The 72,089-nt window shown below is 37.8% G+C and overlaps 1 protein-coding gene across 1 annotated transcript; it reads left to right on the forward strand.

Moving 5' to 3' along the window:
• Nucleotides 1–33,789: 33,789 nt before the first annotated feature.
• NUDT12 (nudix hydrolase 12) lies at nt 33,790–44,666 on the forward strand. Its single transcript, XM_084278781.1, has 7 exons — nt 33,790–33,827; nt 34,564–34,777; nt 37,311–37,906; nt 38,722–38,889; nt 40,232–40,345; nt 41,790–41,989; nt 43,224–44,666. The coding sequence occupies exons 2-7, from the start codon at nt 34,572–34,574 to the stop codon at nt 43,332–43,334; spliced, it is 1,395 nt and encodes a 464-aa protein (XP_084134907.1). The 5' UTR covers nt 33,790–33,827; nt 34,564–34,571; the 3' UTR covers nt 43,335–44,666.
• The last annotated feature ends 27,423 nt before the right edge of the window (nt 44,667–72,089 follow it).

Here is a 72,089-nt window from a genome sequence, read left to right on the forward strand (position 1 = left end):
AAAACAGTGACAGTGAACAAATCAATCGTAGATTAAACTTGGAAATTCTAAGTCACAGAAAATGTTTTACTGCCACTTCAATGCATTCCTTTTTGTATGCTCTTGTTAGATTTGAGACATTTGTATTACGCATAAAGAGCCACTTCAGTCACTTTAAAAAATGCATAAAATGCATAGATAGCTGATAGACCACAGTGAGTTTTTTCTCAATTATAGTCTGCAGAGCAAATGAGTATTTTTCAAAAAAGACCTAAACCCTTATTTCGCCAGTTGACCACAAACTCTACAGATTGTCAGATCAGTTCATATTGCCTTAAAAGCTCTGCTCTGCTTTTCCAAACTGACCATTACTACAATGCTTTCCAAAGGAAAGAAAACTCAGAAATCAGAAACCATGCCTACAGTATGCAATGCTGAAAGAAAACAGCCCGTTATTTATAGGGTTTGCTTTGTTTCTTCTTTCAGTTCTCAGGCTGAAGTGCAATGTAAGAATGCCACTTCTGCGTCATGGGTTTACAAATGCAGAAAGGCATGGCTTAGATCTCTTCAACTCAGAAGTCCACAAAATGTGGAACAAAAATAGCTACAGAATTTTTATGCAATAAAAAAATGGAGGGAAGTAGCTCCTCTATGCCTGTAATGCTACTTAGACCTGGAGAGTAAGTGAGAAATCAAGGCTGGCAATGTACAAATTGAAACCACAGTCCAACAAGTCTCCTGATCTAAACATTGTACCTTGCTCTCAGGTAAGAAAATAGCCCTACTTTTCTTTTTTGTGCACTTCTTAACTATCCAACTAAACAGACAAGGATCAGCTAGATTTCCAGGTCTATAAGTAATATACAGAAAAGATAAAATTCTCAACCAAAATTATTACAATAATCTGTTCTCCATTGAGTAAGCTTTTGACCTGAGAACTGTGGGTCACAGAATTGAAAGTGCAGCTGAAAATGCAAAATGTTCATTTCTATACAGTCTCCAGAAAGTAAAAGTCTACTCACACATACATTGGAGTGTCTGTAGGCTTCAGGAAACAAACCTTCCAGACTTCAGAGAATTCTTCATGGGGATAAAGACACAGTCTTTTTCCTTCTATTCAGACAGATCAAAGCTGAGCAAGGCTTTTAGCAGTAGATAGCATAACACTCCCAAATTCTACTATGATTTTGTGACTTACATACTAGAATTATTCTTCTTATTTTTGTCCAGTAAAGATTTCCCAAAGGGTCAAGGGACAAAGAGCAAAAAGGATAAAGAAAAGTTCCTGTACTTTATCACTGTAAAAGAGGAGTGAAAAAAGCATTAAGTATTGTGCTAAACACCAAATAAGGCTTCTGAATACTTGGAAGCAAGGTTGATCTGCTTGCAGTTCATACAAGTATTATGTGGAAACAGATGCAAAGAGATACAATCTATTCAATTCAGGTCCTCCATTGTCTACATCCTATCTTAGCACCTAGGAGGAAAACTGAAGAGATGCCTGCAAACAGCTTTTAAAGATTAATATTGACAACTGTGTTACCAGCTACTCTTGCTGATGGCTATATTCCTTTCAACAACAGAAGATCAGAGCTATAGTTTATATGCTACGTCCTGAAAAGATCTTCTGACAAGAGTTTTTTAAAGAAAATACTCTAGAAAACTAATCAGATTATTAATGTTCTTCTGGAACTATACAAAGTTTTGCTGAAGGATGAAAAATTGTTACATGTGACACACACACCTACATTTATTTTTTTATCATACAGCACGTGTAAAGATAACAAAGGTAGGATAAAAATTCATGCATATGGTTGGTTTTTCTAAAGTTTAGCTTTGTCTTTAGTATCAGCTGCATCCAAAAATTTAATCATTCTGCAGACTATCAGCATAGATTACGAATTTCTGACCAAGTTAGGAAGGCTTAAAGAAATTACAATGCAATATCTGTAGCTTCAGGTACTTGCTGTTTGAAATATTCCTCATGGTTGTTTACTCAGTGTTACACAAAGACAGAACAAAGGTGTTCAATTTTTTAGTTGCCCAATATTCTTATATTTGCATGGCCTTGTTACAAGGAAAAACAGCCTATTACAATTTCAGAACTTGTATCTTGTAACTCCTTGAGATATCCTTTAATCATCTTCTATCAGATGATGGCATGCTCACTTTCGGAACCTATTTATACAAACACACAGGGTTCCTCAGGTCCTTGTATTACTTTCATTGCCCTTTCTTATTTTTCCACATTTCTACAATGCTTTCACTTTATTAAATTACACACCAAACCATACCAAACTCCAAATGTGGCTTCACAAAACTTACGTTACCAAGTTATATAAGAAGCCTAGAATTTTGTTCTCTTTTTGCTAGTATTTGATGAAATTCTACTACCACCCTCTAATCCTCTTTTCATTTAACCTCTGCACCATAATCGTTGAGTCCATATTTTCTCTTTTTCCTTGTCTTTATCCATAGTTCTATCTAACTGTTCTTTCCTTTAAATTGCCTAAACGTCTTAGCTTATCTACACTCATAAAGACAGGGACCTGTAGTGCCATCTTGGATTATACTGAGTTATTGCAAGTAGCTTGTTATCTACCACTATGCTTCACTTCTACTTGTTTGCAGATACAAATGGTACAGGAAGAAAGGCAGAAATTTAAAATCATGTCTTATGATCAGTGGAAAAATATCCCCAGAGAAAAAGCTTCCTGTTTCAAGTTAAGTTTGAGACCTGGACTGATTATTCTTCTCCTAATAAACTTAGCAACCATGTAGCAAAAAGCTTAGCAACTCATGCTTTTTCAGTAACAGGAGTCTTCCACAACAGTATTTGCTCTTTCTTTTGTAACACAAACCTATTTGAAATAATAATAATAATTCACAATAATATAATGAAAAACATGAGGAATTGTAAAAACATATAAAAATCTACAGCATACACTAGTCCATAAATTTCGGGAACTACTGGTAACAGTTCAAAGCAGTCTCAAGATCCGGACAACTTCACATTTTGTCTTGTGTCTCTGTTTATTTTCCCAGTTTTTGGGCTACTGTATTCAGGGCCCCAATACAGTTTCTTCAAAGGAACACTGACATAAACCTACCCACTCTGCAGGTATTTCTCCACTGGAATCCTATTGTAATCAGCAGACCATCTCAGTGTTTCATAGAATCATAGAATGGTCTGGGTTGGAAGGGACCCCAAGGATCATAGAGCTCCAACCCCCCTGCCACAGGCAGGGACACCAACCTCCAGGCCTGGATCTACACAAGGCTGCCCAGGGCCCCATCCAACCTGGCCTTGAACACCTCCAGGGATGGGGAATCTACTACCTCCCTGGGCAGCCTGTTCCAGCACCTCAACATTCTTTATGTCAAAAACTTCCCCCTAATATCTAATCTAAACCTTCCCTCCTTTAGCTTTAGTCCATTCCCCCTTGTCCTGCCATTATCTGCTCTTTTAAAAAGTTGAATCCCCTCCTGCTTATAAGCTCCCTTCAAGTACTGGGAGGCTGCAATGAGGTCCCCCCGCAGCCTTCTCTTCTCCAGGCTGAACAAGCCCAGCTCCCTCAGCCTCTCTTCGTAGGGCAGGTGCTCCAGCCCTCTAATCATCCTTGTGGCCTCCTCTGAACCCTCTCCAACAGTTCCACATCTTTCTTGTACTGAGGGCCCCAGATCTGGACACAGTACTCCAGATGGCGCCTCACGAGGGCAGAGTAGAGAGGGACAATCACCTCCTTGTCCCTGCTGGCCACTCCTCTCCTGCTGGAGCCCAGGACACCATTGGCCCTACGAGCTGCAAGAGCACACTGCTGCCTCATGTGAAGTTTCTCATCCACCACAATCCCCAAGTCCTTCTCAGCAGGGCTACTCTCCAGGAGCTCTTCTCCCAGTCTGTATCTGTGTCTGGGATTCTTCCGTCCCAAGTGCAACACCTTACCCTTGGCAGTGTTGAACCTCATGAGGTTCCCCTGGGCCCATCTTTCCAGCCTGTCAAGTTCCCTCTGGATGGCTTCCTTTCCTTCTGGGGTGTCGACCACACCACTCAGCTTGGTGTCTAACTAGACTGCTTTCTTAATCCCCAAAAAATAGTCGTCCTTTCCACATCAGTCTTTCCATAGATTATTGTCATGGTTTAACCTGGTCAGCAGATAAAATAACCACACAGACATTCACTCAGTACACCCCTCAAATGAGATGGGGGAGAGAATCAAAAAGGGAAGAAAAATCCAAACCTAAGACTTGTGGGTTGAGATAAAGACAGTTTAGTAGGACAGAGAAGGAATAAAAATAATCAGAATAAACAAATCATGACAAGTACAACTTCTCCCCACCCAAAGCCAATGTTCAGATAGTTTCCAAGCTGTCCTGCCTGCCAACCAACCCCCAGTTGTATACAGAACATGATATCACGTGGTAATGGAATATCTCTTTGGCCAGTTTGGGTCAGCTGCCCTGGCTGTGTCCCTTGCCACATTATTGGGTGCTCTCAATCTTCTCACTGGCAGGCCAGCAAAAGAAGCTGAAAGTCCTCAACTGCTTGGCAACAACTAAAAGCATGAATTTCTTATCAGTATGATTCTCATCCTTAATCCAAAGCACAGCACTATACCAAATGCTATAACAACTAACTCTACCCCAGCTGAAACCAGAACACATAGACATCTACAGCCTCAGTCTTCAATCCCTCTTTCATGTGGGCTACAGTCATTTGTAATTTCGGCATTCTGAGCAAATGGTTTGTTATACTGCAAAGATAACAAGGCACATCATAATGGTTTTCATAAACACAGGACCTAAACTGTCTACTTTCATACATGCTACCACACCTATGAAGATGCACCTGAAAGTGGAATTTACTATCTCAGTGGTCTGGAATTAATACCACATGTCTTCCCACATGCCAAGAGTAAAGAAAAGATCATTCCAATTCAAACAAAACCACACATCTGTAAATAATGAACACAAAACACTAGTACAAATCTATCCATTATTTTCTCTCAAAGCTCTCTAAGGAAGGTGAAAATTAAGAAGTATTATATTCTCTTCTATTTAATCACCAGGTTTGGTAATTCCATGGTACTGGAATACTGCACAAGAAATTTCAGTTAGCTCTTTCCTTGAATCAGGTGGTAACAGCATTTCAAAATCCGTTACTTGTTTTACTAGTTTACATGTGTGAATGCAAAAAGTTATATACATTACCAGTGATTCTCTCAGAATAATCCTGTCTAGACAAGTTCTACTCCTGTGTCTCAGCTCTGCACTTCCTATCATGTCTGTTACTTCTGTCTTCGCTTTGTCTAAAAGAAAAAAATCCTCTAAGACGCAATACTGTCTTTAAGACAAAAAGTAAATGTGTGTCCCCATTCACATGTGAGAAATCATAACTCTCCATAAAGATGGCTAAAATTAGCTTCAGATTTTGATGACTGACATGAAAATATAACACTTTATTGCATAAAAAACCATGAAAGTAATGTAAAATTAGTTGTCTTATTATACTATTGCAATCTTCAATATTCTAGATATCTGCCACTGTTCAAAAAAACAGAATAGAGCTCTCATAATGTTCCTAGTGCAGTTTAGCAACAGAAATGTATCTTCATTTCTTTCATTTCCAAAATAGTTTTTATCAACTAAGATGCATATTAGACTGCAACAGTACTGTAGTTTTCCTTCATCTGTGACTTCAATCCTCTTTCTAAGCTTCTTATCCCTGTACATGCTACCATGTCAATCTTTTAGATATTTCCTCTTTCAATTAATTTTAAAATAAGTACCACATTTGCAAAAAAGAGCCCAAGATATACACAACATATTAGACAAGCTATCTAAAAATTCATTTGCAAGTGGTATTCCTGTGAACACCAATGAAGCTTCAAATCTTGTTACTTTTCTTACACCTAAACTATCTCACTTTTTTAATTAAAACCCATCCTTTATAGTGAGGAAAAGCTGCAACTGCACCAGCTACAGATCCATAGATATTTTTTCCTCTTTTCCATTAAACATCTCTGCCTTTGTAATTGAAATCTAGGTCTTCAACTTTGTTGATGGACTTTTTTTTCATCTTCCTTTCGATAGGGAAGGTCTTCTGAGATTTGGGTTGAATTTCTACTGTATTTGTTCAAGTAAGGAATTGATAGTAGTTGTTAAAAATATCATACATAGTACTATAAGGTGCTACACACGGTTTACAGAGCTCTGAAAATGCATTTCAGTCCTGACCTATACAGAGCCCTGCTATTCTTGATATGGACCTATTCTGTGCAGGGACTGACAGAAGTTAGGTGTTATTATGGGTCTGCGATTTGGACAGACAGCCACTAAGGACTAAGTAGATACCCCAAAGTCGTCTTCACTTGTTTGCTAAGCCAGTTTTCTGATCAGATCTAGATTATGTAAAAGTTAATAGGCATTTTCATGAGTCAGTAAATACAAAATTGTTTTTCAGCATCTGGGGTGTTTAAATGATAAAAACAATTGACTTCAAACATTGTTATATTAGTCACAAACACACATCTACAAAACCAACCAATCAACAACCCCTCCCCACCCAAAAAAACCCAACACAACCACATACCCCTCCCCAGAAAGGAAAGACACATGGAATTAAGGCATTAGAAAGTAGTATTTTTTCCTATAGCTATATGGTATTTACATTTACATTCTCCATACGAAGTTCACACAGAGTTTCAGCTTGTGTTTCCAACTGACCCATCTCAAGGAGTCATTGGTGTACCAGCGCTGCTTATGCAATGTACATATTATAAATTGTTCCAGATTTTCTAGTGACAGTAAAAGAAAAAGTCTGAAGCACTAGAAGGTATACATAAAGGATATTTAATGGAAAGCATTACTAAAAAAGAATACTGTTAGGAATGTAAGTCTGAAATGAGCTGGATGGGCAAGCAGTTCCTGTCCGTGGTCTGTGTGACTAGGGAATACATCAGGGAGACCACAGAAAATATGTAGAAACAGACCAGTAGCATATCTTCACTACTATAACCTGCTATATATCTCTTGATGTCAAAGGAATGACAGTTTATGCCTGCTGAGGATTTGTACTTAGTACAGAAAGCAAACCATAGTGCAAGTCAGGGAAAAAAAGCTAGATGCCCAAAAGTATATTTTGTAAGTGCATGTTTACATTATTTCTTGAAATGCAAGTTAAATGCATGTCTAATCTTTTGTTTCTGTTGTATTCGTAATATGGCACAACTTGGCATCTTAAGATATAAAAAATTATTTAATATTTTTCAAAACCCTAATGAAAAATTGGTTTTTTTCCTTCAGAAAAATACTCCATTCCCACATTCAAAATATTAATACTACATTTCTTTAGATATTAGGATAACTAATAACTTACAAACTTTTGAAAAATAAAGTATTTCCCAGCAAAATAACAACATGCTAGTTCTTGTATTTGTGTGAAGAGTGTTGTTTGAAAACAAGGTATAAAATATTAAAGAGATATTTATACCCAATACTGATATGATGGACAATGGAATTGAGTTATCAACTATTCTAAAGTACAACAGCAAAGTCGGTCAGTAACTAGTATCCACCTTTAATCAACACACTTAATACAAAACTGTAGTGAAATCTTACACTGGACATACTTTCACTTGTGTATCACCCAGGCATTCTTCCAGTGCTCCTCCTCAACAGCATTGTGGGAGAAGACAAAGACTTGGAGATCACTCACCAACTGCCATCATGAGAATACAAGATTCAACTTAGTGAAAATTATTTGACTGCTACTTGTTCTGACACTTCACTCATAATAACAGTAAATATACTAAAACAAAACCAACAAACCCACCAAACCACCAAACAAAAAAACCCATCAAAAAAAAAAATCCAACCAAAAAACCCTCACCAAAACCAAATCCAAAGAACAGAAAGAAAGACAAACCTTCTGACAAACCTTGCATAAACAATCACACTTAACCAAAGACTGTATGCTATTTTTACATGTGGTAAGGACACAAAACAAAACAGCCTTCCTTCTGACAACCCTTCCATCAACAAGCACACTTAACCAAAGACTGTATGATATTTTCCGATGCGGTAAGGACACAAAATGAAAAGGGACTTAGAGCTTATTTAGCTTTTGGGACTATGTCCTAGCTTAACCTTGAATGTTTCTGTATTTTTCCTACTTGTTTTGTTTTCAGGTATTTACTCTATTTCATCTTTATTCCTTTCATGTCTTTATCTTTGCAAGCTATAAAGCATGAGTACCAACCCATCTCTGGATGGATAACACAGATGCTAAAAGCTGTGAAGAAGAATTACAATTAGCAAGTGTCTTATCCATTAAGCTGCAAAAATGAATACTACTGCTGCACAAGAAACAAAGTAGTTAATTCCCATACAATACCTAACTCCACTGAAGTGAATCATTCCCAATTCTTTGTCTGGAGGTTTGTTGCATGTGTAAAGACAAGGAAAGAGCATTATTTTCATCAAAGCCATTAAGGACACAAGAATTAGGAGCTATAAAGCATGATACAAAGATGAAATCAATAACAGGAATGCATAAATGTGAGAGAAAGAGTCATACAGAGTTCATTTGAGGAAGGGGCTCATGACCACCCAAAAGACCCCCTGAGACCACCCCCACTAAACAGCACCTGTGCAGAAGACCAAGAACATTCTGAAACAAGAACTATACAAGTCCCCAAGGGATATGACTGGCACAACAGAAAGGCAGAGACTAGACCAGAAAAGACATAAACCCAAGGACCCATGCATGCCCATCACTGGAGGAATACCACCTCCGTAATAATCCTCATAGGATCCAAGGGTGGTGATATCTCTATCTCACTCATTTCCCTCTTTCCTCTCTTTCCTTCTATTTCTATAAGTGTTACAGCAAGAGGCCACACTACCTACCATTATGCTTTCCAAGTTCTGGTTGCCTCTACCATAAATAAAACATTTCACTGATTATTTGGTATCATTTCACCTTAATTTAGTGGGAGGGAATCACGAACGCACTACAGCTCCCTGGGCTATCCAGGCTGGATCATGACAGTAACTTGCCACCTGTATCTAAATTAATTTTACTCCTGACATTCTCTAATCCAAAAGGAAGCACTGAAGTAAAAATTTACCATACAGTTGAATTTGCCCTATTTTTGCTCATCTTGTTAGAAAAATTTATGATAAACATTATTTTACTGAATTGATTGTAGAGTTTATATCACTCTTCAAAATAATACAGGACCTTTATTATCTCTACATGGGATTTCTATTCCAATAACTTTAAAGTTAGAAAGAGCACAGTGCAATCATTACTTCTAGACATGTGAACTGTAAGACTTATCTTTTGCTATTATTATTAATTTAGGGTGTTCTGAATCATAAACTCAGTCATTCAGAAGGCTATGAAGAATTAGAAAATCATTGGTTATGTAACTGGCAAAAAAATATATTTCCCTGTCTAGCAGAAGCACTTATGCACATATTTAGTTTTGAATATATAGATTATTTCTAAATTACTTCTCAAATTTATACTCCCACTAATTTTCAGTATTTATCTAGAATAAAGTGTGCTGCATTATCTGCACACATATTAATTTAATCTGATACTGTCTCCCACTTCACTAAAAGCTAGGTTCACGTGAACTCTGCTTTTACATTGCCTGACCTCAAAGAGAGAGAAACTGTTGGTTCACAGTCACACATAGGTCTCCAGTCAAGAAAAACAAATTCTTAACAGCTTTGTGATAGAGCATCCCTGAAGCACTTTTGCTTCTCATTCTGTAACATATTTTCAAATGTACAAAAGAACACCTGATACAGAATGCTGAAATCTCACATGTATTTTTACTGAAAAAGAATGCAAAACTCACAAGAACAAGAAGCATCCAGTTTATTAAAGACAAAGCATTAGAAGTTACCTGCCAGCACATCTGAGAAGTAAATTCAGCTTTCAATGCTGAATTTTAGTACTTGAGAAATGTGCTGCAGGAAATGTTGGAGATGAATCATCCACTCAAAATGTACAGCATATATACAGCTTGAGTAGCAGCAGCGAAAAATTTCCTGTGTGTCTAAATTCTGTTCTAGGAAGAACAAGATCTTGTTAGTTTGAGATTGGGGATTTTGACAAAAATGTATCAACATGAAGAAAGAAACATTATATTAAATAGTATCGTGGAATACAGGCAAGTAGGGCTTTTAGATTCAGGATGGTTACCAAACAATATATTGCTAATATTCACATAAAATTAAAGAAATTATGGGAACCAATCCACAAAAACCTAACCTACAACAATAAATTACTAAAGATAAAAAATGAAAAGAAAAAAAAAACAAGCAAAACCAAGCAACACCCCACACACACCCCTTCACTTTTGCCATTAGACATCTCAGAATTCTGAGATTAATCAACTCAAGCTAAATGAATGGACTATTAAAAGACACTCACCTTAAAACAAATGGCAAAGCAAGTAAACTTTATTTGAAAACTTCCATTTTGCCAAGTAAACCAAAAAAACTCACATGCGTCCATGTAAGAAAAGTCATAGATAAGACACTGCAAGCAGTGCCTGCAGCCAAGCAGAATTGTAAATATTTTAATACCTATCACTTTAACTCCTCAAGCCAAGCCTTCCCTGGACTTTAGTCCTATTTCAGTGATTTGCAGGAATTCTTTAGCCAGTCTAATGGAAGAGTAAGGAAAAGTTCATTTAATAATACTAAGAAATGACAGCATCTGGAGGTATTAGCAGGAACAGTCTGAATATGACCTTACTCATTTTATCTTCTTACACAATCATCTCAAACACAGATTATTGGATTACCTTTATTATCTCTTAATGAAACATAACTACTTTTAAGTTTATCAGACACTGCTAACTCCTTATGAATGACCTTTTTCCTAAGACTGTTTCAAATTTAGAAATTCCCTATGGCAGAAATAGCTGTCTTGGCATAAATTTCCAGGAAGTACTAGAAAAATGTGTTTTAAAGATCTGTTCCACTATTTCCAGTCAAATTTTGTACTGCTGGTGACTTAAACAAACGTAGAGATAACAAAGCAACAGATGAAGGTAACAGGTTAAAGCAATTTATCTCAAAAGACAAATAGCAAACACTGCATTGCTTATTCTATTTCAGAGAGGATTTGTCTTGAAATTCACTTTCTTTTTTCCTTACTCAGGTTGCTGGTGCAGCTGGAAACTCAGATGAAAAATTAGCTAACAAACAGTCCCCAAGACACATTTGTTCAAAACCTGCTTCATCTTCAATGGACACCTGAGGAGAAACTAGTTAAAAGCTTGACAGATTCAACACATGGCAAAGCATCTTTTGTTGGCAGTGCTTTAAATTGCTATGAGGGAAGGTGTATCAGTGAATCAGAGGTCAGCAGAGAGGGGAAAAAAAAAAAAAAAAAAAAAACACTATTAGCTCCACATTCAAAAAAGCTTTCAGATACCAAATCACAGAAGTTCAGAAAAAAGATTAAAATTTCCAAATTAATTACAAAAAAAAACCCCCACCAACTTAAGCAAATCCTACATATCTGTGCAAACATATATATTCTAAGAGTGACTTCATGTGTAGTAATATTTTCACATTAGATAAAAGGACGGATTCTCAAATTAATACACTCTGACCTTCAGAAGAGTCAAACTTGGAAGAATCATCCTATAAATGCAGGAGAATAAATAAGCCGATTTTTACAATACAGTTTGATAAACTGATGAACAGGATTATATGATATTCTCAGATGTGATAGCAGAGGTATGTACTTGATGACCCAAAAAGTTCTTTTCAATCCTATTTCCTACATTCCACTGACATACATCTATGCAAGGAATGTCCAGGACTATTCAAATACAAGTGGGTCAATTTAATGATGAATGGATTAGAGGCTCCAAATAAAAAGGATAGTATGTTTACCAGGCAGCTGTAAGTATAACAGAAAACAAAACAAATCAAATTAAATAGGATTGCCTGAATGACTCTACTGTTACAGGAATGGCCTCTCCAATAGATGTTGTTTCGTCTTGATCTTAATTCAGGACACAAGCAAGTCTTCTCAAGCTGAACATCAATTCATGTGCTTCTCCTACTACCAAGATCTTCACTGTATTTAAAACTATGAGTCACAATCTGGCTTTACAATAAATCAGAGGTTACTGGCTTTGGGGTGGCCTTGTAACTACCACCTTACAATTGTCTTGGACTGAAGATATGCTTCAATACTTGGCCAATATATAAAAATAATACATAATTTAAAAGTCTAAATACAGATTATGAAAGGGCTTCAATTTTCTTTTCCCAGTCTTTCTTCCATTATCCTTTTCACAAACGTAACAGACAAAGGTTATAGGCAGTATCTATCTCAGTATATTAAAAACAGTATCAGATCAAACACATTCTCAAATGTATAAAAAAAATTTTGTAGAGATATTCTGAATCATGCGTTTCCTCCCATCGGATACTGCCACCTCAGCCACTCTGCAAAATGGAATGAGTGTGCACATAGAAGCAAAAACATCTCTTCAGTTCCTACTCCTGAATATGAATAAGGCCTCTGTAGCCAGAAAATTGCACAGAAAAAAACTGAGAGTCAAAAGACAAAAAGAAATGTCCTATTCTGTTCACAGTTGGATCACAGAGCATAGTAAGCACAAGGCCATCAGAACTGAGAAAGAACGAAGCATGTTTGGACAATCTCAATTCTACTATTCTGATCAGAAATTCAGATTGTTCAATGGAAAAATCCATACCAGTAGGTAAAAAGGGATATGAATGTATAGGAATTATTCATCCCTTTTGAGTCATCTGACCATGAATTTGCGGGGGGAAAGTGGGAGATACTGATTTTCATTACAATCTAACAAAAATTATCACTTATCTCATTCCTTCAATGAGTCAACAAAGTTGTTTGCATCTCTTTGTGCTCACAAATTATATCCATTTATGCCTGATAACAATCCAGCATTCTTCTTGCTCCAAACAGAAAAAAAAACCCTACAAACATGTTTTAAAACTCGTTTCAAGAGACAGTATGACTTATTCTCTTTTTGAGTTCTATTCTGCTTCCTGCTTGCCAAGGTTTTTCAGCTTACCTGAAGGCAGACGTACAAGAAGCCAAGCATTTGTCCAGGTAAAAAAGCTGCAGGAAAGGCATGTGGTGTTCTACAGGCACCAAACAGATTTGTGTATATGTGCAGTTACACGCTGGGTATGCCTTCAGATTAGACAGGTCAACCAATAGACAGCAACCACCCTGACAGCCTGATGCCTTGGAAATGTCCCCTCAGTGAACCTTCTTTGAGCCTGCGTTTCTCTCCAAGAGACACAGGCCTGGCTCTAGTGCAGTAACCTGGCACTTTTCCCTTCAGAAATAGTTGAAAGCCAGAGAGGTGCCATAGAGCTGCACTGGGAATGTGTTACAGTCTCTGTGTCAGAGAATTAGGAGGTGAGGTGTAAAGAGTGAGCCTCACAGCATGGGAACTTTACAGGTTTTTCTTCTGGAAAGAAAAAAAGATGAATGGTTATGAGCATCCTTCCCTTCTGGAGGCAAGTCTGAACAATAAAGCCTGTTCTCATATGTCTGACTGCAATCTCACACTAGACAGAAAACTGTAACTAATCTTTTCCATGACACTATGAAGCCTCTATACCTGAAAGGCAGGCTTTCTCTAAAAAAAAAAAAATGATAGAGTAGGCATGAGGAAAAGATTGGCTTGATTCCAGGTTCCACTTCTAATGCAGCACTCATTTAAATCATTTACAGTGGAATTAAATTTTCCTGTAACTAGTTTGCAATGGGTATTTTAATGAAAAAGCAGGTTTTGTGAAGTCAAAAATATTCATCTGCCTCTCCTCATTAATCATAATACAGTTTAGATGCTCTGGCCATATGCATACTTAATAAAAACAATATTAGCAATCATGGGAATTATCTGGTTTTAATAACTTCTGCAATCTTTATGTTTTCAAGTAAAATGGTTAACAGGTATGTTCAGAAAAAAGGACCTTTTTTCTATGTAAACCTTTAAACCGTGTTGTCATGTCAAGGACCTACAACACATCATCTTGATACACATCACAAACTGAATTTATTAATTATATTAAAGGATTTTTTTTTAATTCCTCTGCCTTAATCATTATTTTATGGAACTGCTACATAATGATTCACCATCATCTTTTATTCATCTACTATGACCAAAAATTCTTACAAGCATAAAGTAATTATTTCCCTTCTACAGCATCTTACCTAAGGATCTTAAAAAGTAAAAAATTATCAGCTAATTAATTCTAACAATATTCCCATAATTTGGCAAAGGTTATATAAGCGTCACTTCAGCCATCAGCAAAATGCTTTATCCTCAATGTGAAATGCAATAGCTGACTGAAAGGTCTCAGTAGAAAAATATTTTGGATGTTTTTCTACCATGTGCTCAGCCACCTCTATAATCCAGTTGTAGATTTTTTGGGACCTTAAATAGTCAGGCATTAAATAAATTCAAACAACACATAGATTTATGTAGAAGGGCTAAAAAAACACACGTGACTCTCTACAGAAGGCAGAGACTTAAAAGTAAAAATTTTGAATTAGTAAAGACTATGCATGTTTGGCCAGATGTCCTCCTCATGTTAGCAAAAGGACTTAGTTGTAGTGGTTGTCACTTTTACATTCTGGAACTCCTTAGTGCAATTATCACACTAGGAATTTAACAGTTACACCATCAACTTGCTAATGTTAGTTTAAATTGCTAGCACATGACATCATCTGTAGGTTTATAAAAGACATGTTAAGTCACATGCTTCTGGCAAGTACTTCAAAAAAACAAGTTCACCAAGCATACAGTTGGCACAGTTAATTATAGAATCAACTCCAGAAAATACAGGAGTGCATCAGACTACATTCTTGAACCATCCTGATTTGCACTGGGTAAAACCCCAGCACACCTCAAGAAATACGGTCAAGAAGCCATCTTCTTTCTGTAAAATACATTAAAGAACTAGGGAAATAACTGTCTGCAAAACTATCCCAAATGTATCAAAAATATGGTGTTTCTTGTAAATCTCGAAGCACAGGTTATAATTCTCAGTGATCCTGCAGACACTTTGCAGCACCACAAAGCAGTCATTAGCCATTTTAAATGATAGGCTATCCTGCAGGCCTCAGATCTAGTTTACAGCTACCTTCAATTTTGTTCCATGCCTAGATTTGGCACGAAACACCTGAAACATCTAATCTTTTTCTTACAAAGAAAGAAAAAAAAAAAAAAAAGAAAAAAGTTCTTCATTTGGAACAAGCCAAATCCTTTGTGCTAAACTATGTGCCATGTTTTCAGAAGGGCCTAGCATGCTTTCTGACAGGCACAGCACACAAAGTTTTATGAGGCCTTTGCTCATGCTGCATTTTGAATTGCTCTAATGTAAAACAGCCCCTCAATGCTGCTGATGGCCTGCACATTACAAAGCCACAGAGACCCCTCTTTTTACTCTGTCTTCAGTCTCTTCCTTTTCTTGACACTCTGCTTTGGAATTGTAAGGAAAAACTGCATAGAATAGATGATATATATTCACATAGCCTAGTGTGTTTAATTTAGGCACTGCAGTTACTATGGCTTTTCAGACTTTCAGAATTTTATGCTATTTAGACCTCATACTATTTAGGAATGCCAGACCATGGCTCCCTAGAAAGACAGTCGAGAGGTCACTAAAGCTTAATCAGTTCCATAATCACAGCGCAGTTCATTCCCTGAAAGAAGAACTCTCCCCTGTACCCTTTCAGCTCCAACAGCCACACAACACAAAGATCAGAAGAATGACCTCTCTAGTTCACAGGTCTGACTCAGCTCCTGGGCCAGTTTTCTAAAGCACTGTCAGTGAGTGAGCCAGTTACTAAGATCCTGAAAACAGTGGATGGGGTGATCATGAATCATCATGGCTGAACTAAGCATAAGAAAAACAGTGTGAGGCAGGTGTGAGCAGAAGAAAGATGGAAAGTAAAAAATAAAGAGTACAAGTATATAGGTGAAAAGGGTATCACTGTATGTCCTGCTATCTCTCCTTTTTCCTAAATTACTTCTTTTTTTTATTTTTTGGCAGGTATTTTCTGTTTTCCTATTACTTCGTGCCTCGTAAAACACTTCAGTGAAAATCTCAACATGTAAAGAAATACAGAAAATCTACAAAAGCACAATCTCTGCCTCTTTTCAGAAGGTACTAAGAAATACTTTCTCCACCCTCCAAACAAGAAAGGAAGCTCATAGCACTGAAGAATTTTCTTGAATCTTCTTCAGTCATTTTTCTAACATGCTGAAGATGTGCCTTTTTCTTTCATCTTCCCTGACTCTACTCTTTCCCAATGTTTGCTTTGTTCTCACGATAAAATGGTGCATATCATTAACAGTCTTTAATGGACTTACTATTGTTTTGATTTTTTTTTCTTTCAGCACTGTAGTTTGTACATGCAGCTGCTTATGAAGTATTTCAAACAACCTAGAACAAGTGGCCTGAATGATTCAAGATTATTGGTAAGGGCACACATAGCCTTTCAAGTCCATAAGACAAATTAAAATGCATTGTAAGATGATAGTGATGAAAGCCATAAGCAATTATGTCCTAAAGTCTAATATGAAATAAACGTGGCATGCTCAGTGATCATTTCAAGAAAACCACTACATGTGGCACTGCTTAACAGGAGTTGGCAGTTTCCAAAGAATGGTTGCAGAACCACTGCTTTATCAAATTAATTGCTCTTTTATCACTGGAAAAGGTGCTTTAGCTCAGAATTTACACACTGCATAAAGATGTGTTAGGTATGGCAAGCCTTTATGCTGAGTAGTAATGATATGGACCAGATCCATGACCACTTAACTCTTCTTCGGTGCTCCAAGACCTTTGTGAAGTTTTACAGTAGCAATATTCATAGGACTACATTATCTGAAATTTAACCACCCAGACAATAGAGTGAGAGGGAAATGAATAATCTTTACATTTACTGACATAATCAAACTATGTTATACAGTTTAATCAGTATTTATTTTTTTTTCCTAATTCTGCTTCCTTCATTTTAAAAAAAGCACATCCAGAAAGCAGCCCTGATAACTGGCTCGCAGAAGACAAAGGTGCTGAGACACCCGGAGAAAGGGGACCTGCTCTTGGGCTGAGCCAGCAGAGAAGATAAAAATACAACTTGTGTGTGCTCAGCCCATCTGGCCAAGGGTCCTTCACAGTTACCCTTCCTGACAATGTTGTAGAAGTGAATGCACAGAGATTATCACAGTCTCTGGCTGGTTATTGCTACCAGCCCTCATACTATTGTTCTGATATATGAGATCCTTTACAGCTGTTTTCCTCAGACCAAGGATATTTGACTCTGAAGAATACCATAAAAAAAATGAACACTCCACATAGCCATACATTTCATATCCTCCAACTGGTTCTGGGCATGTATCTTGACTCCAGCAATTAGTTGAAAGACAGAAAGTGAGTATTAAAGAGTGCCTGGAATGCCTTCATATCAACCAGTGTAAAGACCCCCAAAAATATGTTAATTTTCTAGACAACTTTGCTCCTAAAAGGAACACTATGCAGTGGGCACCATATGACATGTACTTGAACATGTATAAGCAGTTACATGGATCAAAACCAACAGATCAGAATAATTACTCTCAATAATACAAATTCCTCAGTAATTTAAAAAAAAAAAAGGCATTTTATGGTACATATTTCTATGCATCACCTGCTACTACTCTTTCTTTTATCATTCTACCAAATGTTTCCTGTAGACATTGCAACACCTGCAGTACCAGTACTATTGAGAGTCTTAGGGAAGCTTAACGGGTAAACTCTAATCATTCAGTGATTAGTCATATTTCATCAAACTGCCTACAAAGTTCAGAACACAAAAGGGAATAATACCTAAAACTATCACAGTACATTAAATTCTTCTTTGCTTCCAGTACTCTTAAAGACCTTTAAGCATATTTTAGGTTTGCAGGAATAAACAGTGACAATGTTTCACAGGAGATTTCAGTAAAGAAAGATATCATTAAATCCACCCCAAGCACAGTCAGCTGCAGACTCAGACACTCAGAGAAATGCTCTGGGAAACTCTGAATGCTCCTCGAAATGTTAAACATACAAGGTTCCTCAGATAGGTTTTTTCTGTACTCCTGCGGAGTATGCAAGCAGCAAAGGATTTTGCCCATCTTTCTGCTATTCCTGTGCATTGTGTACCCTCTAGTGGCAAAACCCCAAATTTATAAGCAGTCAATCCTTGGCAGTACTGGCAATGCAGGCAAGACTTTATTAAATGTATTTTTCTTATTTTTTTCAAGTACTTCAGCTCTCTCTTACTGTTTGCCAAACAACAGATTAGTACATTTATATGAAGTTTTAATTAAGGTATTAACACCTTAAGCAGATTGGCACAATACTACTATTGTGCAGGTAGTGTGGGGTTTCATGAGAATTCCGTTGTAATCAAGGTCACTCATGCCATCTTTACATTAACATGATACTTACTCGCCCATAATCAATAAAAAGCTCTCTCTGGCACCTGAAATCTCAAAGCACGTTCCATATGCTGCAGAAACACTGCAATATGCTTTAGCTTAGCAAATTTTAACATAGTTTTCACAATACTGAATATGATTTTATCTGGAGTTTCTGATGTAACTAGAACACAAAGTAATGATAACCAGTAAATCCAAAAGTTAAAGAAAAGAATCAAAAAACTTCTAAACTCACCCACCAAGAACTAATCCCAAACATACACAGAAAAAAAACCCCACAAACTATACCTTAAAAAGTAGCTGTAAGCAAATTCAGGGTTCTGGATGGGACAGAAGCAATGAAAGCACAATTCAAATTACTGCTCCAAATTAGATTAAGGTATTCAGAGCAAATACATCCTTACCCTAAGACAACAGGATTGGTAGATGTCTTACAGAGGGTTAAGGGACGTCTGCATTGGATATACATAGAAAAGCCTGCAGTTGGTCTGCAGTGTGCCTGTGTCACACAGATGCACTCTGAGGTGGTAGAATTCATGTACTTTCTATGAACACAGAACCACAGCAAAGAGAAAATTATATTCCATTAACTTCTACTAAAGATTGCAAGTAGTCATATTGTGCTGTTAATTTATACTAACAGGATATAAAAGCTTAGTTTTAGAAGTGTATGTACTCAAGATGAGTTAACAGATACATGCACCACTTGGCACCTCCCCAGTAAAAAAAATTTTGCTTTGATGAAACAATGATGTCTTTTTTATCCCAGTTTTTTCAGGCAATCTGCACCATTAATTGCATGTAGCTGTTTTCATAAATGTACTTCATTCGGCAACATGAAGCATTTGGACGGTTTCCAAAACCAGAATTAACCCCATTCTTTGTTTTGACTAAATCTGCCTTCCCATAAAAATTGATTACAACATTGTCTTTACAGTAGTTTAAAAGGATTACCACTAAAACCAATGTACAGCACCTCAAGCATTTACATAGAATTTACAGAAAGGGGCCTGATCCTAGGCTTCGATAGGTAACATTTTTCCCTACAAAAACGTACTAATTTACAGATAGGTCACTGTTAAACAAACATGCTACACCAAGGAGTGTTCAACAAAAATGCAGCAAGACTTTGGTAACAGGGATAGGATTAATCAGCGTTGTAGCATAGAGTTGAAAAAAATGTTTTAGCTAATACCATGTGTATTAATTAGTTAAAGCTACTCTTTAGGTATTACAGCATAATGATTATATGTACGTGAAACTGTTGAGTTTTACTTCTATATATTATGTTCCTAAAAATAAGCTGCCATCTTTGTCCTCTTACGTGTGTGAAGAAAAAATTAGCATATAAGCTCCTAGACTCACAGGCAACATTCTTATCCTTTAATACCCAGCTTTCTAGTTCCAACATCTACCAACTATCCAAAATGACTTGTTTGGTGTAAAATAAACATACTTTGTCTAACATTTAGTAATTTTCTTACCCCTTCTTTACTATTTTAACCAAATACCTCACCTCATTTAGACTTTCTTCCACAGTTATCTTGTAATCAATGCAAATACCTAACTTAAATTTCTTCACGCTTTTTAAGCATAACTGGAGATTATGTGAATATTCACAGGGTACATTAACTTGTTTTTATCCTAATAGTTTTCCTCTCCATCTTTTGCAAATGGCTCTCCACAGTAATGAGAATTAAAAGCTTTCCTCGGCAAGTACTGTTTTCTGTCAGATTTCAATTAAACAAACCATCTAAACTGACATTTAAAAACAAAACATAATTTAGTATTTGCAAAGGAAGAGTAAATCATACTCAACATCAGGCACTATACAGATTCTGTACATGTTCACCATAGTGACTTTAAACAACAGATGACAAGTTGAGAACTAATATAAGTACTTAGAGCAAATGCATACTATACATATGTGTATACATTGAGATAAAAATACATACATTCTGCTTTACTGTCCTTCAGCCTGTTTTGTTTTGTAGGATGAGAAAAGCATCAGTGCCTCTGTAATGTGCATGTACAAATATTCTTGGTGTTACTACCTTAGATACACACAAACCCAGATAAATACACACTCCCTAGCTTCTGTATTGCAAACAATGTATTTTTTATAAAATTTAACTAGAACGTATAGTGTCAAAAACAGATCTTTTTTACACATAAAATCCTTGTATCTGGGATATTTTGCTTGCTTTAAGCTGTTTAGAAATTGCATTGATCCACTGCCTTGTGCTACCTAAATTCTTGTGAGCACCCTCTATTGACTGGTGTTCACCTTTTGCTAATTTGCAAAAGGAGAACAATTCTTCATGTTTATAGCACCTCCTCAAACTTGTCAGCACTCAGACAAGACTAGGCGATTAACCATTATTTTCTTTCCACTAATTTACATTACTTGTTGCTGGGATTCCTTTGACACAAATAGGTACAAACATCCAAATCTCTTACGTACTGCAACCATCACTTCAATACATACTGCAACATGCACAGCACAGTTGCATCACACATCCTTTATCATTAGCTGAGCTGGTTCAGATACTAGCAGTGTTACTGCAGCCATGCCCATAACCAGCAAGTTTAATCTACCTCTCAGCTGGGGTTTGCTGCTGCAATTAAGAGTTTGCTAGCACAGAGACAGGTATTTTAAAAGCTCAGGAATACCTAGAAAGCAGTACAGGCAAGCTCTTCATCTGGTCAAAAACACCATTAATGACATGGTTATAAACCAAGAGATGCTGATTGAAAGCAACTTAGTATTTCTGTGAAAACCTGGAAATTCCTTAAATACAACATCAGGTTTTTTCAGATACTTAGTTAAAGCCCCTGAAATAGCTTATTTCAAAATACAGCATGCCCTGCTTTTCTCACTTTGTTGTATTTCATACATGAAAAAAGTATTTCAGTATCTTTTTTTAAAGTAATATATTTGTATATTTTTGCTTTAAATTACATTTCTGCCTTTCAAAGCTATTTTAATTCAGTGAAGAAGCCAACAAATATAGATTTAATTATACAGAAATGATGCTTTAACTGTAGAGTAAACTCAATACCAAACATCCAAAGAAAGCAGCCCTGCTTGAAATGTGTACAAATCAATTCATTATATTGATTTGAAAAGAGCAGTGCTTTAATTTAATACATAGATTACCAAAGGCCAGAGTTGATAAAGTCCTATATTTCAGTGGGTGAATTTTACTGAAAAACTGATCATCTGTAAGACACTTACTTATCAGCACGGGTTTTTTTTCCTCTAAATGATGCAAGCATTAGGAGCCCCTTAAACTCGCATCGCTAACCCCATTAATCTGTCACGTACAAAAAACTTCTAAGACAATTTGAATTCAAAGCAGAATTATTAAGGATCAGCTGACATCTTAGGAAAAGCTTTAAAGATTGCAATTGACACAATACTTTCTCAGAGTTTCTTCACCGTTATTACTCTGACTAGATGAAGCAGAATCGAGGCAGACTTAGTGGTTCATACAGCTGACGATGCTGGGAGGTCAAAGGATTAGACAGACAGAAACAAAAAGACCTCATTTGCTTCTTACAGTAGAACTACGCTCAAAAAAGTTCATTAACATTAACTGAGTCTGTACTGGTTCCATAAGAGGGCCTGTAACTTCTGAACATAACATTCTAACTCCATCTGTCTTACCTTTGCATTTTTTAACCAATTTCACTAACTTCTTTTTTAAGAAGCACAATGGAAACACTTCACCAAAACAGAGCAGGCTTCTGCAGAAAACCTCAGGACAGTGCTTGAGAAGTGTACCTGGGGGCCCGCATGAGCCATAACCAGTCTTGTGCTTTCTGCACCTATGGCTGGAATGACTTTTTAGGCTAACCAACAAAAAAACCCACAAGCACACCAAACCTTGGCATGTCACCTCTAGCTGCACAGCTCCTTTGCAAGATGCTAACCATTGGCAGGCATTGAAGATGGCACAAATAGAAGTAAATTGCACCAAGGGTCAATTTAGTAAAAAGATAATAAACAAGTTTAGCAATTTGTTCTGTAATTAAATGTATAATGAGGGGAAGCCAAAATATGGTCTTTAAGATAAACTGTTTCATTAATGATTTTTTTTAATGCTGTTTGAAACATCAACAGATTCATAAGATTTAACAAAGAGCACTGTGTTAGCAAAGATATGACAAATCTGTTATAATGGCATCAGAATTATGATGCTTTGTGGTGCTGGCATGTCCGAAATTTTATAACCATGTTTATTTTACCCGTTTTTACTTTCATGTATTTTCTCTATTTATTTTTATGTACACTGTATAGGAACATTCCCAATTCCATCTGAAAGCAAGCACAGCATAAACCTGCTATCTTATACAAAAAAAAAAAAAAAAAAATCTCGCTTCCAAAAATAATTTCACAAGCCCTTCTATTCCACATTTTCAGCAGAACAAACCTCTTGAAACAAGGCTGTGACTAATATCTCGTTATTACTTACCCCAAAATCACAAGACTTCACTGACTGACTGGTGTTTAATTTACATTGTCCTGAAGAGCTGACACACAAACACACACCTCAGGAACACAGACTTTGCTAGCACTGCCACCTGCTGTCCGTGTTCATCAATTTTGTTTTCTGCTGAATACTTTTAAAACACCGATTCTGTACATCTAACTTCACCTAGTCTATAAGAAAGACACATAATCAACATCGATTTTTTTTTTTTTTACCATTTTAAACACCACTCGTTATAGTTTCTGTTGGCTGCAGATGCACAATTGTCTTACGCCTTTTTAAGCAAAGAATAATCACAATAAAGAATCGTGTGCTTCTGTCTACTTGGAGGTGTTTATTTACAGTCCTGATTGTGTTTCTTAGTGCCTTTTAACAGAATAAGAAATAAATACTGAATCAACTAATCACAGGTTTATTGAAATCATAAGTTAGTTATTTTTAGCACATAAATAAAAGACATGGTAAAGGAATAGGTTCAATTAGTCTTCATAATGCAGACCTACCAAATGTGTTGTGGGATTTTATTTAAGTTTCGCCTTCAGCTTTACACTGTCAATAGAAAGTTGAGAATTTAATCTGAGGGGGCCATTATCCAATGAAACAGAAACTATGATATTTCCACAAGACTGGAACTATCCTAAGTTTCTGTAAAAAGAAATGCAGAAAACTTAAAGAATAATTACATTTCTGAAATTAAAAGTTGGCACATGTACAGTTTTACAGTTTTACAGATGTTTATATGTTAGTGTTTGGTGGGTATTTATAGATTCCTTTAAATATGTGATATGTTTATTTGTAATCATATACTATTGTCCTAAATATACTACTAAATTTTAGGAATAGTAGCTTAGCCATGATTGGTTGATTTATACTGCTGGGAAAATCTTCCTTTTCCTGGTATTGAGGGCTGAATTCTAGGAAAAAGTTTATTACTAAAATTGTTGAACAGAAAAAAGTTGGGCTATGGGCTAAAAAAGCAACTAACAGTATTTTGGGGCAGATTTGAGTAATCAAACTAGGGATTTTCTTCTACTCTTTATGGTAGATCTTTCTTCCAGTCACTACACTGACAGTAAAGAATCTTTTGGGTATACTTCTTCCCCATGAATTGCAGAAAGGCAGCAGAGGGACTGGGCTGACAGGAGGACAATGGCAATATTGACACTTTAAGAATCTAAATAACATTTACTAAAAAAAAAGAGTAGAATAAGCAGTCAATATGGTGAACACTTCGGTTCAACAATTTCTTATGGAGAAGAGACGGGAGAATATGACAGATGTGTCACATGAAACAGATAAACAAAAAAGGACTCCTCACTCTCTTCCAACATGGTAAGATCAAAAGAGAGTACTAGGTGGCAGATACAAAGCAAAAAAGATGAAAAACAGGTGCAGGGAAGAGTTCTTGTATTCTATAACACCATGATTATAAAAACCAAGTTTTTAATCACTTTCAAGGTGATTAAAGTGACAGATATCTTGGGCTAAACAAACTGAGCAAACACCAGCCTGCAAACAAGAAAAGTCAAACCAACTGAGAATAGAAACAGAACAGGAAATTGCAACAGGCAGGAGGTCCCAATTTGGATAACCAGATTGAAGACTTGACTGTGATTGTCTGAGAGAAAAATATGGAAAAAAGTTGAGGTAAGATGAAGAATATTAAGTGTCCTGGTTTTCAGCTGGGATGGAGTTAATTTGCTCAAGAAGCTGGGAGGGGACATAGCCAGGACCCAAACTATCCAAAAGGATATTCCATGCCGTATGATGTCATCCTCAGTATATGAAGGGGGCTGTTTGGGAGGAAGGAACACTGCTTGGGGACAGGCTGGACATTGTCTCAAGGCAGGGAGCAAACTGCATTGTGTACTACCTGCTTTGTATAATCTTTTTTAAGTATAGTTGTTATTTTCCTCCTCCTTCAGTGTCTCAGTAAACTGTCCTTAACCTAACCTACAGAGTTTTACCTTTGTCTTCCCATTCTCCTCCCCATCCCATGGAAAGTAGGGGTAGGGAGGGGTGAGTGAGCAGATGCATGGTGCTCAGCTGCCAGCTGGAGCTAAACCATGACAGTGAGAAAAGGAAAGGAGTATAATGATCATAAAACACACAGTAGGACTCAAGACTGCAGACATTAGAAGGAGAAGTGCAGACATTAGAAGGAGAAAAAGAAGGAGAAAGTCATAAACAGAAACACACAGAGACACAAACCTGACCAACAAATGATAAGGGCAGTGTTGATGAGAACCAAACCTGATCAGTCACACTAATTGATGAGGGCATGTGAGAGTTTGGGAACACTTATTCCAGTAAGGTTATCTTGATGTAGACTTGGTCAACTGGGAAACCAAGGGAAATGGGATAATTCAGAAAATTGTAGAATGTCTCTCAGTCTCTCAGGCCCAGACTGCTCCAGTCTGGTTGCCCATGGAGTCATGATTTCCTCCAGCAAACGTGCTCTGGCATGGATCACTCTCATCTCTGTCTCTCTCCACAGGCTGCAAGTGCTGGCAGGGGCTTGCTCCAACATAGGTCACAGCATCTCCTGTATGTCTCCACCTGCTCCAGCGTGGGGTTTCTCCATGGGCTGAAGGTGGGGTCTCAGCCTTTTCCATGGGCTGCAGGGGGACACCCGCTCCACCAGAACCCAACCACACCAGAACTACGAGAAGCTTGCAATTGGTAAGTCTGCAAACCCAGGGCTCCTGGGCTGTGACATGCGTGGCAATTGATAGAGCTGTACAGACCCAGGCAAGGATGGGCAGGGAAGGTGGAAAAGGGAGAAACAAAAGGATGGAAGACAGAAAGGGGTACAAAGGTGTCCAGCTGTATGTAAAGGAGGGCTAGTTTGTACACTTCTCTGTATTAGCTCCACATCTGGATTCCACAGTCCATCACATCTTCTTTTATCTTCCTAAAATTTCTCTTTACCCCACTGCACAATCTCACTCCCTGTCCTATGCATGTAAAGTGCTGCAAGGCCTCAGTGCCAGATGCTGTGGGGACCTTACGGGGGTGGTGGGGGAGGGAAGTGGAATTTGATGCCAGCAATGGAGTCAGACCAGGGCTGTTGGGCACCCCGGACCTGTGGTGTCCGAGACCAGAGCGGGCCAGGGGACAGAGGTGCCAGGCAGGCAGAAGGGCCATGCCAGTACTCAAGGATCCTTGAACATGTGTGGGCTTGTGAACCTGGAGAATGTCCTGTATGGGCTGCACCACCACCTGTGTCTGCCAGCCCAGGAGGAGAAGCGGGCTGAGCTGCCTGCCCCTGTGTTTGTGCCAGTTCTCTATGGGGAGCCATCAGAGGCTGCACCTCCTCTGAGGCACTGCAAGTAACTGTCCATGTCAGGTCTCCTCTGTAATTCTGGTAACTCCCTTTACTGGTTAAACCTGTAAACAGGAAAACATCAGCCTTGTCCCTCAGCCCAGGCAGAGACCCTGGGTCCCTAGCATGGGCTTCAGCAGCTGGGCAGAAGGTGTGGGCTGGAGGTGATGACACTGAGATTTTGTTTTAAAAAAGTAACTTGCATGTTACCTATCTCATTTCTTTTGGAACTAGATGGTGAATATGATCAAGGCAATGAATTAAAGTAGAGAAGGAACAATTCTATAAAAATCCATTTTTTCCTGTATTGGCTCAACTATTTCCCATGGGTACTTAAAGTATTTTTTCCCAAAACAAGTAAAACTAGTTTCCTAGTTTGAAACTTCCCTTTAAGCATGCTCATTTTTTTGAATTCAAAAAAGCTGCATGAGGGTTCTCACCATAAAAAAATATGTAGTTATTTAAAAAAAAAAAAAAATGCCTATTAGATTTTTTTTAATACTAACTCCGGGTCTCAGCTAGCAGTCTATAGAAGGGGGACAGGAAAGGAACAGTTCTTTCAACTCAAAATTACTGCAAATATGATTTCACTAATCATGAGGAAGTACTGGTAAACCAGAAACTGACAGACTATTAGAAACACTCTTATTAATCAACCCTTATTAAACAATTCAAACACCAACTTAGCCGCCACCTGAGAAACTCAAGGAACTGAATTACCCTCTCTAGTACTCAGGGAGCCATGCTGCCACATTCATAAGCAATCAGTTAGGTACAAGTGCTTAACAAACAGAACCAAATTAGAATAGGAAAAAACCTGAAAACACAGGAATAATTTGGAGAAACCTAAAAAAGTCTCCAACTGTCAACCACAAAGCACAATAATTACCCTGTCCATACCCTAACACACATCCATACAGACTCTTGTGATACTACTAGTTTTCTCTGTAGCCTTACTACAGTCCATCAGGTTCTGAGTCCAGCAGACTATACTATACTGTAAACATTTCTGTTGCTTCTTCGGGTTAGATCTTTGAACAGTTACATTTCTATTGCCTTCATCTTTCTCCAATGATTCAAGATTAAACCAGTTAAACAAGGTGAAGGGGGGAAAATGGGATAAAGGTCAGGTGCTCGATCTCACAGATGAGGCGGCTGGGACCTTTCAGCGTAGTGATCCCTTCTGAAATGCCTCTTGCTGAAAAGCTAACACTTCGGCAGCTGACAGCCCTGATGATCATGGTCCTGCCCTCCAGTCCTCCACATCACACATACTATCCCTGCAAATTTCACTCATCATGTACATTTATTCAGTCTTTACGCTCATCACACACACACAGAGCCTGTTACATTAATTGTTTGGGGAAAATTTGCTTCACTACCCATATCACAAACCATCCACTTCTCAGGATGCATTTCTTTTCTTCTTTTTGGGCACAGCAAATATAGCAGTACATCTCATAGCTGAAAGAAACTTCCTGTTAAAACAGTTTAGTGGACTGAAAACATACTGAGTTGTAAGACCTCTTAATGTCCCTATTCTGTACACTGCTAGCTGAGGCACAGTCTTCATATTAAAAACATGTAATAGCATCTTGGGGGGGGGGGGGGGGGGGGTTCACTGAAATTAATTGATACCTGCAAACTGATTTATTTTTTCATAATAATTACCATTATGCAGTTTTGCTACAGATCTTTCCTGCAAGAAAGTGAAAACTCTCAGCAAACTGGCTCCATCTCTTCAGTACCAAGAGACTCATATTGAAAGTAATGGACCCTAGATCAGGCCCTTTAATGTTTATCCATTCAGTTCTCAGGGAGGACTGCTTGGAAAAGTATCAGGGAGATGCTTGGGGAAAAAACTCATCAGATTGTGCCTGTCCTGATTGGAAACAACAAAGGAGACTCTTCTGCAATACTGCTGTGCCTATTCAAGGAACCTTGTCAGATAATACTGATTTCTGCAGGTCTTATTAATAGCCTTGAATCCCTCAAGTAAGCTATCTATGCATCAAAACTTTGAGACCACTAAGTGCTAGAAGCTTAACCTTTTATGCTGCATTGTACTTTTTTTTTTTCTTTACCCTTCAGGCATTTGGAATCACTGACAGCCACATGCTCTGGCAGAGCTTAACTTCTGGCTCAGTGAGGTCTCTTCTGCAACTTCTCCATGGTAGCACTCAGAGCCAGCTTTCACAATAGCCGTGTATTTCTAAGCTCTTGCAGGTAAGGTTATGAAACGATTCACATATTACTCCTCACCTCCTGTGTGCAGTAATCAGCAAGCACTCTGAAAAGACTATCGTTAGTCACTATCAATACAGAGCCACCAGAGTCTCTTTCAGGATCACAGTACATTAGTGGCACAGCATCCATTTCCATTCTCACACTGACAACCTCACTCAGACTCCAGACGACTTACCAATACACTTTTGTGACAATGCTACAAACTAATAAAGAGCTAACAGGCTCAGTCAAGTCAGAGCCCATACTGGCCGGTACTTATTTATTACAAAATTGAAGAATCCTGGCACGCCCAAGTCCAGCATCACTTCAACCTTCTCAGCGAGCTTTACTTAGATGTTGAATACATTAAAGGAAAAAACAGCTTTTAAAGCAAGTTGCCATTGTATATTTTAACTCTAAAGAACTGTTAAATTGCTCTTAGAACATACAGCTCAATGATTAACTACAGTTATACTTTTTCACAAGAATTTGTAGTATTTTATCCAGCACAATAACTACATCTGTTAGCTGAACTAAAACATTTTAAAACTCACAAGTTGCTATGTTATCATGATTTTAAATTCACACTCCTTTTTTTATTATAGTCACTGATATTTAAAACAAGGAGTACTTACTTTTGCAATGATGCACAGGGAGATGGTACAAATTCCATCTGAGGTATTTACAGTCATGCAAGAGAATGCACCCTCCCAACAACAATAAAAAAATTACTTCATTATTTGTTTCCAATCATACATTTCCAGCCTTCTTCAGTACTCCTGAGGATCCAAAAATAACAGGTTAGTACACACAGAACACACTTAATGCTGATCTGGTGAGGAACTGCCTGTTTGGTGTGGACTTTTCAGTGAATACATCTGGAAATTACAACCAAATCAACCTTAAGGGACAAAGGTAATGTGTTTCTAAATGAAATACACTAGGAAATGTACTGCACAATAACAAAAATCAGCACACGAGAATGGGGCAGGAGACAGAGTGGCTCTGAAGTTATTCAACAGTAGGATTTATAGCTCAAAAACATCAAAATCTCAAACTATTTCCATATTACCATGTAACTTTAATCGTGTGTTTAGAAAAGAGGACCCTCCTACTCACAGCGCTAAGACTAAAACCAATACATGTATACCTATCTCTAGCTACAGCTGTTCCTAAAATAACAACTCTATGAGTTCTGAGATCCACATTTAAAAAAAAGCTGATAAGCAATCATTTCATTTTGAATTTGAAAACACAGTGAACAATTTAAATAAAGCATTAAAACAGAAAGTTATTTATTCCTTTTTAATACAAATGAAACTGACAAATCTGAAAACATAATAGCAGTAGAAGTACTGGATTTAGCTTAACCTGCATGTTCCAATTGGAGTAACTGCAATTGCTTTTGCCAGATTTCATGGCAGCAGTACCACTATTATATTTTGACCTCTCGAACGCAAGTCTTTTTTTTTAAATATGCTAGAAAACATGTGGGGAAGATTTAAAAAAAAAAAAAAAGCTGTGCATTTTTTAATATAACAATTACAGAAATTACATTTTCTAAAGAATGCAAACTTCGCTTCACCAAAATTGAGTACAAAAGAAGTATAAAAAAATATGAGCATTAGTCACCCTGTACTGCACTTCTGGGACAGGTACAAAACTCTGGAAAATTAAAGAACAAGAACTCTTCTGTTCAAATAGCTTATCATCCAAGAAGAAAATCATGCATCACATTTTGCAAATTGGGAAAGCCTTCAATGACACTAAACTGATATGTTTCCTTTGTGCTTAGAAAAAATAGAGGAAAGGAAAAAAATTTTCTTAGGAAAGTTGCCAAGGATAATTCCTTCAAGGCAGAGACAGAAGTTTCTGTAGGATCCAATGCATGCTTGACTTGTATGTTCAAAACTTCTTGAAGGTAAATTAGGGAAGAATGGAAAAGGGGAAGCAGGGGGATTCTGATAACAATACCTCAATAACACAAACAGTATTTGACATGACTTATGGACACAACACCAAGTCCGCATAGGTTTTGTCCAGGAGTTTAAAGGAAAGAATATTCCATATAACTGGTTGATGCTAAAGTCAGTGTCATGCTGGAAGAGCTAGCAACACACACATACGTGTAGAAAAAATTCTAAGGCAGAAAAATAAAAGCTCTAACAATACCAAAAAGTATCTTTTACTCTTTAGCCTTTAAAACCCTTTTTTTTAACAAGAAGAAAAGCCTAATTGAGGTAAATATTGGAGTATAAAAGTGCTTAAACGCTCACCTGAAACTCCACTTCACATTGTATATACCACAGATGATAAAGGTACTGCCAGAATAACCACCAGAGGTAACAAAAGCCTTCCAAAGTCATACCAGAACTTTTACTCTATACCATTTCTTTTATCATGTCACAGGATACAGTAACTTTCTGATTTGTGCTTCAATGCCAGATTTGGGTATATATAGATTATACATAAGTAACTTACACATATCTCTTTATCTTAAATGGGAATGTTAGAGATGGTACATCCTTTGGCTCACAGAAGCATCAAGGGGAAACACCAGCCAGCTCAAGGACGGAGTCATTGTTGACCAAGGCAGAGCCCACCAGTGACAGTCACAGCGCCTCTGGGAATCACTTTTAAGAGAAAAAAAAAACCCCACTAGCAGCCGCTTTTTACCACCAGAGAAAGGAGCAAGAATGGAGAAACTCTGCAGACACTAAGGTCAGTGAAGGGGTGGGGGTAGGGGGAGGACACGGTGGAGCAGGTTGTCTCCCTGCAGCCCTTGAAAAATGATGGGGAGCAGAGACCCCAGCTGCAGCCCGTGAGAGGCCCCACGCTGGAGCAGGTGGAGACACAATAGAAAATGCTGCTACCTGCCTTGGAGCAAGCTCTTGTGAGGACCTGCAGCCCATGGAGAGAGAGGCCTATGCCAGAGCAGGTTTGCTGGGGGTACTTGTGACTCCATGGGCAGCCAGGTTGGAGCTGTCTGGACCTGAGAGAATGAGGGACATTCTATGATTTATGTCTGCACCCCATAGCAGTGACCCACGCTGGGGCAGCTGGTGAAGAGCTGAAGCACCGTGAGAAAGGACTCACACTGGAGAAGTCCATGGAGGCCTGTCTCCCATGGGTGGGACAGTCCACATGCTAGGGCAGGGGAAGAGCGTAGGAATACCCCTTCCCACACTAAGAAGGAAAACAACTTGTGAAGAACTGACCAAGACCCCCAATCCCTGTCTCCACCCTGTGACACAATGCGGGGGAGAAAGGAGAGAAATAATGAATAAAGTTAAGTCCACAAAGAAGGGAGAGGTGGGGGAAGGTGCTTTAAGATCTGGTCGGACTTCTCATTACCCAACTCTGGTTTCACTCTGTATGTATATGTAGTGTAATAAATTATGCTTTAATTCTTTGTTAAATCTGTTTTGCCCATGACACTAATTGCGGAATGATCTCTCTGTCCTTATCTCAATTCCTAAGCCTCTCAATATTTTTCTCCCCTGTCCAGATGAAAAGGAGAGACTGTGGTGGGCATCTGGCCTCCAACTAGGGTTAAACCACCACAGTAAAGAATACAAAGACTGCATTAGCCCACCAAAGAAATCAGGGAATTTATTACACTGATCAGAATGTAAGGTTGAGTTGTCATAACTTCATAAATGGCAGATTTAAGACATTACTAATATATGGAGTAGTATCATGCCTTTGTCTGTTACAACAATAAAGCTGTTTTCTTCCTCAGCCATTAATCATAACTGTAAGGAAAAAAAAATCCTTCCAGCACTGGCTATGGAAGGGCTGATGGGACCCCTTCACCAGAAGCCAACAATTCCTTACAGGAGGACATGACTAGTTTCCAGCTGAGTGACTAAATTACAATCACATTCCTTACCTTTTGTATTTGTTCATATCTGGAAAAATATTCTTATCAGTTCTTCATGCATATTCACTGTTTTGTGTCTGCATTGTTTCCAAGAGGAGTTCTGTCTCACCTGGCAGACATCTGCTAAAGAAGCTGTAGTAAGAGTACACAACTCAAGAACACGAATAATGGACTTCACAGCTTGATTACTAAGGAGTTCTCAAGACTACAGAGCACATGGGTAACTCTGAACTATTGCATTCAACAACCCACTTACTATGATGGATGAAAGGTAACTTTTAACGATGACTAAATAGAAATTAGAATGGCACAAGCTGCAAAAAATAACTTGCATGAAGTTTATGAAATATAAAAATGTTTAGATATAATAACTTCTGACTTATTGCAAGTTTTAAAAATAAAGGCTTGGTGAAGTTTTTCTATTTCATGACTGCACGAGACACAGCAATCACACATGCTATTACTGGGACTGACAAGACCTAGAATGTCTCTCCTTCTCTTCACTCATTACCAGAAACATCTGGCACTATGGTAATACATCACTTTGGGAATGTATTTCCTTAAAGCATTGGGAGCAAAAACAACCAGTTGCTCTAGTTTTAAAGATAAGTGGTGCCAACGAAATTTGAAGATGTGAATCTCCCTAACTCAAAAATTCCAGAGGAAAGCAAAACGCATGGCCAGCGTTTTTGTGTTTTTAAGCAGCAGGATTTTAAAAGGGCATTCCTTTCCCGGAAACTTCAAGGCCGGTACCCGGACTTTGGACCACCCGATGTTGGAATAAGGTTTGCCCTTTGGTAACAGCTTTTGTAAACAAAGCACAGAACGTGTTACCCACCCGTCTGGCCCTGCTCTAACAGGTCACGCTTTCATTGTAACCACCTTCCAGCTGGTAAAACCACTGCAACGTCCCTGCGAACCGCTCTCCCCTGCCGTGACACCTCACTCGCTCCGCTCTTCTCCCGGCTACGCGCACGCCCACGGGTTACCCGGCCTTGCCTTCCCCCAGCACAGCCAGGCAAAGCCGAAAAGCAGCGCGGCCGGTTTCTGCAACCAAGGAGCTTCCCGCCTGAACGACAAACCGCTCCTCTCAACCCCCCGAACCGCCCGCAGCAGCCAGCTCATGGCAGCCCGTTTCTACCGGCGGTAGCTCGCCGCTCCGCCCTCACCGCGGCGCCGCCCGCCTCCGCTGTCCCTTCGCACTCGGCCATACGGCACCCGCCAAGGCGGACGGCCAGCGCCACCACCGGGCGCTGCGGTACCGCCCACGGCCGAGCACCGGGGCGGGCCTTCCGGCCGCCGCAACCCACTCAGCGTCCCCGAGCTCCGCGGGCGTGCATCTCCTCCGCGCTGCGCCGCGAGGCCAGCTGCCCGCGGGAGCTGCGCCGCCCCGACCGCTCACGGTAACGAGATCCCTTGCGGGTGTCGGGAGCGGGGCCACCGGTCAAATCTGCGGTCCCCGCGTACCCCAGGCGCTCCGCCCGCCCCTCGTAGTGGGGCGGGAGCAGGCAGGCAGGCGGCTGGGCAGCCGTGATGCGGTTGGGCCCGGTGGGGAAAATGGTGTGTGTTTGTCCGCGTCCGGGAGGAGAGGTCGTGTAGCGGGCGGCACCGCGCTCCGCGGTCCGCGCTTCCCTTTAGCGCGGGTGACAGCGGCCATGCGCGGGACGCGGAGGCGTTCCTAAAGCTTGGAGGAGTCTCCAGAGGGACTTGCCCTCTCGAGACTGTGCTTCGTTGTTTCTGAGGCACCCGAGGCTAGTTTCTTGGCGTGGAGTTCCGCCCTGTTTTGGACTGTTCAGCATTGTGGGTCTGCCTGGTCGGTGTACACGAGTGGGCTGGAACTAGATGGTCTTGATGTCCCTTCCAGGCCCTCCAAACCATTCTGTCGTTCTGTGACACCAAAACACGTGTTTCACATTCAGATAACCTTCATTCTTGTAGCAAAAAATCTCTCCTTAAGTTCCTTTAAAACTAGTCTTGATTCCTAGGATAAAGTGTCACCCTTTGGAGATGTGTGGGACTAACAGTAACAGTGTCGTACTAAATACAAGAACCTGACTGTTGTTTCCATACTTATTTTAGTTAAATCCCTTTCCTAATGGTGAATATATTTTCAGGCATTTTTGGTTTTTTTTAACTTAGTTGACACAATGACCAACTCTGAGAAGAGCTTCCATCAGGACATGATTTCTCAGCTGCATAATTTTGCTGCTGTTGGAGATGCAGCCAGGCTGAAAGCTCTGCTTAGCCACTCGCCGTCACTTATCAATGCGCCTTCGGATAACGGCTGGACAGCTCTGATGTATGGTGCCAGAAATGGACACCTTGAGGTTGTGCAAATTCTTCTGGAGAAAGGGTAAGCTGTTTGGTAAATCCCGCTGAAGAGGTCTAACCTGAGTCCTTTTCGACAGTCTCAGAAACGTAAATTTACGTGACCAGTAGTGGCAAAGTTGCCAGGGTTAAAACTCAGAACGATGGATGTACTGTGTGTCGGTCTATACCCAAATTCTACCATTCCACTGCGCTTTCCATATGTACTAAGAAACTGTAATGAGGATCTCTAAAATTACAGCTTTGATCTTCAGGGTTACATTGTCATTCCTCCCCAGAGACTGACTGACTAGAACAAAGTTTGTATCCCATTCCAATGACTGTACTTACTATAAATTTGGTATGTTTGATTGTTTCACTTCAACTTTTTCTCATAAATGTATTTGTAATCCACTTGCATCTCTGTTACAGTGCAGAATGTTTTCTGAGGAGCTGGCTGTTAAGTGGGACATGGCAGACACAGCTTTAGCAAAGTTACTGATTGATTGAATTTAATTTCTCTCTTTTTTTTTTTTTGACAATTCACTTGCTCCTTCCTCCTGGAGCTGTCATGTTCTTTTCTTCAGTCAGCATGACACCAAATATGTACGTTGCTTGTCAAAAAATTGCTATCATATTTATCACCTATCTTCAAGTCAACTGTTGTACTTCTAGATATTCAAGACAGAATAGCAAAGAATTCTTCAAAGTTCTCCTTGAGATCCCAAAGAAGATTCTACTGAAGTCTGAATAAAGTCAGCATCCAAATATTTGAAATGGAAAACATTTCAAAATGAAGGGTGAGAGTCAGTTGTTGTGGTTCAACTGAGCTCTGCATTTTTCAATCCTGGTCTGTTCCATTCTACACCACTCACTACAGAACCAAGCAAGCTGAGCTCATGCTGTAGTTAGGAGTAATCTCATTCCGCAGCCTCCAGTGATCATCCCACCTTTTTTTTTTTTTTCTTTTCCCAGTCCTATCCAGATGCTGTTTCCTCTGCTTATGATCAGAGTGAAGCATCACACTAACTTCTGTTTCGTACTGTAATCAGTACATTCCAGGAAGCAAAGGAGTATCAAAGTGGCAGATTTTATGGGTTGAAATAATCTCTTTTAAGGAATTGTTTGATATTTTGGGGAAGCTACCAGTTTGGTAAATAGGGTAACAGGTTTTAAGTTAGAGTGAATATCCACTAGTAAGCGTCATTTTCAGGGCCCTACTCTTAGGCAGTTGAATATCATTGCTAGGATTATACTGTGGCTTTATTAGTCTCATTTGAGTTATGCTTAATCATAATAATAATTTGGACAAATGCAATTGCTGGATATATATAGATATGAAAGACTATGAAGGTAGTATTTTGTAACACTCCAGAGGTTAAATCCTGGAAAGCTAGTCACTTGCCTTTTTTTACATACATACATGTTTCAAGAAAACATACAGGAAATGTTTGTGGACTGGAAAAAAATATCTTAGTGATCCAAAGAGTTCAGGCCACTGTTTTGGACACTGAATGGCAGCAGCCTGATCGCAGTTGGAACATGTCTCGGCCGATGGAAGGTGGAATTCAGTGGCTGAGAGAAAGGAAATTCGATTTTGCCTAAATGATACTTAATAATTAAAGATAAATGGGAAACAGTTTCTTTTGCATGAAAAATTTCAAATTAAATTTTGAATGCTTTTCTAAATACATACTCAACTCCCTCAACAACTACTGAGGTTAATGTAAAATCTCACATCACGACAGCCTCGCCTGTTTATCAGCAACATAAATATACTGTTCCCTGGTTTAAAAAACCTCTTGAGTCTGGCCTCACATCTACTGAATAATTTGTAGTTTAAAGTGGTAAGCAGTGATTTACTTATAAACCTGAGTTAAAGTTGAGAAAAAAGAGAAGTGCGTTAGTGTTGGCGTCCTGATCAACCCAAATCTATTTCAGCTTTGTAAAATACTTTTGTTAATATTTAAATATATACCATGAGGCTGGTATATATTTATATATCTGTATGATTTTGCAGACATTTTGATAACGAATAGATCCTCACAGGGACCAGCACCACAGTTGTAAGGGTGCTACTTCTCTCACTAAGCAGAGGCTGTATTTTTCATTCTTATTTAATGGTAAATGTTTTGTGGTAGATGTTTTAATGCTGCTTTCCGTAGCTTCTAGAAGGCAATGGTAGTTAAACTGCTCTTCTTTTTTTATATGACTGGTTACTCAGAAAAGACCCATAGCCTGGCTATCAAAGTTCTGTCTGGAAGTGATCTTGAGCGTTTTTTTTTTTTTTCTTCCCCATGATGCACTGTGTGGGATGTTAATGAATTCATTGCTGTTGCATGGACCTTGGTAAATATAATCTCAGGTGGATCAGCAAGACATGGGATGTGGCCTTAGGAAAAGAAAATTAAGTATGAGTACTTGTCATAATGCTCAAAGAGTGCCCCAGTAGATAAAGCGTATAAACTTTCTTGTACCTTAACAGTATTAGATGTTTATGCTATAAGAATAATACAGTATCAGTAGTCTTCCTAAACATACTCACCCTGGTAACCACTGTTCTTTTCTGTTTTCTCTAGGTGTGACAGGTCCATCATTAATAAATCAAGGCAGACGGCTCTGGACATTGCTAAATTTTGGGGTTATAAGCACATAGCTAATTTGCTGACTAATGTGAAGGGTGGGCAGAAGCCTAATTTTCTGTCAAATGAGGTGAAAGAATATGAAAATTATTTTAGCTTGACACTTCTGGACAGAAGGAGTGATAAAAGAACAGATTCCAAGTGGCTAAGCAAAAAACAAAGCCACCCAACTACAGTATACATCCTTTTCTCAAATCTAAGTCCTTTGGTTACTTTGAGTGGGGGAATAGAGAGCTCCCAGCAGCCAGAAGTAAAGCTTTGCAGGCTGTACCATAAGGATGTGGAGCACTGCATGAACGAAACTGAAGAAAGTACCTTGATTTTTCTTGGTGTTGAACTTCAGTTCCACATGAACCTGCCAGCTGCTTGCAATGGAAAAGTTCTGCAGGAAGATGAAGAAGATGGGTTGGTTGCTTGGTTTGCTCTTAGTGTAGATCCTGCTTCTGCTGAGAAGTTTAAACAGAAGCATGAGGACTGTTACTTTCTTCACCCACCAATGCCAGCACTACTGCAACTACCTGAAAAAGAAGCTGGTAAGGTGCATAAAATGCAACAGTTGTCAAATGTGTGATCAGAAATAACATGCCTTGGGATTCACTGGGATACAATGCAAAGACAAACCACTGCAAAGGAGTCAGGTATTTTCAGAGGTTTTAGAAGTATTTTAATTTTAGAGGCATATGAGTGGTTTTGTGAAGAATTTTATGTGTAAGAACATGTGATTGCAACATGCAAACACCTGCAATGGCAAGTATTACTAGACTGTAAAATTGATCGTCATAGTTTTCTAAATGGTGCTATTTAAATAAGAGTATACTCATCAGAGAGGGAAACTGAGCCAGTGTTGGAAGGTTGTGGTTTCAAAATGAATGAATGTCATTATGGACATGCTGTTAACAAGTGCTGTTGTAACAGTTTTGCTTTTACAGAAGGATAAAGGGCAATCTTGACTTGCAGCTGAAGCTTAAATGAAACAATACATTATTATGTCAATAGTTGTAGTAGCCCTAAAATGGTCATCTGAAAAAGGTGTGATATGTAATACTGGCACTTTGCCCAGACAAAGTAACTTTTCTGATAGACAGGGTTTATTGATCTGGATGAATTTGTTTCTGAACATAAATTGGTCTGTAGCTACATAGTACTGTGTCCTGTTGCATGTACCGTGCTTCAGAGGAAAAGATCTGAATAACTCATATTGCTCAGCTCCTTTTGTAGTAGAGATTACAATTCAAGCCATAGTCTCTTACTTTGATTTTTATGTTAAACTTTACTACTTGCTTTTTCTATACAAAGCCTACATGAATTAGTAATTAATTCTGTGCATTTTCAATGTAATCTTTTAAAGGAGTAGTAGCCCAGGCTAGATCTATTCTAGCATGGCACAGTCGCTACCAGTTCTGCCCAACATGTGGAAGTGCAACCAAGACTGAAGAAGGGGGTTACAAGAAAACTTGTTTAAAAGAAGATTGTCCCAGTCACCAAGGTGTTCACAACACATCATATCCAAGAGTTGGTGAGCATTTTGTAGGATAAACTTGGTCAGAAGCAACTTGTTTGTATAATTACATACATGTAAATCAATTTCTTATTAGTTTTTTCAGCCGCTTGCTTCTGTCCCATGTCTAAAATACTTGTCTCTCCCAACAGTATGTGTGTCTCAGCTCTGTTTAGGATAAAGTAATTCATGTTTTTCTTCCTTGCAGTAGTCTGTAACAAGGAGTTGCTGTGACAGTACCCATCTTTATTGCAGTGGAGTAATACCAGTTACAAGTTCCAACAATGTAAATGAAATATCAGCAATACAAAGTGTCACATTTTACTCTTTGATCATCTTTCCTTCCCTTAACCTGTCCTCTTTTCTGCAGTTGTAGTTCTGGTGAAGCTTGCTAAAATACTAGTGGCTGTTTCTTTTACTGTTTCTAGACAACAAACTTGTGTAGGAAAGGCTGATGAACCAGCGTTTCCTACTGATGCCTTTCTCTGAAGAAAGTTTATGCAACTCTGCATATTTTATACTGTGTTCTGTGGCAGATGCCTTTGAGCAGGACAACAATTGTTGAAATTACTGTATAGAGAGGTTGCTCAATCAAACCTTTTCATACAGACAGAAAAAAACCTGGTGTTTGGACCAAAAAAAATGACAAAAATACAAAGAGAAAAATACATTAAGGCAGAGGTAGATAAATAATTTTTTTAAAATTGTTACAAGCTACATAGCAATAAAAAGGAAAAAAAAATCTTATATGAACATGTGCAGGAAGACTTGACAGAAAGAACGATACCCATAGGAGAAAATGCTAAGAAAAAGGTATGTAAAATGACTAGAGGTGAGAAAGTACACATAAATGCAAAATCAAACGAGAGATTGCTAAAAGCAAAAATAGAAAGTTCAGTCAGTTTAGAAATTTTGTAGCTGGAGAATCTTATTCTTTTTTGGTGTTTCCATCAAAAATACTTTCTTCAGGCCAGTGTGTGTGGAGGAGATGATAGTAAATTGGTTTTGAGGTAAACATTACTGCTATCTGCTGGATGCATTGCTAGATTAGTATTACTGATACTCTTAATAGATTGTGTGCTTTAGTTTCAGGTAATTTATGCTTTTGAAGCCTTAGGTAGTAAACTGCTTCTACTAAGCACATATGTTGCAAAGCAAAATAAAGAGATACCTTGCAGACAACAAAAAAACAAAGTGAAATAAAATAATGGCTTGCCCTGGGCACCAATACAGTTCTTATTTCAGTCACTTAAAGGTATCTTACTTGTATTTACATGCATTTTTGTCAAATAGGCTGAAATTTTTTACTGCTTTAAAGTCCCTAAAATGTTGAAATACATTCCTTTCATGTCCCTTACAGATCCTGTTGTGATAATGCAAGTCATCCATCCAGATGGCAACCACTGCCTTTTAGGTAGGCAGAAGAGATTTCCCCCAGGAATGTTTACCTGTCTTGCTGGATTTGTAGAACCTGGTAAGTAATTTCATTTTCCCTTACCAAATGTTTTTTTCTCACATAGACTATTGTACATTGAAAATAATATACGAATACGTTCGGTGTTATGTCAAATAAATGTTTATGCTTTCTGTTAGGTAAGTTGTTGTAATAAGCATGCCCATTTTGTTCTTGCAAGCATCCAATTTATAAAAAAAGAAAAAAACCCCACAACTTGAGTAAATAAAATTTAAAAATACTTCTCATGCTCTCTTAAATCATACATTTAAGTGAAAAAAATATTCCAAAACACAATAACGTAATTTCTTTGCTGATATTATTAGGAAGGGATTTTAGCATAGGAAAAATAAGAGTTAAAGCATTGCATAGTTAACATAAACTTAAGAGATATTTTGCTATCTGTGTTCAGCAGCAATAGATGGAATTGCTTGCAGTTACTAGTAGCTGCAGAACAATTTGTAAGACATTCTCATATTTGGAATGCATCTTAATCACCACTGAAATTACAGAATATATGTATTTAGTAACTGCAGGTGAAATACAGTGACAGCATTAATAAGTTCATTCAGGTGTCATTTGGAAAAAGTCAGAATGTTTATTTCTTCACTCCTTTGTTTCTTCTGCTGGCCTTACTACACTCTGGTGCTGAATTTGAGTATATACACTGAAATTTAAGACTAGCTGATCTTATCATTAGCTTCTAATCAGCTGAATCTAGCTGTAATAAAACCTCCCTTTGATGCACGGACTGGCTTTTTAAATGTACCTGTAATTCATGATTACCACACAGCACTTGCAGGCATAGGTAAGCCTATGACCATCAACATTCCACATATACATCCAGCAGTTTTGCATGAGTATGGAATTAAAACTTTACATTGCAGTTTAAATTTGGAGAACTGTCTTGTATGTGCTAAGGCAACAAAGAACAAGTCAGACAAAGGGAATAATAAATGCAGGAATGTGTGCAAGTCTTCTGAAGTCTCTTATTTTCTTATTTAATTTTAAATACTGTATCCAAGTTGTATTATGTGCTGTTACAATCATTCTGAAAAATCAAAAAGATACTACTATTTATAAATACTACTATTTATAAATGAGCAAATTAGCATTTCAAAAGTAATTAAAGGAACAGTGTACTTCCTACCTATTTTTTTACATATCAGGCGTGGTAATACCAGTTTGTTTTTACAAAAAATTATCAATTCAGGAAATAAGCATTATGATGGAGAAATCATAATACTTTACCTTCAAAAGTTCTATTTTGCGTTGGGGGCTAGATTTACCTTAAAAATACCTTCTGTGTCTCGTACCTTAGGTCTCTGCCCAGATATGTGAACTACATCTCTAAAGATAATTGTCTGGGGCAGTTTCACATCTTTTGTGTCAGTTGGAAACACAGGATGCAGTCATTGCTTGCAGTGTTTTCATCAGCTGCTTGTTCTTTGCCCTTTTTGATCAGGTGAGACGATAGAAGATGCTGTTCGAAGGGAAGTAGAAGAGGAGGCTGGAGTGAGAGTTGGCCATGTTCAGTATGTCTCTTGCCAGCCATGGCCAATGCCCTCCTCCCTGATGATTGGCTGCTTAGCTGTTGCAGTGTCTACGGAAATTAGAGTTGACAAGAATGAAATAGAGGATGCCCGCTGGTTTACTAGAGAACAGGTAAAGTTCAATTTAATTTCCTTCTTGTACTGTCTAGTCTGTGACTGTATTGGTTCTGGCATATACAGATACTTCCTTTTTCCAGTAGCTTGAAATTTACACATACAGTCTCCCATTTTATTGTACTACTACAGTTGTATTACGTTGCAATTGAAGAATACACACAACCAGAGAAAGGCAGATATTCATGGTAATTTCTGAGTCACTTGCAAGCCTGTTTTATGATATTTTTGCCAGTTAGCAAAATTTTCCTTTTGGGAGTTACCCAAGTTACTGTTACTTTAACCCACTTTCTAAGCAAGCCCATGCTTTCCACTTTGGCACTAGTAGTATTTAGTAACATTAATCACCTAAGTTTCTCCCAACAAGCTACAAGATTTGCTGGAAGAGGGGGAGGTTTAGGTAAAAACTCCAGGAACTCATTAGTTTCTATGCATATTAATAGTCTGTTATTGAATGCAGTTGCTATGCATTAATAGGAAATTCTACACTAAGCTTTCCCAGGTATTTAAAATAAAGGAGGAAAAAAAGACTTTCACATAGAGATTGATTTTAAAGTAATGAGTGGAAAAAGGAAAGATTGCTTTTATAGCATAGTCTTCACAGGCTACTTAGGAGATAAAATTTTAGTAACACTGTACTGCCTAGTAGTTGTAAGTCAGCTCTCTAAATCAATTTGAAGGTAGTCACCTACTATCTCGGTGTATTCCTGACAAAACTGAGATCATTGTTTTAAATACAAATTCTGAATGCAGCTCGTCACAGACAGATTGTTCTGGACTTACAAATAAATGTACTTCAGAAGTATGCTAAACTGAAAGTGTACTCCCATGTTGTTAGCAGCTGCTTCAGAAAAACACCACCACATTTCCTTCTACACTGTATGTGGAAAGTAAGGTATGGAAGGGTGTAGAGCACCACCTGGTGGTCCGTGCCCTAAAGAGGCTTCACAGAAACCTTCAATGTCAGATTAACGGTCAGACTCCACTGCTGTATTAGAAAGTATCCTTTGGGGCACATTTGAGCTCAAAAATCTCCGAATTCACACAGAATTCTATGTGGGTTTTTTCTCTGTGTCTGTCTTGGAGAATCTGATTGCGGCTTTTTAATAGCTGTAGTAATGATAAACTGATGGATCGTCATAGTAAGATAATTCCTGCATTAATACAATGTTAGAATCCATACAGTTGATAATACTGTCTTCTAAAGAGAAAAAAATGTGTCTTTACTGCAGGTCATCGAAGTTCTCATTAAAGGAAACCAGCGTTCTTTCTTTGTACCACCAAGTCAAGCTATTGCGCACCAGTTGATAAAACATTGGATTGGAATGAATGCTAATCTTTAATTCAAATAATCAATTTCTTCAAGTTAAATTACATTTTCTAGTAAACACTAAATGAGGAATAAATTAGCAAGAATTTTTTATCTAGCAAAAGTGCAACTACATGAATCTTTAAGCCTTTCCTTTGTTTCCTGAGCTGAACTGTGCAAAACTTTGTAGGTATTTTCAGATGTGAGTTAGAACTGAACAACCACCCAGTGATTATCCCAAGCAAGCAACAAATAGGTAAAATTGGTACCTTGTTGTGCTCAGGCTGCTTTTTCATTTTAGAATCAAATTACTGTGCCTTTATTATGCTTTTTAATATTTGATTTGTTCCTTCCTGTTTCCCACTGGAAGGACTCACAGCATTACAAAGAGGACTGACTGACTGCCTGCTGTTTGAACTCTTGTGCTTGCTTCCTCTTGTTTTGCCTGAGTTATTTCTTTCTCATTGTTTCCTGCCTACTTCCTTTATATTTTGCTTGTCACAAAAATCAACATTCAGTGCTGAAAGTCTTAACCAATGATGGTTATTTTTAAGCTAATAGCATAGTTAAATGGTGAATGTATCGTGCTTTCTATCTTTCACGTTAACCGCCCTCTAAGCAGAGTATTTACTCCTCCTGTCTGGTTTGGCCTGCACTTACCCGATTACACATCAGCCTGAATTTAAAGGTATAACATAGTAGTCTGTATATGAAAAAGGTACTGGAGAATCATCCCAAAAAGCCTAAATATCAGCTATTTTTATAACGTGTACTTACTGACCCAAGAGAGTGAGTTACTTCATTTTATGATAATTAAAAATGGAACTCTAGAGTGACGAAGGAATAAAGTAGATTAATTAAGACATTGTATCTCAAAATATGTACAAAACTCTTTTATGGAAATGGAGACACTAAGATTGTTACTGTTGTTAAGTATTCTACAGTTGAAAGAAATATATTAATCATAGCTGTAAATCTGGGAAAGCAATATGTGAATTAAAATATTTAATTACATGTATTTAATGCTACAGTTCAGATTTGTGCCTTAATTTATTATGTTATTGAAAAGAATGTTAACTTAGTATTCTCTCAAGATGGAAGGTTATAAAAAGTATACTGGTTTGATTACTAATGTCATTATGTAATGCTTCAGTAGTCTGTAATTATGCAGTCACTGCAGTGATATAAAAAGAAATGCAAATGACCAGAAGGAAATATGATGATGCCATAAATATTAACTTTCTATCATATGTTCATTTGTTTATTCAGAGTAATTTCAATATATTTTTAGATCAATAAAAGATGTCAGAGTTGTTTAAAAATTCTCTACAAACTGGAATCAATAAAAATACTTTGCAAATTCTAATAGTTCCCTTCTTCCATCCACCTTCCCCCTTCCCTTTTTATTTAATGAATGCAATGCATATCAAACTTCAAATCAAGGAGCATCAGTGACAGTCAGAACGACTGACAAATCATTTCTTTATTCTCTCCCTTGCTTCAGCTGTACCTGCAAATGAAGAAAATGAGGGTATCTCTTGAGCCATTTGGAAAGAGAAGGAAGCAATACACTGCTTCCCTTTAAAAATTGCTTTTGCAGAGATGGGGGAGTATGAAAAGATGTCGTAGACTACAGCTACCAGCAGGATCACATGTTGTCAATGGAGTTACTCTTCTTAACAGCAGTGACAGAAGGAAGACATGTTGCAGGTTGTTCATACAAGTAAGGGAGAACGTTGGGCAGTATGCGAACAGTAGAGAAAGATAAGCAGTGGGAGGGATTTATAAGCAGTTGTGTGAATATTATGTGTTAAGAAAGATGAACAGAGAAGGAATGAGAAACAGATGGAATAGAGGATAAAGCAAAGAGTAAATACATGTAAAGATAAATAATGTATCACAAACATATTTTTGGTTATGTCAGAGACCCATTCTAATGTTAGTTTTCCATGTAGGGATTTATATTGGGTTGCTATAGAAATAGGTTTGTAACTGTGAAATTCAAGAAGAATGTATCCATAACCAATACTGATACTAAGAATCATGTTATTTAAAATTGAAAATCTCTAAAAATAATATACATATATACATTGCAATGGTAGTAATTTCAAAAACAATTTTACTGCATGAAAAAAGCAGAAAAATGATAGTTAGAAAAACATTTCAATAATCTCTGCATTTGAGAGTAACACTTTAATAATCTTTCAGTTCTAATGTGTTGCAAAAATTTTTAATATATATACACTCTCAAAAGCTAAACCAACAGTCCTTTTTAAGCTTGCTTCACTTCTTTCTGTCTCCAATAGATAAACCATTCACAGAGAAGTTGATAAACACCCCTTGTTAAGAAAATTAATCTTAGTCTTTTACTAAAAGTGAGACTTTTCCTGGGTTTTATTGCTTAATTTGAGTTCTTTGTAGGTTGTAGGATTTTTAGTTTAAAAATACCCATCCATATAAAATTTTTGAAGGATAGCTATCATTTGCAGATTATATATGAAATAGCTAACTGAAGAGGCAAATGCTGTCATTATTTAGCAACAGCAGCAATTTGGAACACTGCCAAATTAGTGCATTTAGCAACAGTTACACAGGGAACGGAGTGATTCTGACTGGTCTGGCCACAGTTCCTTCCCTATGGTGATTTGCCTTATCCAACAGACTGCAGCTTTTACAAGGAGCCATTTCTTGCTGCTGAAGTTAATGTAAGACATTAAGAAAATAGTATTCCTCAAACCACTAAAAAAGGGGGTTTGTTCGTGCTGTAATAATAGTCTCTCCTTCTCCTTTGTGCCGGCAATGGCACAAGAGCAAAACAAGCCCTGGTTGTGTGTAGATGTGCAAGGCAGGATGCTACAGAGATGTGCTTTCTCCCAACCTGCCAGTACACTAATGAAAACTATCTTCTGTTCAGTATGCAATTTGTAAATAGTGTTTTATCTGGTTTTGAAATTATAATGATTTATAAATAACACAATTAGCAATTTAGTAACACGGAAAAAAATAGCTGTTTAAATACAAAGTTGATCCTACTAACCAAGCTGTAAGGTCATGTGATGCAATGTCATCCCATGTAAGTGAAGTATTGATTGTGAGATTTTTACCAACTTTGCATTGGTCCCTACAAGCATATTTCTTTAATCTCTTTTTTCATACTGGATGTGCATAAACACATGAAAAATCATTTCAGTGTTGATATATGAACATTGAATTTTGTGTAGGAATATTGCCAAGTTGGTAAATGGTTTTCTTGAGTTCTACAACATGTAGAGGAAAAGAGGTGGATGTCAGCAGGCTGATTAAAGGTAGACCAGTCGTGATGCTTCATGGAATTAAATATACTAATCAGATTCTGAGCTTAGGAGACAGAAATAGAAAAAGAAGTGGAGCAAGACTGTGAGCAACATTGCTTCTTTTATCTTTAATGTTAATTAGGTAACCTGATTGATTAGACTTTTCAGACAAAACTGACGTTTTGTAAAGCCTTGGTAAGTTGAGTTATTTTCTTATCCGTTTTAGCTGTTAAGAGTTAAATAACTAGTAGTCCTTTATTACTTCAGTGGTTGGAAGGCTATGTTTATACAGCCAATCATCTCTGACTGAGGTTGACAGTAAAGAAGTGGCTAAGTCCAAAGGAAAAGAAAGAAATTTCAACTTGTTGTCCTGTTAAGCATTAGCAAGACAGCCAGCTCATCCTTCATGAGCTTAGAAAAGCAAAGTATTCACAGAGTCCATAATAGGAAGAACATACCTGAAAGGAGTATCAGCTCACAGTAACAGTAAGTATAAAAATTTTTCCTATTTTTTTCTTTTTCCTTTTTTTTTAATACAGCCTTTAAGGTAGTATTCTGTAGAAACCAATGGCTGTAACTCACCATAGCTTTTATAAAACGGGATTTCTGCAGGTTTTTTACAGAGTAGATACAGTTTAAAGAATTTCAATTAAAGTGCAGTATATAGTTTGGTTTTCTGAATGAGTAAGAATGATAGTTTCATAAATGGAAGGGATTTTTCATAGAGTTTTGATTGTGAGTCAGTGGGAATGCTTGTTACAATTAAAGGGATTTCTAGGATAGATTTTTGATTCCTAAGACTGTCATTTTTATATGTAGGGACTTTAAGTGTATTTGTATATCATTTTAGAAATTAAAGTCTACCTGAGTGAACTTCAGTTTGTTATTTGCATTATCTTTCTGCAATGAATATTTCACGTGTAGAATATAAGGAATGCTATCACAGGACTACAGATTAATCGAGAATTAATATTACATATTTTTGATTAGAGAAGCTTACAAATTGAGTTTGCAGCATATAAATGAGTCTAGGAAGTAGGGATTTTTCCTCCTTACCATTTCATCATCCTGCATGCAAAATTACCTTTGGTCAAGTACTTTCTTATTTCTTTGTGAGAAACATTCTAACACTGGAATACTCCCACTTCAGTAAGGAAATGTAGACATTTTCTCAACATGCCTGCTAAAACTAAAAATGAGCCTATGAAATACTGTCTTCCATTTTTTGTCATTTGAAACCCAAATTACTCCTAATTTATGCAGTATAACTTGCTCATCTGGAGAAACTGACCCTTGAGACTGCATTGTCATAAAATAGGGTACCTTAGTATCCCTGTTTTATATACTGGAAACCAAATCCAAGAAGCTGGGGTAGGGGTTTTTTGCCATAATTACATTCTATGAGAATTGAAAGTAGGGGGTTTTTTTCACTTAATTTACACTTTGTAGTCGCAGGCATTCTCAAAACAAAAAAGCTACTTCATTTTTGAAGAAAATTGTTAAAGTATGCAACTATTGCATAGGTCTCTTTTGGTGGGCTGAGTTTCAAGTGTAATCAAAGATTTTGGCTTTACATTATTTCCATTATCACAGTTGAACAAGTCTGAAATTCAAATAAGTTGAATAATTAAGCTTGACAAATAATTGTAGGACTGTATTGACAGTAATGTCTCTGACTATAGAAATTCCATTTCGTTAATGGAAATGGTCATGTGTTTTAGTGAGATTTCCACTAATTTCATGACCAGTTGACACATCATCTCTGAGAAGTATTTCACTTAACCTGCTGTCATGTTTGATCATAAAAAATCATGAATTGTATGCTAAGAGGGAAACAAAAGTAACTCTAAAACAGTAATAACAGAGGTCCAACAGTGGAAACAGAATGACAGTTCATGGGATATTTTTTAACTATATTTCCAGAATGTTTGTTGAAGACAAAATGATTTTATTCTTTATTATAGAGATATAATGCAAAATCAATTACTTTCTCAATGGCGGTTTTAAAAAATTATTTTTACTTATATGCTAATAAATATAGAAGTATCCATTGCATTAGTCTGATACCACTGCGAAAATCTGATCAGTAAGTTGAAATATTCATGATACAGTCCTTGTGTTAAGGTTATCATGTGATCTCTGTACGGACCTCTTACAGCACAGAGGCTACATACCATTTCTCCATTTTGAGTGGTGGATAACAGTGGATAAATGGTAGAAATGAACAGAACTTAGTACAAATTAAGTATCTCCAGAAGATTAAATGCGTTTGTCCTTACTAATATATTATTGCTTCTTCTTGTGGCAAAAGCTCAAAATAATTAAACAGAAATCAAGATTAATTTGGTAACTCGGCAGAAATTTTAGAAGAAAATGAGGTTTATATAAGGTTTTGCAGAATTTAACAACTGAAAGATGGACCTATTACTTGTCTTCTCTCTAAAAATGCAGAAGTACTTGTGCACATACAGCCCTTGGTAGCCCATCTGGTTTCACTGTGAATTTGCTGGCACTTGGATACTCAGTTCTCAGTTAAGATGCTCTTGAAAACATTTGACTGATTTTATTAGCCTTTTTTAAAACTAAAGTGAAGAGCACCCTGCCTGCAGGGAGATAGCTTTCACATAATGGCCAGAATGGTATACTGGCTATTACTTTTAAAAAAGATCGGTCAAAACCTGTTTAGTACTTTGCCTCTTGCTTATAGAGGAGTCCAAGATAATGCTAATTATATGAGTGTGGGATTTCCTCAATATTCTCGCTTAGAGCATACATGATGTTCTTAGTTGCTTAGATGGTAACCTTCCTTGAGAAACAGAACAACAAAAATGTTAGTGGCTGGTGTTTGCTGTCTTTCCACAATACAGAAAAGCAAGGCACTGGTTGGGTGTGCTCATTAGAAGTCGCACATATCATGAGATGAAATGGCTGATCACTGGATCTTCATACAACACCTCTTGCAGATTAATTTCACTTACCTGTGCTTTTCTAAGCATTTCATTTCAATGCACTGTTCTCATAGCTAATTTGATACTGTCAGGTAACTACTGAGTTCCATTTGAACGGAAGTTGATTCTTGGCAGCCATATAATTCATGTTTTCATTACTTTTGTAAAATTCTTTAGGGTCCTGTTACATCTCCTGCAAATGGCTGCTGGATTCCTTTGTTCTAGATATTTGCAATGACTTTTTTTAAAGACCAATCTTCTTGGAAATATACAGACAAGTCTATAGACAAAGTAAGATATATGTTGACTGAGGCAAAGATTAAGAAACACTACTAAGACAGGCATTTTTGATAACACATAAAATATATTATTTGGCAACAATACTGCAGAAGTGGGTGTTCAAAAATTACTCAAATAAGGTAATAGTGGGAACTTTGATAAAGATAGTTCAAGCATCTTTCTAGAAAAAAAGAGAAAAATAGAAGGCACTTGATTTAGGCCTACTTGAATGAGGTAAATAAAAGGGATGACCCTTTTTTGCCTGCTCTCTGCATTGAACTTCTAGACTCTCGTACACAACCCATTCTAATGACATTGTCTCCATTAAAAATAAATTCTTGGGGGGTATCTGCCTCAATGCAGAAAAGCTAACACAGGCAAAACGACACAAAACACAATCGGTAAGGTGAGTAAGAGGAAGAACTCAAAAAAAAATAAGGCTGTAAGAGTAATTACGTAGGAGGAGAGGAGAAGCGGAATTAAGTGGTGAGAGACCAGGCCAAACATACTTGACAATTTGAGGAGCAAAGATTAGTATGGAATAAAAGGATACTGAGAAAAACAAGACAAGATACAATGGAGGTCAATGAGAGCAAAATTCAGTATAGCTAAAGTTGTCTGAGTCAATGGAGACAAAAAGTAGGATTCTGTACCCAGAGGGAGGAAATTAATCAGAAGGGTTCAATGGGGTGAAATACAGAAGGAAAGATCAGACATTGTTTCAGAAAGGCTTGGTTGGGTATTCTATGACATAGTTTTTCTACGGTCTCTGAAAGGTATAGGATTCACTGGGGAAGTATTCAGTGATCTGCCCCTGAGTACATGTATACCAATGCCTTATAAAGCACAGAATACTGAAGTTATAAGGAAGAGACCATCTCAAAAGGCAATTAATGTATCCTGAAAGAACATAAATTATTCTGTAAATTTATTATGTGACCACAGCATTAATATTCAACATTATTTAATTTTTTCTCCATATTTTCCTTTCCTAGTTTGTCTTTTCTGTCAGTGTCTCATTACTGTATAGGTTCGCTGAACATGGTGGTTTCGAAAACTTAAGAATACGTTTTCCCATAAAATCTTCATCACGTAAAAATATAAAAGTGAAGTAAGATAACTTGTCTATTTTCAGTTTTACTTCCTATCAGCATTTTTAAGGTAACATTTCCTGCTTAACAAGATGATCTGAGGCATATTTTAGAAACACATTTTGTTGCTTTTATTAGGGCAAAACTTGTCATCCACCCGCATTGTCCTGAAAGAAATACTACTACAGGTGTTATTCACAGTGAAAATGAACACAAATGAACACATTCTAGACAGAACTGTATCTGTTTTTATGGTGGAAAGTGATCTTTCACTCAAAATAAAGAAGTTGTTACTCTGAGCTAACCCAAGCACTGCTGTTTGCAGTAAGAATAGCCTGTCACATAGAGCACTATGTCAGTGGATGCTGGCTTCCATCCAGTGAACTGCTGAGTGCATCTATTCTCATCTCAGATAATTGGACTAGTTTTCATATAGTGTCCAGCAGTGGACAGAATAGTCCCTAATGCAGGGTCTTACCCTGCAGTCCTGATGCATACAACTAATCTTTACTCAAGTCAATGGGTCTACTCATGTGACTAGGATTGAAGGTGATGAGATTCCTAATTCTATTAGCACATCTCAGCTGTAGGACCTACAAAGCAAGAATAGACAGACAACGCAAAGAAAACACACATAGAAAAGATGAGTGAAAAGCAAAGAATTGGTACCTCTTCTGATAATGTAAACCTTAGAGGAGAAAGCATGAATTAGTAAACTAAAACACAGTAGAGACAACAAAACTATTTGCATCTTAAAGGCTCTTTCTAGTATTTATTTGAAAAGTATCAACAATTTAACATGCTGTATTTATTATTAAAATTAATAATGTATAATTATTAAAAGTATTCTTAATCCTAAAAGATCTGTGCAAGCAATTATTCTAAATTACAATTTTCATCTATTTACTACCAATTACAGAAAATTAACTAAATTAACTAAAATTAAATATAGTTTGACCATCCTGTTCACTCTGGTCTTGCATCTCATCTTTGACCACATAAAAAATAAATCTGTGATACTAGCACTATCAGAAACTTTCAGCTGTGGTTATCTCTACTGATTTTACTGCTCATTCTCAGAATATTACATTTAAGAGGGTACCAGATTATTTCCCAGAATCCTTGCCCGCAGAATACCAACACTGTTCACCTTCAGTGCTTTCAGGTTGTCCCTTGACACTAAATGCTATTTGACCACCTCAGACCTAGAATTTATTCTGCAAATTCATACCATGTTTTGTCATGAAAAAAACCTGGCAAAAACATACACTACAACCATGAGGAGAAGCTTGCATGAATATGATTTTTGTTTGAACTCATCCACAATACTTTCTATTACCTTAATATTCCAGCATGCTTCTTGCAGTGTTTCCTCCTTTCTTTTTGGTACTGTTCAATGTTCTTTTCAATTTTCTACTCCTCTATTGATCTTGAAGCATGCTCACCTTATCCCCAACACCATCACAGTTCAGATCCACTGCTAACTGGCTACAGTAATGCCTATTATTCTTTGCTAGGAAGAGGCCTTGAACACTTCATGTACTAAATATATTCCTGGCCTGTATTCAGCATTCTGTAAAATTCAGGTTTAGTTTAAAATAAAGTGTAAACTAGTGCATACAGCTGTACAATCAACTGCCAAATGCAAAGATGGACTTGAGCAAAACAGGCAGCTGTTCCCGATCTGTAAATAATTTTTAACAACATTTTAGCAACAAGGCTTAGTGATCACATTTCCTATATGGAGCATAGCCATTTTGTTACTGGGGATAAAACACAGGGGAAATAGGGGCGTGGGGGAAACATGAAAGTGGGATTCCAGGGAAAAGAACAAAAAAAGCAAAATAAAGTATTTTGGATAGACAATAATGAAGGTCAAGAAGGAGAAGTGAAAGGGAAAGAGGAAAGAGAAGAGGAAGGAACTGAGTGTGTAGCATCTTCCTTAGGTAAAAATATTTTTCTCAATTACATCTTAATGAAATATAACTGAAACATAAAATTTGACAGATAATGGAGCTCTATTAGACTTGGGTTTATTGTTACAAATATGCAATCTGCAGATCTTATATATGATAAAACACCTCTAAAATGAGTTTAATACTCTTAGCATGCATGCATATGTGACTTTTTAAGACATCATTGCTTTTTATCTGGAACTTGTAGACACTGCCTCATATCCAAAATTACAGATAAATATCAGTTCCAACTCTTGCCTCTGTGGCTTTCAGAGCCTTGAATTTGGCTTTAAGATCGTTCTTCCCACTGACAACCAAGCTCAGCTGGCAGTTTTGGCTGTCTGTCAAGCTTTGACTAAAGACACCTGGAAAAAGCATAGAATTGCAGCTTCATCCTGAGAACTGACAATGTAAACATTCCAAATTGTCTTCTGTGAAATAAATACAACATTTATTCATTCCCCCTAGAGTGTCTTCCAAAAAGACAGGGAAGAATAGCTGCATTTCCGCTGCCAACTGGTGGCAGATAGTGTGCATTGGCATATTCAGCTATTTAGACTCACACAAAATTAAGAAATTTTCAGACGTAGAAGTCAATGACTATGTCTTGAAAGAAGAATTTCTTCCCAGCTGTTTGGCTAGCTACTTATCACTGTTTACGGTGACATGTAACATGAGTCTTACAATGTCAGTACAGTTTTATCCTAATCCTTATTTCTATAACAGAATCCATACCTTGTTCGTAAATTTGCAGCCTGAACAATTCACTCATGATCTTTCCACAAGGCTATATTTGGTATACTGATGAACAATTAGCTAAAGATGATTATGAGTAACAACTTTTGCATTCAGTTGATTTTTCCCAACATAACTCTACTGAATTTCAAGACTATCCCAATGATGTATTAGCAGTTCAAATACTTCTAATTTCAAATAATGTGAAGTGTCTTTTCCAGGGTCATTTAAAATACAACAGAAAATACTTTTTTAGTAAATAAACAGAAGCACGCACATTGACTTAATTTGGAAAGTTGACTCTGTTATATTTCAATACTGTTAAAAAACAAAAATAATAGCAACAACAACAGCTGTAAGTTTCAGTCAATTTTCCATGGAAACATCAATCCCAGAAAGTGCTACTAATTCTAAATGGTTAAATCGCCTCTACATACTAACCCTGCTGCATGGGATACAGAGGTCTTACAGCACTACAAGTCAGCATTCAGCCCCACTGTATGGTAACAATGACAGGTAACTGCTAGATTTTACCCACCCTGCCTTAGTTCAATATAAATTTAAGGTCTCAGTTCAGTGATTAGCGGGAAAAAACTGAGTAACTAAACATTGATGCAAACTCAGCTCTGATAGAAGGCTTAGGGATTCTTTAATTGCCTCAAATAATTAAAGGACACAAATAGTAGCATCCATAATATTTCCCTTGGGCTGAGCCTTCTTAAGGCCTTAACTCATGTTTTTTAAGACCTGTTAAATTCAGACGGTGAAATTTCCACAGGTCATTGGAGAAACACAAACTTTTTCATTTTTACTGGCATGATTTTGTGAAAAGAATAATATTTTTTAATTAATTATTAGAGTTTGCTTTTCCGCCACCATTTAATTTTGAGTCAGTGTCCTGGTTCTGGCAGGGAAAGATTTCATTTTTTTCTTAGCAGCTGGTGTAGCGCTGTATTTTGGATTTAGAGGAGTATCGTGGTGGTACCACGCTGATGTTTCAGCTGCTGCCAAGCAGTCAAGGACTTTTCAGCTTCTCCTATTGCCCTGCCAACAAGAAGGCAGGGGGTTCCCAACAAGTTGGGAAGGGATACGGCCAGGGCAGCTGACACAAACTGGCTAAAGGGATATTCCACACCATGTGACATCATTCTCCGTACATAACTGGGGGGGGTTGGGCTGAGAGATAGTTTGCCTTGAGAGCGAGCTGTGCATTGGTTTCAGGTGGTGAGAAATTGCACCTTTGTCACATGATGATGATGATGATGATGATTATCCTTTGCTCTCCTATTAAACTCCCTTTATCTCATGCCACAGTGTTACCTACTCTTTTTGATTCTCTTGCCCATCCCACTGGGAGGGGGGTGAGAGAACAGCTGTGTGGATATTTTAGCTGCCTGCTGGGTTAAACCTCAGCCAGCATTAACTGTTAATCTTCCGTTTAACCATTTCACCAAAAGGATGAAAAAATGTGAATCTACAATTCCCTTCTTCCCAGAAACAATGCAAAGGACAACCCAAACTGCAAGATATATGTTGGTTTAGTTTGCATGCATCTCAGTTACACAGTTGGTTATAGCATAGGCCTTTTATTCTCAGATATTAATTCTGAACATTTCTCAGGAGAAAAAACAATTATTATTTTGTGTATGTAACTAAGATTCAGTTTTAAATGAAATCTTAAACCATTTATATTAATCTCTCAAAATCAGAATCAGATAAAATCATAGGCTGAAAACTGTGAGCCGCAGACTTCAAAAAATACTAGTTTAGGCCTCATAGCTGCGATTATCAGACTTTGATTTTAAGCCATTATTTAGAAACCTTTTAAAATTTGTTCCTAAATAACCAAGAGAAGAAAATAGATGCATTTCTATTTTTCGCTATAATCAGTCAGTTCTTCTACAAGAGAAAAGCCAAGTTAAAAAGCCTGAGAGAGTTGGAGAGCAAAATTATTCCAGAAAAACTTGCTTCTTATCCAATTTTTTCCCTCCCATACAGAAAAGTGCAATCCAGATGCCCTCAGTTCTTAGAAATGAGTAGAAAAAGAAGAAAAAGCTGCAAGGACAGGAAAAGCTCTGATTCCAGAGAATGTAAGTTTACAGAAATGTTTGATTTGAAATAAAAATATCAGAATCATATTTTCCATTTAATCAAGACAGAAATCCATCTTTATACCCAAAGCTGTCAAATTGAAAATACTTGCACTCAAACGCAGGTATATACAAGTAACGTCTTGGTGAGGCTAAACTGCTATCCTACCTACTTTGAGCTGCTGTCCTACATACTTCTGGCAAAGTCTTTCCAAAGATGCTGATGTTTAATTGCCTAAAATTTTGAGCATTCTTGCTGTAAATTTATCAAGAGTTGTCTGAGTTTAACAGCTTGTTCTAATCCTGCTTAGGTCGATGTCACTGTGAATTGTTATCCTCTCATGCACATGACCTATTCTAAAAAAAGCCCAAGCAAAGCAGAATTTTATGTAATTGTACAAATGCCATGGAATCTTGCCTAGGACAGCTCCCACCAGGAAACAATATTTTCTTCTGCTTCAAACGGGAAGCTGTGGCCTACATCTCCTGCCAATGTGCCACTGGTCTGATGTGTGACTGTGACCACATTCATTACTCCCTTTCTTTGCTTATGTGTAAAAGGATTAGATCCCTGTAATTTACCCCAAACTGCACACCTGCAATCAGATATTGATTGTCCCAGTGTGTTCACAGGAATGAACTAAATACTGAAAGGAGTGGTGGAAGTACAAACAGTACGTCTTTCTAAATACAAACAGAATGAAAACAGAAATAAAAGAAAATAACACATAAAACCTGTAAAACTTTCTTAGGAAAAAAAAGTGCTAATACATTCATCTCCTCCAATCAGTTATCATGCCCTATCCTGTTTATCTGATTTCACATTACATATCAGATAATTAAAACAAAAGTAGTTAACATCGAAATGAAAAAATAATGTGGAAAATACACTACACTTTAAAGATAAAACACGCATTTTCTGTGGAAGGTGTCTCAAAACTAATCATACATTTGTGATACTGATTGCCAAATCAAGGGGAAAAAATGTTTTTTTTTCTTTTTTTTCACCTTAAATTAGATGAACAGTTGTCATCCATTTGTAAATGCCAACAAAATGTAGGAAGCCTTGAAAATAAAGACGATGAGGCTCTGGCTCGCTTCACTGAGCCACTGGATGTAAAGGGTACTGAAGAAAGTGGAAAAGATCATGAAAACAAGAATCAGAGTAGCTCAGATGCATCTGAAGATAGAGAACTTGATAACATATCAGACAGCGAAAAAGATGGAAAGAAGGAAAAGAACTACACTCCTCAAATGTTCTCTCCTCCACAAGATGAAATCCTAGCTACAGTAACTTTTGGTGAATCAGAAGGCTCACCCGCAGGGAAAATTACACTATGGGGAAAGCCAGAATCAACAGAGTCTGTTGGCTTGGCTACAGGAAAAATTTCTGCAGAAGTAAAATACGGTTCTTTTAATGTGAAAGTAGAAATTAAGAATGTTTCATTGTTTGATTCTGCAACTAACCTTGTAGCTGAAAAAAGGAAAAGTTCAAAGAACAATAAACGTTGTCATGAAAGGCAATACCGAAAAAGCCAGTGTTCAAAATGTTCAAAGCACCAGTGTCCTTCAACTGGTCATTCAGCAGAAAACCATGGAAAATACAAGGAATCTTCTAAGCATAAAATTCAAACTGCCATCAACAAAAACACCTCCCTGAAAATGAACATTGAAGCAAAGGAAATTAAAGTGGAATATACTAACAGAAAGGAAAATCTAAAGGTTAACATCAAACCTACTGAACATGCACAGAGCAAAACCTGCAATAGGGAACATGAAGATATGTACTGGAGTGAAACAGTTTATTCTCTAACAGAGGCACCTTGCAATACAGACTGTGAGTCATCTTGTAGCTATCATGAAAATGTAGACTATGCATTCCCAGATGGAAGTATACTTCTCCCTCCACCTAAAGAATTTGCTGACTGTGACAAAATGCATTTGGATACAATTGCCGAGGGGGTATCTTTGTACCATGTTAATGACAGAAAGGAGTCTGACAATCTCTCTACAGCCTTGAGAATGTGGGGTGGGGGGAATAATTTCTGTAAACATAACAAAAAGGACTATGAAGACCACACCAATGACAAGGAAGATTTTTCAAAAGATAAAATACTTCTCTCAAAAATCAATAATACAAGTCGTGTTATAGCCAGTAATACCTTGAATAACCAAAATACTGGAAAGGAATGTATCAATAAGAACAATGTATTACATCAAGAAAGAAATAACTGTGACAAATGCAGAGAGACAGGGCAAAAACCAGCAAGAAGAAAGTCTTTCCCAGATACTACACTTGATGTACCATCACCAGTTCACCCTAGAAGGGATTCTGGCTTTTATTCATTGCCATCATTAAAAGTATTGCCTAAGGAGACCAGAGCAGATGTCTATAACAGGAACTCATACATTCATACCAGCTATACAGAACTTTGTAAGTGTCCTGACTTGACCTCCTCACTGAAAAGTTTGAGAGGTCTTAAGTCATCATATCAGTATGCTTTCACATCATTTGATCATAATATTACCATTTATCCATCTGAACCTGAAGAAAGTCCAGACGACACTTGTTTACTGAAGGACTACACAGACTACGTGGGGCAAGGTGAAGAAATGGAAGAAACATTAATGGAGAGTCTTCATTCCAGTGGTACTAGGAATGAGAAAAAAGAAAACGGGCATGCAGAGCCTCTGAGAAACCTAGCCATATGGGAGGAAGACTCTGAGTCTACTGAAGATGCTTTAGATGAAGGGACACCACTGTACCACCATTTAGAAAAACACGTTGAATTGCAGAGCAAAGCTCAGCTGGTACAGGTCTCTCCAAGTTCTAGAAGCCTTTCAGGTGACCTTACTAATGACAAGGGAAGTACCAATTATGCATCTACAGAAAGTTTCCCAAACCTGTTTTCATCTTTACAGCAAAATGTTCATCCACCCCCTGCAGATGCAGAGATAACAAAGAAAAGAAGAGGGTCAGTAATGACTGTGGTAACTGGAGAAATAGAACGAAGATTCATACAAGGTGACACTAAATTGATACCTGATTTCTTTGCCTCTGTTGTAAAAAAAGAGCCTAAACTTCCATGTAGTATACAAGAAAAGTCCTTGCTGTCAACCTTGCTATTAGATCCTAATGAGCATGATATAAATAATGAATCAGAAAGCTTTTCTGAGTTACAAGACATATCTGGGGATACTCTTGTTGAATCTGATTGCCATAATGATTCAGCACAGGCTGCCATATTATCTACCTCTTCAGCATGTACAGAAAAGAAAGAGAATTTCATAGAACATTCTAATGTCAAGGAAACACCAGAGAACCTTTGCAGTAAGCAATCAACTGATGATAGCTTAAGGGGAGAACCTGAAGCACATCAACCACCTCAGTTAGCCAAATCCAACGTTGATGAAGTTGAGAGAAAGACTGCAATGAAAGAAGATTTTCATCAGAATGCAGATATCCCCCCACCATCAGTAAAACAGATTAGTGAGAAAGGTAGGTGTTGTAAGACTTCTGGAGTTAATATAACTTACACACCTTTTACATAGGTAGTTTAGTGCTTGGTGATACCTTTTTTGGGAAAATGAAGTGTATTGTGTTGTGGATCATAGGAGCCATCTTGTAGAGCCAAGTAACTTTAAAAAAAAATATAAAAAAACTTGTTGCAGCTTTGTTCAAGAAGTGTGTTTCCAATGCTAGTCAACCCATCCCATACATCTAGTGAGAGAAGCAAAAATTATTCCAGAATCATAGTAAAAAGAATCAGAAAGTTTTTTAATAGCCTTTTTAGTGCACAATATCTGCAGAAAATGCTGGTATGTCTGTCTTAGGGCTGGAAGGCATTTTTGATAAGGAGCAGCTAAGGACTTTGGGCTTGTCTAGTTTGGAGAAGAGGAGGCTGAGTGGTGTGTTGTCATGGCTCTCTACAGCTTCCTGGGAAGAGGAAGAGGAGGGAGAGATGCTGAGCTCCTCCTTCTGGGATCCAGTTGTTCAAAGCTGCACCCAGAGAAGGTTTAGACTGGACATTGGGAAGCATTTCTGTACAGAGATGGTGGTTCAACACAGGAACAGGCTTCCTAGAGAGGTGGTTGATGGCCCAAGCCTGCCATTGTTTAAGAGAGATTTGTACAATAACTTGCTTTACCTTTTGGTAAGTCCTGAAGTGGTCAGGGAGTTGGACTAAATGATCTCTGTAGAGTCCTTCCAAGTGAAATAATCTATTCTATGTCCTCCCAAATTGTCTTCTTTGGCACTGGTAATGGAAATTTCAAAAATACCTTAAGTCTATATGAACTAAATAGATATACTATATATGTAGATATTTCTATATAGATCAATATCTAAAATACAAAAAAAAAACCAAACCAGATAATAAATGAAATTAAAATCTCTTTAGAAGAAGGTATAGAAATAAGACGCCAAAGGGAGCCTGCATGCTCAAAAACCTTGACTTCTCAGCCATTAGACCTCAGTGTTTAAGCACACTACACAGAATTCTGGTGTAGCTATTTCTTGCATTTGGATTTTATTCTCTCCTCTTCCCTTTCTCCCCTTGCTAAGAATTATGTATATGTGTTCTTTCTCTTACCTATTACCTAGTGCATAACTTTGGACCGCTTTTAGTCCCTGGACATATTTTGATTCTCCATCTGTGCTTTTCTTAGAAATGCTGTGGAAGTCCTACCTCAAATGAGTAAACACATATATCCAGAGAGAAGTATAAGGATTTAAATTTTTAGAAGTTGTTAATCTGAATTAAAGTCCACTTGTAATGAAGCAATACCAACCTACTTAGTAAAAACATTGGGCACAAGCAGCAATATGGCACTTCCTGTGCTTGGTGGTTTAGTGATGCTGGAAAGGCAGCATGGCTTTTTTCAACAAAGAGTGAGAGCATCCAGGACAGAGGAGAAAAACAGAGGTAAATGTTGCAAACAGAATAGGGAGCAGGGTGCAGAAGAAACTGGGCAGTCTAGAAGTCTGCTGGTGTTGTGAGAACTTATTTTTTCATTATAGTCAGAAGAGCAAGGACTCATGCAAAGGGCACTACAAATGCACTACAAGAAATTATGTTCTTGACTCTGAGCAATAGTCAGGTACCTTGAAATAGGGGCTTAGTGACACAGGTCTGTCATGGGAATCTGACTAAAGCCAGAAAGAGACCGTCCAGCCAAGAGAGGACCTGCAGGGAGCCTGCTGAGGTTGGGCTAACTTCCTCCCAATCCGCCCTTGCCAATGGGTGCAGTTGGATTTTCAGAACAGTATCTAACATAAGGTCTGGTTTCAAATTTTGTTTTAGCTGAAATACTAATATAACAAATGAATTTATACTGCCCTACCTAGAAAAAAAACTGAGGTAGAAAGGTGCATCTTCCTTTTATCTGCATGTGTGTCTTGGAAGATATTTCATGTTTAAATACTGCTTTATATGTTTACATACTGTCCACTTAAAAAAAAGTATGAGCACTTGTAAAGAAAATCCATGATCAGTTTACATGTTTCTGCATAAAAATGGTGACATACAAATGCCTGTGGAGGTATAGATACATCTATCACAAGATAATTGCATTTACTTTTCTCTGCTTGAATACCTCAATTAGTCTAAAATACATACTTTATGAATATTCTCAGTATTACGTGGCTTTCATTTCTATGATTGGTTAGGTTATTCTTGTATTTAGATGTGAAAATTCTAAACAGTACAATTGCTTAAATTGTCGTACACAATTTTAATTTGTTCCTCAAAAACAATGTATGGTTATAATTTAGACTTGAAATCAGAAATGAATAAAACCAGAAAGCTACCTTTGATGAAAGACACCAGAGCAAGTGATAGTTCCCAGGAAGAAGCAATAGACCAGTGGGCCAGGAGACGGAAACAGTTCAAAGACAGCAAAAAATGCAGTTCAACTGGAGGAAGCTCCATAAACAGCACAATCACCGAGGGATCAAGTAAGTACATTAGTTTTAAGGCTGTATTTTTCCTGCTTTAGATGACTTACACTCTGCCAGGGTCTTCAGCTAAGAACTCAGTTCATAACCTGAGTCTCTGTCTTAGTCATTATCATGAACAAGCATATTTTATTGAATTGAACAACTCCTCACCATGGAATTCAGTGTTCTCTCTCCATCTAACCAAATGAACAATGTAACTGAAAAAAAAAAAAAAAAGTTGATTGTACCATCCTTGTCCATATCCAGTTAATGTTAAGACCAGCTCTAGGCACACACAAACAGGCAATCACTTCTGGCAGCAGTTTTGAGAGTGCAACGAAAATCATAATCCTGATGCCTACTTTATGTATGTCAAAACCATGGTAAGCTGTGAGTCCTCACCTCGAGACAACCACCTTCTCCACTTTTTATCTCCCTGTTTGTTGCCTAGATTGTCCTTCACTGTACCTCCAGTTACTGGAACAGTTAGTCCCATGACTGTCTCATTAAGAAACCTGTCACCTCACCATATGCTTGAGCCTGTACCAAACTCATCAGCTGAAATCACATGGGCAGGAGTTTTAAAGATGAACTGCTTAATGAATTTACATTTCATGCAGATGGAGTCCCCAGGCAAGGACTGCACAGCCTAGGAGAGGACACATGTGGTGCTTCTTACTTTACATTGCTTTGCCTCCTGTTATGCTATTTTAGTAATGTACAAAGTACTTCGTACAGACAAAGAAATAGGCACTCCCCTGTGGAAATGTTTTGTGATATAACGCTTACTTTTGGTGAGGGAAGTTTTATTTGTATGTAGGTGTATAACCTCCTTTTTGAAGAAGGCTAAATGAAACCTAAAGTAGACTGGCAGCTGTAAGGTGCAGATCAATGCACATCCAGTATGAGATAAACTGTAAATATGTAGGTAAATCCTACATCATCAGAGCCTCAATTCACTAACTAAACTTAAATGTCCATTGCCATCTGGGGTGCCAACAGGGTCTTGAAAAATGTGACCTACAGGGGATCTGTGGCCTTTTGAAGCAGTAACCAGGCAGCAAATGAGATACCCTGAAGTCATCGAATTCAGTACTACTCACCTATTTCAGATAACTAGGTCAAGCTCTAACTTTTTAATACAAGATAACAGAGCAGCAGGAATAAATGACTGACTTCATGTGGAAATGAAAAAGATTCATTTTTTGCTCCTAAGATAGATTCATGTCTACAGCAAGGAGATATATACACCAAGACAAACGGATTTCAACAGTAATGTCTCTTGAATATAAAGCTGGACTAAATTTGACTAAATCAGGACGTATCGGTTTCATAGAGAAAATTAAAAAAAAAAAAAAAAGGCAAACCAACAAAGCAAAAAAAAGAGCTAGAATTTCTTTCCTTGAGACAAAATACTGCTTTTGGTAGCACATAGTGTGAACCTTAAGTGGTGTCTAGAACAGGTGAGTGAGGGCAGACAATTCTGTCACAAACCCTAGTGACAAATCCTACATTTTGGATACCGTGTGATGTCATGTTCCATATACAGCTGGGGAGTGGACCAGGAGGGGGGTCAGCCTGGGGTCTTGCATGAGATAAATTGGGCTATTGATCATTTGTTTTGTATATTATTATCATTGTTGTTATTGTTGTTATTGTTGTTGTTGTTGTTGTTGTTGTTGTTGTTGTTGTTATTATTATTATTATTATCATTGTTAATGTTATTATCGTTATTGTTATCGTTATTGTTATCGTTATTATCGTTATTATCATTATTATCGTTATCATTGTTATCATTATCACCATTATCATTATCTTCCTCTTTTTTGTTGTTTTTGTATCCTATTAAGTTGTCTTTATATAAATTCATGAGGTTTTTATTCCTTTCCCATTTTTAATTCTCTCTCCCATCACACTGGGAGGGAAGAGTCTATGTGGTTGTTATAGCTGGCTGCTGGGTTAAACTGCAACACAGAGAAGCCAGTGGATGTGGAGTATTTGTCTACATAAACATGTTTAAGTAAACTGTCAAAGTGAAAAAAGACTGCCATTTAGATGTATTCTGTAAGTAACTTGCTGAACAAAACTAAGTAAAGGTTAATTTTTATCTCTTCTGTTTTGAAACTGAAAATCATTCTGCATAATAAGCACATCAAACACAGGATAAACAAATCAAATAGACCCATTCTCCAGCTGCCTAGATGCATTATACCAGGCATTTTGTACTGAAAGGAGCATTTTTTTTTTTATCTCAGACAATTTATACTAAAGCACTTTTTTTCAGTCAATCTGTTAGCACAGTCTCTGATGGTTTATACTTTTCACCATCCAGTTCCAGCTCCCGTTCTGCTTGAGAAGTTGTCATCCTATTGCACACCGGTTTTCTCCATAGTCAAACTGCTGTTTACAACCTGCCTGCCAAACAGCCAACTGCCTGCTGTCCTATCCGCTTTTCAGCCTGAACGTTAATGCTTATTCCTTTAGCAGGAATTAGAGCTCTCTTTCAGCTCTGTATTAATCTAGGTAGTATGGTTTGACCCAGTGGACGTACTGCATGACATTGTGAATGTAAATTAATGTAAAATATGAATCTGAAAATCCTTGTGATAACACATGTAACATCATGCAAATATTGAACAGACTAGTACAAGCCAGAATTTCTATATTTAAAAAAACAAACAAAAAACCCCAAAAAACAAACAAACACCACCACTTCTCCCACCCCAACCCTACTCATTCCTTGCCTCCTTTAAATAAAACTAAATATGCACAGCTAGGAGAGCTAGGATTAAGCAAACAGAAAATCTTGTTGTCACTATCTGCACTGAACTCATACTAGCTTTCTAGAAAAGTTGTTTGGTATCCTAATCAAATGGGCTTCATAAGAAAGCTTAAAAATTGGCTAAAGCCAGACTTCTCTTCAAGAGGTGCAGCTGTTGTTTTGACAGTTTGCATTAAGACTTCATTTGGCATTTAAGTTCAATATGCAATAGCATCCAATATTGGGATCTTTTATTTGGATATCTTTGTGACCTGCCCCTTTAACAGCAGCAAAATTGCAAACTAAGTACAAACATTACAAACAGCTCATAAAAAATCTTGTGGCATTTCTGTGCTGACTGACTCAGGTCTGTTATTCTTTACACATTTTCGCTGCTAACATTACATTTGTTTGTTTTATCCTCATGACAGTAAACTCAGAGGATGCTCGGTCAGTAGATCTGGGACTACATTCTGAAAATGAGGACAGAGGTTTTTATACAGAAAACTTCCATTCTGCTTCCTGGGTTTTCAGAGGAGATGATGTCTCACCAGATAATAGTCCTAGATGCCTCAGCAAAAGGCCTAGACCAGTGGCAAGTAAGTTGACTAATGCAATGGGTAATAAATGTCATAAAGCTATTTATTTGGGGCACTCTGAGGATTTCAGGGGTGAAAGTTTTGGAGATGATGCTGGACTCATGCTGAAGACAGGAAAAACAGCACCTCAAGACAATAAAGAGTTACAGAAAAATGTATATCATTAGTTCTTATTAGTCTTGCCAAATATAATTACTTGACAAAGGGTAGAAGCAATGTAATTTCATAGCTTTTTCAAACATAGTAAACTCAAAGTGCTAATTTGTGTACTTAACTGTTAAAATGGCCATAAAAACATGTTCTCCATCAAACTTTCAAACATAGTTGATCAATAAAGGAAATAATCAAGTCTGCATAAAAAAGCATCTTTTATCTTTAGATTAAACCCTGTCATACAAACAGATATAGTGCATAACTTTTACTGGGTGAAGGAAGGTTTTCCTTCATCTTTTAAGTTACTAAAAACTAACACAGTTCAAAGTACTAAGACAAACTGAAACACCCCTGTAGCTTTCCAGGAAATACTTCTTTGGTGGAGCTCATAAATCATTAATAATGTGAGAGAAAACAAATGTCCTTTATAAATCTCCAGGTGTGAAAAATCCGCCTTCAAGCATACGAGAATACTCTGGACAGCCATTTTGATTACTTCTCCTCCCAGGGGAGAGCTCATAAGTTCAGTTCAATTAAAGCAGATATTGCAGTATCTGTGCTGGTTTAGACAGGTAATGTCAACTGGCATGCTAGCACAGTAACCCTTATAGCAATTTCTATCTTCCAAATGCTACACAATATGAGGACAAAACAGCTGTTGTAAAATGTTATTAAATTGGCCTCTATTAAACAAACCCTGTAAAACAGCTGATCAGAAGCAGACATTCTGAGAATTCAAATTCGCATTGAATTCCTTCGTAAGTATAAAACTCACTAACAAACCAGACCATTTGAGACGCAGTAATAATACTAGACCCCGCAAGAAAGTTGGAAGTCAGCAATTAGTCACTGATCTTTCTTTTTAGACATTAAATCCTGCCAGCTTGGAAGACATTTCAGTACAGCCACTGGTGGCAGGAGATGCCAGTGTTAGGGAGGTTGGACTAGAGGACTGAAAGTCAGTGGAAGTGGGGAGTGGGAAGGGAAGGGTAGACAAAAGGAAAAACAAATGGTATCAAAAAAAATGCCTTCTAAAGTGTAGAATGAAACTACAAGAAACAGTTTTAAACTTGTCTGAGGATTTAGTGTATTTTGGTTTTGCAGCTTAGAGGTCTGACTGAGAGAGCAGAAGTGTTTTTCTCTCCCAGAACACCATCAATAGAGTGGAATATCTGAATGTTTCCACCTCTTGATTACGAAGTCCAGGCACTTCACTTAACCTGCTAATGGAAGTGCATTTCATTGACGGTGACTGTCTTTGCCCTAACGTGAATGACATTTGATCAGTTATGGTCTGATGGGGATATGTCCTGACAGAGAAGCAGCAGCAAAGAGCTAGGAGTGATGCTGAAAGCATCCCAGCCATTTGCAGAATCAGTAAATGTCAGTGCCTATAGATGAAAAGTATTAAAAACAGGCTGCTGCTTGTTCAATTGAACTTTACTCATAGAGAAAAAGGGATGTCATTTTTCCCTCTTTTGCAGTTCGTGAAAGAACAGTGAAGATTGCTAAAGGAACTGGCAATTACCCTTGGGGTTTCAGGATCCAGTTCTCAAAACCTATCCTTGTGACTGAAGTTGACACAAGTAAGTTGTGTTTGTACTAGTTAACTTGTCCTTAGAAAATGTATAAAAATTAATATATTATTTAATAATATAATGAACAAAATATATAACATCTGGTTTATAATATATAATCTAGGTGTACATGAATAATTATAGGTGTACATAATAACCATTAGTGGGTATAAGGTGTTTAATAACATGTCCTGGGACTGCTCGTGACACTATCTTAAGCATCGGTGTGCTTGTGGGTAAATCAGAATCCACAGTTCTGTCTTTCCATGCCAGATGATAACCTCATGTAAGTGTCTGCACCCAGCCTCTCTCCAGACCTGAAACATAGGAATTATAGGGACTGACATCCATTAATGGCAACAGAACTTTAAGAATGTGTATTTTGCAGTAATTCTAATAACATTTCCTAAAGTCTTACTAGCTGAGGATGCTTCAGCTATTGAGCCATCTATAAATATTAACAGATGTGCTGTTAACTTATGCAGAGTAGATGTTGCAGTTTTGTGAGGCTGTGCTGCTGAGACGGTTTTCTTAAGCAGCAGTTAGAGTTTTCTGCCAGCCTAAACTATAAACAACGAGCAATTCAAGGCCAAAGTCGCGTCCCGAGAGATAGTCACAGTGCCTCTGAGAATCACATATGGGAGAAAACAACCCGGAAGCAGCTACATTTTGCCACTGGAGAAGGGAGTGAGAAGATGTAACGAGCTGGGCAGACACCAAGGCCTAGAGGGGCTGGGGAGGAGACGGCCCAGGTGCCGGAGAGAAAGATGCCCCTGCAGCCCGTGGAGAAACCCACGGAAAAGGCCGAGACCCCACCTGCAGCCCCTGGAGGGGCTCCATGCTGGATGGAGCAGGTGGAGACACAGAGAAGACACGGTGACCCTACGTTGGAACAAGCCCCTGCCAGCACTTGCAGCCATGAGGAGAATCAGAGACACAGAGATTAGAGAGAAATATTTGCATTGGACCAGGTTTGCTGGGGGGAGGCTTGGAAACCCGTGGAGGACGGGGACTGAGAGACACTGTGAGAAAGAGATAAAGCCCTGTGGGAAAGGATTCACATTGGAGAAGTTCGTGGAGGACTGTCTCCTGTGGGTGAGACCCCACGGTGCAGCAGGGGGAGGGTGTGGAATGAATCCCCACAACCCCTCCCCCCGGCAAAGAAGGAAACCAACTTGCAAGGGACTGACCGAAGCCCCATCTCGCAGTCCCTGCCCCCCTGTGCTGCAATTGAGTGGAAGAAGGGAGTGAAATCATGACTAGAGTGAAGTCTGCTAAGAAGGGAGCTGGGGGGGAGGTTTGAGGTGTTTTAAGATCTGGAAGAGGAAAACAGCTCATGAAGAAGTAACCGAGAACCCCATTTTTTCCCAGACCCTGACCCTCTGTACTGCGAGCAGGGGAAAGAAGGGAGCAAGATCATGGCTAAAGGGAAGTCTGCTTAGAATGGAGGGGTGGGGGGAAGGTGCTAATGAGAACCCCATTTTCCTCAGTCGCTACCCCCCTGTACTGTGAACAGGGGGAGGGAGGGAGGAAGAAAGGAACAAAAACCTGACTAAAGTCTGCTAATAATGGAGTGGTAGGGGGGAAAGTGAAGATCTGCTTGCGTTTGTTTTAAGATCTGGTCGCTCTCCTGACTCCGGTTCTTCGCTGTTCTTTGTAGTGTAGTGTGATAAATTAGATAGTTTCTCTCTTCTTCACTTTGTGTTGAGTCTGTTTTGCCGACGTGATTACTGACAGGATGATCTCTCCCTGTCCTTATTTTATCTCTTGGGCCTCTTAATATATATTTTCTCCCCTGTCCAACTAAGAAGGGGAGTAATAGACTGACTTTGGTGGGCATCTGGCCTTCAGACAGGGTGAAACCACCACAGTAGTCCAGTGATTGAGGGGCTCCAGAAGAAATGCACAAATCTGAGCAACCAAAACAGCGGCAGATGAGTTTCAACAAAGATTAGGTGTAAGATAATTCCTCTAGACAGGAATGAGCTATACTATGCCTGCATGATGGAGAACACGATATTGGCAGTCATGCTCGGGAATGAGATACCGAGAGTCACTGCTGAAAGGTCTCTGAGATCTTCAGCTCTCTACGCAATGTCAGCTTAGAGATCTGGCAACAAGCCAGCTTTGTCAGGAAAAAAAAAAGTAGTGAGAATGAGACATGGGGAGTCAGGGTCATTTTTCTGCCATCTAAAAACTTGGTTAATGCAAATCTAGGGCATTGCTTGCTGTACTTGCTGTCTGCATCTCAGAATGGATACAGAAGAATTAGAGAAAGAGCAGAAGGTGTAGTAGATTGATAGGTTTACTAAAGGCAGATAACAGTGAAAAATGTCATTGTAGAGCAAGAATGGTAGTGAGTGCCCTCTAGCAAGTCATCTAAGAATAGCTGTTACTTTCCCAGCCTTGTGTATTACATTGGCCAGCTTCCTGATAACACTGGGGAAGCCTGTGAATTAAGAGTTCTGTGTATCCACTAGCTGAAACCATCATTTTAAAAACTGCCTGCTGAGCTACAAACAAGGTCGCCATTAAAATCCACTACAGAAGATCATAAAAGTCAGAAATCTGAGCAAGGGAGCAACATGCAGAGAAAAAAGAAATTACATACCCAAAAAGGTCAGCACTTTACAACTCCAAGAGTTGTAATCCCCTTAAGATCACAGAGTCATAGAATCACAGAATTGTAGGGGTTGCAATCTGAACATAGTTAAATTTATACCTCATTTATGCTTTTTGCATGATGCTGCTGTTCAGTTCTAAAAATCATTCCAACTCATTACCTTAGATCACTAAAAATAAATACTAAAAATAAAGCCTTCAGTCCAGAAGAGGAACTCAAGCAAAGGACAGAACTTTTCAAAAGAACTAAGGGAAAATGTTCGAAGTGGTTGCTCTACCTTCTATATGCCTATTCCTATTGTTTATCAAAGGATCTGGAGCTGGAGGGCAAATCATATGAGGAGTGGCTTAGGGAAGTGGGGTTGTTTAGCCGGGAGAAGAGGAGGCTGAGGGGAGACCTTATCACTACCTACAACTACCTGAAGGGAGGTCGTAGAGAGGTGGGCAATGGTCTCTTCAGCCAGGTGACAGGAGATAGAACAAGGGGAAATGACAGAAAGCTGTGCCAGGGCAGGGTCAGATTAGATATTAGAAAAAAATTTTTACTTAAAAATAAAGTTTTTACCTAAAAATAAAATAAAGGTTTTGACCTAAAAATAAGTAAATCATGGGTCATGCATATAACATTGGCACTAATAACCCTACAACCTATTAATCAAAATTAAGTATGGCAAAACAGATACTCACATTGTATATTATTCCTCTGAAGTATATTTGTATTATTTGTTTTCAAATTAAGTTGCTTTAAAACAACAAAGGAGCATTCTTTTTTACAGACAAACTTCCAGTAAAATTCTGTTTCCTCAAACTATGACTCATTTCATTAAAACAGATATATAAGTTGTGTTTGTGTGACATTATTTTAATAACATTCTACAAACCACTTACAATGATAAAGTCTTGTGTAAGATCCTCAAGGTCAGCACAAACCCAAATGTGATTTGTGATATGCATGAGGGTGAACTGTGGCTTTTTCGTGCCTGTTTATTATTAAGTGTTTCCTAATCTCTTCACTACAATTGCTAAGCATCCACAAAAATACGCTGAACAATCACATTTAATGCATGGTAGGGTACAAAATTTTTAAAATACACTTTTAATAGTATGGACATGGAGCAAGACTTTCAAAAGCCAATTTTTCTCAGTATGCCTGAAGTGCTTGATTATTAACCAAGAAGGAAAAAATTGTGTCTGAGAAATCAGAACCTAGAATTTAAGCAACTTTGTAATGTTGCCTGTGAATGGCCCATATTTATTTCTTTCCTATTTTGTTTCCATTCCTGGATGGCATGTGGAGCCCTATATTATTAGGAGTGCCTGTACTTCGCAACAGTTAATAAACAAACAAAAGGTTGATGTATTAACAAATTTGATTCAATCCCTCCCTCACTGACCCTTTGTTAACTGTACTATGTTGTTTCCTTCTAAAGACAAAACTCACAAAACACTATAGCTAACTTCTGTTAAAGAGGAAGAGAAATTTAGGGAAAAGCCTTCAGATTCTGAAATGCCTATTTTCATCCTAAAGCATTTAAGTCCTAGTGGCATTTTAATGAGATTTCTCCACTGCCAGTGATTACCTACTGTCAACCAGTATCTAAATCCAACATTTCATTTGCAGACAACCAATAGGTTGCTCAGAAAAACTTCGTCTACCTCCAAGATAACACCACAAAGGCCCCAAAACATAGTATTTGACTGGATGGACAAATATCTGCTTTGCTAGAAAAGCTTGTTCATAGACATGCTTGATATCCTAACTCTAAATAAAACGTTGTGGGGTTTGGTTTTTTTTTATTTCAGACAGTGCAGCTGAAGAAGCTGGACTTCAGGTTGGGGATATTCTGATAGCAGTCAATGGAACTGATGTCACCAGCATGCCACATTCAGAAGCTGCCAATCTGGCAAGGAAAGGTAAATTTGAGATCACAATAAATTACAAGAATATGTAAGGATTGCTTCACAATGCTCCAAATATATCCAGATGAATGCAACAGAAATACTAATCAGTAGTTTAATGCATTAATATTTAATACCTTGTATTGTCTAAAACACTTTTTTATCTAGGAGCTGCTAGGAATACTGAGGAAAATGGACAAACAAAATACTCTCGAAAGCACACGTGTGGCAGTAAAGCTTTTGGCTCTCCTGCCTTGAAGAAAGTGACTGAGAGAGTCCTGCCAAGTGACTGCAGAGACCTTGTTTATGCTGTCTGCTTCCTCAGGGAGAGTTCACAGCTTGATGCAGGGCACCCAGTGGTTATTCCTGTGTCACCAAGAACTTAAGTCTATTCAGGAGAGCAGAGGGGTGAATTCATGAGGCATCTTTTTACAGCACCAGAGAAACAAGGAGTCGGTTATATTAATCATGCATATTCTTCCTAAAATTGTGATGACTAAAACCCAAAGATACCTATGTTTACATGCTGAAAGTTAATCAACTGTGGATCTTTTATTTATCCCAGATATGGTTTTGACAAGGGCTCACGGGAAATTCAATAAATTAAAATGCTTTTACAAGACAGTGACAAGTTTAACTTGACACATACAGAGTTCTTTAATTACAGAGGTGCCATTCACAATGTTATATTTAGGTCTTTTAGTGGATAAATCTCTGATTACTGGGTATTTTCAACTCCTCAGAGAACATGCCCTGGCACACAGACAGCACTCCCAAAGTCAAATGTCCCCAAAAGAGAAATCCAGCAAATGTTTTACAAGTGAAAATATGTCATAGTCAAATTTCTCA

Source organism: Gallinula chloropus (assembly GCF_964237585.1).
Source record: "Gallinula chloropus genome assembly, chromosome: Z".
Taxonomy (NCBI): domain Eukaryota; kingdom Metazoa; phylum Chordata; class Aves; order Gruiformes; family Rallidae; genus Gallinula; species Gallinula chloropus.

Excerpts from the sequence above, each read along its gene's own strand:
- NUDT12 (XM_084278781.1), top strand. The coding sequence starts at position 34,572 with ATGACCAACTCTGAGAAGAGCTTCCATCAGGACATGATTTCTCAGCTG. Across the intron at positions 38,890-40,231 it reads CACATCATATCCAAGAGTTG|ATCCTGTTGTGATAATGCAA; the intron begins GTGAGCATTTTG and ends TGTCCCTTACAG. Across the intron at positions 40,346-41,789 it reads TGCTGGATTTGTAGAACCTG|GTGAGACGATAGAAGATGCT; the intron begins GTAAGTAATTTC and ends CTTTTTGATCAG.